The sequence below is a fragment of the Nelumbo lutea genome, chromosome 1 (genome assembly GCF_056320005.1).
Source record: "Nelumbo lutea isolate HS-2025 chromosome 1, American lotus-T2T, whole genome shotgun sequence".
Classification (NCBI taxonomy): Eukaryota; Viridiplantae; Streptophyta; class Magnoliopsida; order Proteales; family Nelumbonaceae; genus Nelumbo; species Nelumbo lutea.
Window position 1 is genome coordinate 152,536,624 of NC_142684.1, and position 71,845 is coordinate 152,608,468.

Sequence of the window (71,845 nt, forward strand, 5' to 3'; positions counted from 1 at the left end):
AAATCCATCATTTCTCACTTCTTGCTTTATTCTTTTCAGAATAACAGAGTAGGAACGAAGAAACACAACCTTGGGATTGAGAAGAGAGAAGGAAGAGCACGGAAACCTGAACTCGTTTTTTGATTGTCTCACCACACTGAACGCTGATTAGCATGGTCGTTGTTCACTCTACTCTTGCCACCGACCATCACAATTTCAATTGCAATTAATTTTTCTAAAATAGATGGAAAAAAATGAATTCCCACACTTAAGTTAGACTCAGGGTTCGTTTGGTTCGTAGTTAGAATCAAAACCAGAATTGGAATCAAAATCCTTCAAAATTGGAATCAGAATAGTCTATTCCCATAGTTTGTTTGGTTCAGACAGGAATAAAAATAGGAACTGGAATTAGTAGGAATGAGATTTCATTCCCAAGGGAGGAACAGAGAATGGCCATTCCCTTAAATGGGAGAATGCCATTCAAACAAGAATGAGATTGAGAGTCCGATTCTGCCCAACCAAAATGGTAGAATCAGAATTGCCCATTCCAATTCCTATTCCAACCCCTTTTCCTACGAATCAAATGGGCCTCAGTTAATAGTGGGTTGCATCTGACTAGTTTTGAAATGTCATGGTTTAATTGGAACCGATGGAAAATTTCCTCCGGCTTCAAACGTAGGCGATCCTGAGTGGATAACTCCACGTCTTTCTGAATGTATTAATTCATGAGTTGAACCCAAGAAAGTTTCAATTATTCTTTTTTCTTTATGTTGTTCTTTTAAAATTTTGAAGAACAATGAAGCGTAAAAGAGTCTTTAATGGCCATAGGGTATATTTAAGCCGTGTAAGAAACTTTCTGAATGTATTAATTCATGAGTTGAACCCAAGAAAGTTTCAATTATTCTTTTTTCTTTATGTTGTTCTTTTAAAATTTTGAAGAACAATGAAGCGTAAAAGAGTCTTTAATGGCCATAGGGTATATTTAAGCCGTGTAAGAAACTTTAGGATATGTTTTAAGTCTTTTACCCTACTAGTAAACATGTACGTGTATTTGCACGTGGCAGTATCTCTAAGACAAAACTATTTATAATTCACGGACAATTATAAGTGGGCGGTTTCTAAAATGAGAGTAAAGGACATATATACCCTCTTTATGTCCATTGTATGTTTAGACAAGGGTGATAGAAAATGTCCAATAAAAATTCCAGAAAGAAGGGGCATTCGCCCTTTTATAGGTAGTATAGATATACATTGGATAAATTACATATTCATATAAGTCATGGAGAAAGTGAATTCACTAATGCTATGTTTGGCGAATAGGTGGTTTGAGAAATAGCACTTATTTGAAAAAGTACTTATTAGGGTTCGCTAGAGAAGACCACATTATTGCCGGAGAAGAGGGATTTAAACCGCTGTCATTGTAATCCCTTTTTTAGTTATTCAATCAATTAAAAAGGGGGCTTAGACTGCCCTTGTTACTAGAGAAGACAAGCAGTTCTTGTTATTGTTAGGGAAGACAATCAAGGTAAAATGGTCTAAAAAATATTAAAAATGGTAGTTTTGGCTTTTTCAAAAAATGAAGTGGCATATATCATCATGTGATACAAATAACTTAGGAATTGCTAAAAGCAGATACTAAATTGGAAGTTTTTGGGAGTTCAGGTATTGCAAATGGCATGTTTTGAAGTTCAGGTACTAAAACAAGACCAGCTCCAAAATACAAGGTGCTAATTTATAATTTACCCTTTTGTAAGTTGAAGAATAGAAAAAATCCTTTTAATACTTAGAGACACAAGGGGTGTCAACTGGATTGGATTTAGTCCAATCCGATCTAGCCCAATGTGAGTCCATTACAAATGGACCAGGTCCAATCCAATCCAATGAACATTTTGGACTGGTCCAATTCAATGTCCGAACCATTTAATCTTTTCAAATTTGTTTTAATTTAGATTAATCCTGATCCAAACTTCGTCCATTGACACTTATTTTCTTATCTTCTATCAATGGACTGGATATTGTCTAAATCCAACCCAATCCAACATTCCAGATGGACCAGGTCCAATCCAATCCAATAAATGCTTTGGACCATGAAGTCTGGACTGGTTCAATTTAATGTCTTGTTGGTTCGTCTAATCCGTGTAAATTGATTTTAGTCCGGATGGGATTAATCCAAAACTGGTCCATTGACACCTCTAGAGACACATAAACAAAATATATATAATATATTAATTTTACAATTTGCATGAGAAAAGGAGAGAGTTTTCATTAGCATACCATAGAGAGGTCAACATGAAATGCTTGCCAGGTTGTGTGTGGGTAAGAGTATTTAGATGATCACCAGTGCAGAACTCCTTGACCAAGCAAGAGTAACGTTAAGCTTCCAATTCTACAGAGTAGGTAGGAATGGGTGGTCTAGCTTTGCTCCCTCTCTACCTTCTTCAATGTAAGCGCTTTTTTATCCACCACCTTCATGATGTAATGGTAGCTATCCTTGTCGGCACCAGAGGTCCTATCCCAATCTAACAAATGAGTTTTAAATCCCTAAGGCTTAGTTTGGGAAGAGTGCATCTATAAATATGTAACAGTGAAAATACAAGGTTTAATTAAAAATATTATATATATAAGGTTTTGCATTGAATATTTTTGTATTTGCGCTCTTCCTAAACTAAGCCTAGGCTCGATTTGTGAAGAGTGCAAATACAAGGTTTAGAAATACCATATACAAGGTTTTGTACTGTATATATTTGTATTTGCACTCTTCCCAAATTTAGTTGGAAACAATGTAAATGGAGTGTAAATCCCAGTTTAGGGTAAATTTGCACTCCGATTCATTTTTGCCAGTGTTTGGCAATATTACATTTATACATTGACAAATAACAGACTAATGCATATTCACATTGATAATAAGATGTAAAAGTATATAAAAAAAGAAGTAAATTTGCATTCAAGTGGGCTTTTGATAAATAAAAGCATATACTTTATTGTAATTCATATTTGCATCAATTACAGCTAAAAATCTGTTTGGTAAAAAGATAAATTTGTTAGTTTAAAACTAACCTAATTTTACATTTTATATGAACCGTTTTATACTACTTATTTGCACTCACACTTATTTGCATCGTTTCCAAACGCAGCCTAAACATCAAGCCATTCTTGTGGCGGAAAATAATGGGAGGTGCAAACATCAGTAACAAGGAAGGCAAAAGAAAGACTCAAAAAGTAAAATAAATAATTTTTTTCATTTCTTATTAACTTTTTTGAGTTTCATAAATGGGATGTTAAGTTGAAGCAAACCTGACAGGTTACACGTTGAGGCCAACCGACAACAATGTTCAAAGTATCCAAGCTTTTGAGATGCAACAGTGTTTATCAAGGGCTTTATTTGATACATGTGGGTAAGATTCAAAACATCGACAGGATAGGCCAGATACAAGCATATATTCTCGATGCATAGAAGGATGGGCATATTTACGTATGCCAATATTGTCTTAACTATATTACAATTAAGAATGGCAATGGGGCAGGTTTGGGGTGGGGCACCCTTTCCCATCCTCACCCCATGACAAAATCCTCTATCCCGTCCTCACTCCATCCCCAATGGTGGGGTAGGTTCAGGGTAGGGCATCCATTCTTCATCGGGACGAGAATCTTTACATTTTTTTCACCTTGAGGGAATCACTTAAAAATACATAAAAACTAAGGGACATTTTGGAGATGGGATCATGGGAATTTAGGGTATTTTAGAAATAAGATTATGAAATCCTAGAATTTTGGGAATTTGAGAAAAACATGGGGAGATTTTAGAAGTTAATAATAAATCTAGAGGTACTTTAATAATTTACTAACAGGTTCGAGGTGAGTTCGGGAATTATATACCAACCCATCCCTGCCTTATCCCTGATTTGGGGAAAAAAGTTTTCCCATCTCCATTTAAGATTGGGGAAAACCTGCCCAATTCGAGGCGGGGCCCCAATTCAATGAGGAAAATTTGTCATCCCTAATTGCAATGCATCAATGGGCATAGATGGATATTGAAGGATATGTTACATGAATTGCTGAAATCTCTGTTTTTCTTTTGGAATTTTACTGGTTTTTCAAAAATTTCAGAACATTTTCATCGTGTTGTTTGTCCCAAGCATAGTTGGGATTATTTTCTTCACTACCAACCTACAAAGCCAAAGAAAAAAAATGTAAGAAGAAGAAGATAAAAGTAATTTTTTTTTCTTTAATCATTCATGTTCAATTAATGCATGCATTTTGGGGTTCCAATTGCAAAAAAAATATGTAGATTTGTGAATTTTATTAGATTTATGCATTTTCTCCAAAAAATAGAAAAATCCAAAAATTATAAAAGCAAATTATTTTGTCTTAAATGATTTCTATTAATTATTTATCAAATATCGCATCCATTGATCCAACAACAATTGATGTCAAAAGTAATATTTTTCTTAATTTTTGGTATTTACATAAATAAAAAATAAATAATTATATAAATACATAGTGACTACTAATTCAAAATGCTGAATTACATATTATAGACATCTTAGAAATTATAATGGAACTTATATATTTTTAAACTAAAATTTATGTATTTTCATAATTTATTAATTAATAATTTAATCCACAATAAATAAGTAAATAAAACAAATTGATAAGTTGAAGAAAGAAAATTATTATTTAGACAAAAATATTAAATAATTAGGTAACAATTTATGTTGGACTTTTGGTTATATCTATGATGTTTTAAGCTTCTATTAGCAAATTTATGGGGTTTTCCCCTAAAACAATTTATTTTATATGTCTCAAATGATGTTCATGATACTAAAATAGTTTATTTTAGTAGATGGAAGCTTAATATTATTTGATGTATTTTTAATCAAGTTATTGTATGATATCTACATTTCTAGACTCAATATTATGTGAACTGTTCCAAGTTATTGAGACTAGCTAGCACTTGAAGTAAATTGATTAACACTATGAAGGGTTATAAAACTAAATGCATATTTAGATGGGATCTTAGTGCAATGAAGCAACTTCCTAAATGCATGAAGATGTGCTACATGGCTTTGTATGATACTACGAATGAATGGACTTGGTTACACAAATTTTTAAAAGGAAATTTCCTAATTAGTACCATGTACTTTGGCTCGAGTGACAATTTGGTCTCTGAACTTTAAAATGCAACAATCATGTATCTAAACTTTCAAAATGCGACAGTCTAGTACCTTCTGTCAATGGACCGTCAGTTATGTATATCACATGACCTCATGTGTGATTTAAGACTTTTGAAAATGTCAAAATTATTCTTAGAAATAAAACACACTGTTAATAATCATCTTCTCGCAAAGTTGTTGCAAGTCTTTGCCAAGAACAAAAAAAATCCAAGTTTTATACAACTTATTTTTATTTTTTTAACTTAACACATTAATATTTATTCCTATAGGTAAAAGAGAGGAGAAAAATTGAAAGATTTATCTTGATACTTGAGAGAGAGAGAGAGAGATGGTGGCTGAAGACTTTTCTCTTTTTTTGTTTTCGTATAAGATAATTACAGTAATTAAAGGAAAACTTCTCCCCAAAATTGCTTTGGTTTTGGTCCAAAGATGACGTAATATTCAAAGGAGAAGAAAGACAAAAGTGTTGTCATAGGGATGAAAATTTTGACTGTTGGTTATGATTTTAGTGAATAATTGATAAAGAAAATTAAATGACATTAGAAGGGTATTTGTATCTTTTGACATGCCACTTAATGGTTCATTAACAACAGGTACTAGATTGTCGCATTTCAAAAGTTTAGGTACTAGATTGTCACATTTTAAAGTTTGGAAACCAAATTGTCACTTGAGCCAAGGTACAGGATAGTGATTGGGAATTTTCCCATTTTTAAAAGAATATGGAGTGTCATATCTAGCTTGAAGAGAACAGTAATAGTATACCATTCCCGCTTAATTGTCTTCTTGTTATTTGTAACAATATACAGAAGAGCAAGGATTAGTTGAACACGATGGTTATTCAACAGGCTGTGGAACCAATGATAATATTCTACACTAGTAGGGGTGGCCACGAGCTGAGCTCTTCACAATCTACTCGAGCTTGGCTAGAACCCACCCCTACACACTAATAATAAAATACATGAGACCCACACCTTCTACAGTGGGCCCATAAATTTATTAATGGCGTGAAACATTATCATTGATTCCACAGCCAACTGAACAGCCATTGCGTTTGGTTAATCCAAATTCTACACAAAGATATGTTTGATCTTGATCCTGCTACAGTGGGTGGATGTGCGCAAAGCCTAGAGGAGTACTTGACAAATGGAGTCACCACGGCAGGAACATACAAGGATTTACTGCATGCCTCCTTCCTTCCTGATGGGGGAAAATGTTGCAAAGGAAAGCGTTGGGATGATGGAGACGTATCCCAAACTTTTCTCTTGCTCAGTAAGAATACTTCGATTTTGGGATGATTTGAGAACAACTAGATTCCAGAGTATGAAACAAACGCGCATATGCACTTAACACACCTTATGCTATTAATTCCTCCAATTTGATTATTTGGGGATTAAGAATTAATTGTGTATAAATGTTCTAGGAGGAGGAACAAAATTGGGTGGGGTGATCAGTGATGTGGCATCCATCATAAAATGCTGCATGAGAAACAACAATGTTTCATCAGAGGATGGAAAACGTAGGCACATAAGACAACAATGTTTCATCAAAGGATGGAAAATGTAGGCACATTAGACAACAATGTTTCATCCACGGCTTATGGATGAAGCTCAATGAGCAGATGAGCCGTTGTCCATGGAGTCTAGATTTGGGATGTGCGGTTACAAATCATGTTGGAAGTGTGTGAAACATGTTTTATTGGGAGCAGATCCCAACTCTTGTCCATCGTCAGACCATCCTTCATCCTTTCAATAACTGTCCAAATTATCTATCAATAGGGTGGATTCGAACCGAATCAAGTCATATACTTTGTTATTCGAGTTCGGCTCATAGGAATTGTATCAACCTCGAACTCGAGCTGGTTCATAACTCATAAGTTCGAGCTCGTCTCGGTTCGAGTTCAATTATAAGTCAAGTTTTTTTTTTTGAAAAATAAAAATTATATTTATAAAATTATTATTTTTAGACAAAAAAATAAGAATTATAAAAATTATTTAATATTATGCATGAAAAATAAAAAATATAATATTAATAAAAATATTATTATATATAATAAAATTATTTATTTAATACTAGGTTCACCAGCCTCATGAGCCAAGCTTCACTGGGCTCAAACTCGGCTCGATTAACAAATAAACCTATATATCGAGTTCAAATTCAACTCAAAGCTCGATTTAACCAAACTGAACTGAGCTTTTCACAAACCAAACTCGAATAGCTCATGACCACCCCTATCTATCAACATGGAGATGATAGCAATTAGGCTACGGGCTTTGAAGATCGTATAGTCACTGCTCTTTAAGGCGATATAATGAGACCTGTCCTTTTTATTTATCAAAGTGACAATTCAAAACTACGTACCAAGTAGCTTTATTCCCTAATTAGCTCCTAAACCTGGATCTATAGTTACAACTTACAAACTGAATTTTATTGGTTTATCCTAGTCATACAAGGATCTTTAATGCAGGCACACATTAGAGCTCCTTGTGGAACGGATGGAGATGCGATTATCTCTACAAAAATAAAAGGGTATCTCGTACTTGATCATTGAACGGAGTATGCATAGAGAAACTGTACATTAGCCAAATCTGGGGTTGGAAATGTTTCCCCGAATATAAACCCAAATCTCTTAGTTTTCATTTATATGAATAATTTCTATTTCGAATACAATATTCTAATCACTTTTTATTCTAATTTATTAATTATTATATAGTTTCAAATTTGGATCTGGGTGTATCTGGTTGGAATCGAATGGTTTTGCAATAAATACCTATACCCCTTCGAGTATAAACCATAGGAAGCAGAAGATTTCTTGATTCCCATCTCTTTGGGGAATGTGATGTCCTCTAATACATAGAGAATATTGTGATATGTGAGTTCACTTTTTTTTTTTTTTTCTGGGTGTGTATATTTCATAATCTGGAATGGAAAGCATTATTTGTCGAAATGAAATTGTTGAGAGGCTTTTTATGAGATCGACCTACAGTCTTTTCAATTTCACAGAAAACCTTTTGAACCCAATCTAGTTCATCCATCCCATGGTGATAATCCAGAACATGAGATGATAAGTTGGTTTTGCATCCTTCAACTGTTGCCTACACTAACCACCTTCTGGTTGAACTTGCTCGAAAACTGTTTTATGTTGGGCCTCGAGGGGGGGGGGGCACGGACTATGAGGAATTGCCAAAACCAGGGGCTTCGTAAACGTACATGCGCATAAGACTTGATGGACACCACTTACAGCCCAAAAGCCTAAACTATTGAATTATGACCCACTCTTGTATACATGTCTTTTGTGTCTTTCCAATGTGGGACTCTCTTTCATTCCTCATTCCATACACCTACTCACACGTGCATCCCAACATTTTACACAAATGAAGAGAAGATGCATGATATATGGAAGTGTAATGATCGCACTCTTACCCATCAAGGCAAGCCCGGTGAGCTGATAGCCATCTTCTAAGTGATGATGCATCAGGAGTTCCAAATAAAGCTACCATGCGCAACCCTGTGGAGTTGAGTTCTTGACACTTACAGATGGATTCAGATGTCTAAGTTGGTCAATTGGCAGGCTATTAGAAGAACTGTCTGAAGTTAGCACTTGGGTTGCCATCTTAGGCAGTACCCATAAGTAGAGTGGAGGATGTTTAAACTTCAATGCCCTAACAGGTTAGCTTTCAATGGAGTCAAGGTCATCACAAAAGGGCTCTTAAACAATACATTCTATAAACTTGACGGATGATCACCTCACAGTGCTCACCCCCACACCCCAGATTTTAAAAGAAAAACCATTTTTGATGGTGCCAGCCGGTTCAGCTGGTAAATTAGGTGGATGTAAGCACCATAAACAGGGATCAATTCATGGATTCACCCTCACCACCCCCACTCCCAACTTTAGCTAGCAAAAATAGAGAGGGAAAAAAATACAACACACAAAACCATTGTCCTGCTGCATAGCCAAACCATTTTTCTGCTACATAGCCAATTAATCAAACTCGTAAAATTTCAAGCATGGTCTCAATGTTTCTAGCATCTAAAGATGTTCTTTTTCTCTCTTCCTTTTTAATTATTTTGGTTTTGAGGATGCTGAGATGAACAAGTGGCAAGACTAAAAGAGATGGAATCACAGGTGAGTACATCTAAGAGGATTTTAGCTCAAATTAGTGACAATATCAAGGAATGTCAAGGATTAGATGGTTTGATCATGTACATATATGAACAGAATAAAATATGTAAAGATTCAGGCTAAAATATGTAGATACCTAGGAAGCTGTTAGCTAAAACTAACATTGCTGTTATATTTTCTGTGAGCTGGGAATGGAGTTCAGCTTTCAACCTTTAAATCCAAACCATGGAAGAATGAAGTACTAGGAGAATAAAGAGAGACAAAGATTAGACTATGACATTAGGTTTAAAGGAGGTAATATGATGAAGAAACTGCGAATAAAGATGAAAATGAAAAAAAATATGAAACCCAATTGTTTCCTTTGATCTGAATAATATGATTAGACAGATTTTTTAGGGGCTACTTATATGTAACCAGTTTACCAATTAAATTTTGCAGCTCTTCACACTTGGTTTTCGTTGCTGGTAATTCCAATGTCATCTGTCAATTTTTTTTATCAGCAATATCATCAGTCAAATTGTTCATCAAGAATAAAATAATTATGTCATACTACAATTAAAAGAGAATCTCTAAGGTGCACATGAGTTGAATGTACTGTCTACCAATAAATGTGCTCTAACTTTCCCTTCTGCTGGGCAGGGGGAGTAACAATTACCTTTGGTTTGAAGCATAATTGTAAAGCAATATTTTTTATATAAAAAACCAGTTGGTCTTGTTTCTGATTTTTTATGAATAATCCTGTTCCTAACAATAAAAGTGAACTGACATGAAAGCATCAAGCATTAAAAGTGGAATTAAAACAACATTACGTAGAATATGGGAAACTAGGAAGTGGGCTTCTATTTTATGAATGCAAGAGAGAGATATAGAGTTGTGCGTGTGCGCGTGCATGTGTGTGTATTGTTAAATCAAAGAATAGGTAAAACCAAACATATAAAGGGATGAATTTTATTTTGAATGTGACGGAGATATAAAGGACAAAATGCAGAACTGTGTTAATTGTAGAGAAGGAAAAAATGAAGTGAGATCCTTATTCTGGTCACAATTAGAAAGATAGAGTGGTGATTATAAAAGATTTAAAAAAAATAAGAAGAGGCAAAGCCCATTTTATTGCTAAGTTAAAAATCGGTTTTTCCACAATCTCTCTTTACACCCCTTTACTTATTTGTACAATATGATATGGTTTAGCTCTACCACACAAAAAATTATTGTACCTCCAATGTGGAAACACCAAAGTGAGGCACAAGGTGATCACAAGAAAATTCCTTATCGCCTAGGCTAGGTGTCCACCTAAAAATTACCTTGACAACCATAGGCTGAGGCATCCACAAGGTGTGTTCTACCAAGTGGAAGGTCCCATGCCCCACTTACATTACTTTGATGTATTACAAGGTTTAGTAGATTAGATTGCAACCAATTTATCAAGCATGTAATGGATGATTTAGCTATATGTTCTAATGCTAGTGAATGTTTGGAATCCTCACCTCTTTGAAGATTTCACTATATGACACATCTTCAAAACCCTATAACCAAAAATGATCATATTAGAAGATCACCCCACATAAATCTCAACCACATGTAAATGCAAGTACACTCATGCAACCTCACTTGCATTGACAATATCACAATACATGCATGGCCATGTACATATACGAAAATATAAGTTATGATTCATTGAGAGAGAGAAGAGAGAGACCAATTTCCGGAACAGGTTAAGGGATGCAATGTTTGACTCTCCAATTTTAGCACGGAATGTGTGGATCCTGAAGTTCTCAATTGCAAAAGCCATCATCATCAAGACAGATTCCTTGCCAAGCCCTTTTCCACGACTATTCTAACAAGAATAGGATAATCAGCAGTTTATCCAAGAGAAATCAATATAGGAAAAAATCTACATGACATACACAGCTACACCATATCCAAACTAAATAAAAAAAAAGCTTAAAAAGAAGAGGAAGGGCTATCTTGTTTCCACTACAAATTTACTCAATTAGAGAAATTAAAAAATAGCTGAAGAAAAGACCACCCCAGCTTCTTTTGGAATTCGTTTTAACTGAGGCTTCCAAAGTCAACTCTAGGATATATAGGTTTCTCTGTTGAAGTAGTAAAGAATTGAAATCTTTTCTTTTTATAGACTTGAAATATTAACCAGCTATGCAATGAAAGTGTAAGTTTGAAGGGGCAGAAATTTAATTGACAGTAATATTGACACAAACTTTGGTATATTGACTTTTGTTTCAGTGAAGGAATGAACAATACCTCTTAGGTTCAGCTACCATTATTTCAATCTCTGCCATTTGTGAATCATCCAGGTCATTCATGTACATATTTACATCACCAACCATAGCTGAAATAAATATCTAGGTTACTCCCATGTAATGCATGGTTCTGTAGCCAAATAAGCAATCCAAACTAAATCTTACCAACAAAAAAGTACTACATATTTTTTATGTTTTCTGATTGACAAAGGAACATGATTGTTGTCAATTATAGAAGGGTACTCTAATTGGTTTAGATTTAATCATCCAACTGCAAATGGTTCGAAATTATCGCCACTTGAAAGACCCATGCAATCAAGTGTAATTGCTAAGACTCAAGCAGTAGTGGTGTTGCACAGGCATATGTCACATGAGAAGGGGGGTGGACAATTTTGATAAAAGCTCAACTGCTTCAAGAGAACTAGACAGCACATAACCATATATATCAAGAAAATAATAGAAGGAATCCTAGGAAAGTAACAATCTGAGTGTCATGGATCCAATTTCATGAATGTTGAAGACTACTCCGTCCTTCCAAATCAAAATGCCTAGTCAATTTTTTTTTTTTGATCAGTAAAAATCTTTCATTAATAACAGAGAGATTAAGATACAATAGCTAAAGATTGCATAGGAAATTGCAATCTCCAGCATCAGTTACAATTCTGCCCAATACAATGAAGATCTATTTGCCCCTTGTTTGCTAGGGTATCCGCCATCCCATTTGCATCCCTTTTAACCCAACCAAACTGAGAGTTGAACTTCCTTGCAAGTTTGTCAATTTCTCTGAAAATAAACTTGAGCTTCCAAGGTGCTGATGTGATGTTTTTGGCCCAAGAGATGACCAATAGAGAGTCTCCTTCAGTTTCTAAGTCTGTTGTTCCTATCTGCTCAGCCATCTTTAGACCTTGAAGTAAGGCTAGAGATTCAGCCTGTATTGAGTCACCATAACCTATTGGTCCAGAGTAGAGTGCAACCACCACACCCAGATAATTTCTAAACACACCCCCTATGCCTGCCCTTCCAGGGTTGCCAAGAGAACTCCCATCAAAATTCAGTTTTAGTTTGTTCCGTGCTGGTGACTTCCATTTCATGCTTACAAGAACTTGCATCTGTTTGTGCTATTTCAGCCCAATTCCTTAGTATCTCATTCGTGGAGTAGTTTCTAAATATCTCCATGGTCTTCACCCAATGTGCAGTTCTGATTTTTATGGCTTCAATAACTTCCGCCATTGTTTTTCTTTTTCCTGAAAAGATTCTTAGGCTTCTTTCCTCCCAAATAGTCCATACTGTAGCTGCTCTCACTGCCTTCCATATACATTTTCCCCTTTTCTTCCATTGACACAGGAAAGAGGGGCTGAATAGACTTACCACATCCTGTGGGGGAGCCCATCTGCATCCAAAGAGAGAGCAAACAACACCCCAAATACCAGAAGCAAAAGAGCAGGATAATAGTAAGTGGGTTAGAGTTTCACCACATCCCAAACAAAGGACACACACATGAGGAGAGAGGCAATTGTTTGGCCTCCTTTTCTGTAGCACATCACAAGTGTTTACCTTCCCTAGGAACATTTCCCAACAGAAAGCTTGTACTTTTGGAGGGATCGGTTTAGTCCAAATTTCTCTCACTGGGAAGTTCACTCCCATAGGGTTAATATGAGTGAGCAAACCAAAGAAAGATGGTTCAAACATTATTTATTAAGAATGTCTCATCACAGTCAACACTGCATGTCTGGATGACTGTTGTCAACTAAAGGAGCTACAAGATTTAATCATCCAAATGAAAATGGTTCAAAAATATCAACCCTTGCATGAAATAGAGTAAAACTGTGTAAACTTGAGCAGTGGTTATGCTGCACAAGCATATATTATATGACAAGGGAGCTAAACAATTTTATAAAAGCTCAAGCACTTTCAAGAGTAAACAGGAAGAACAAGACCAATATGAGGGAGAGATTGAGGAGGATGCCCATAGCGGGATGAGCAAAATGGAGAGGTGCATCCAGAGTTTTATGCGATTTAGAATGAAGAGAAAATTTTATATAACACTTGTAAAGCAAGCTATATTGTATAGAGAAGAATGATGGACAATCAAGAAACATGTCTGAAAAGCGAATGTGGCAAAAATGACAATGCTGAGATGGATAAGTGGAAAAACAAGATGGTTTGGTAATGTTCATAAAAGACCACCATCAGCACCTGCAAGAAGAATTGATCTGTTGAAAGTTGAAGGAACCAGAAGAGCTAGAGGTAGACCAAAAAGGACATGGGTCGAAGTAGTTATAATGACTTTAAGTGCCCATAATTTAAGAACTGATATGGCATCAAACAGAACAGATTGGTGAAACAGGATTCCCGTTGCCAACCCCATATAGTTGGGATAAGTCTAGGATGATGATGATTGGAAGGAATCCTAAGAAAAAAAAAATCCTGATAAAAACAATGCGAGTGTCAAGGATCCAATTTCATGAATCTTTGAGACTAACTACTCCATCCTTCCAAATCATAATGCCTTTTTTAGAGTTTGAAGGTTTAGAGATGTTGAAAAGAAAAGAAGAAGAAGAAGTGTTGAGAATGCTTTGTGGCTTACTGTCCACATCAAGAGACTTTTCATTTTACTTCACAAGCAAAATTACAAAGGTGCCCTTGAATAGCCACCCAAATACAAATATTCATTAAATGACAGAAATGTCCTCACACTCTTAACACTCCCCCTCAAGCTGAGCATAGATATTTACAATACCCAACTCGTTCCAATTATTGTCGAGCTTTGATTTGGGAACACCTTTGGTAAGACAATCATCAAACTGGTCTTCAGACCTCACATAAGGTAGAAAAATCTCTCCACTAGCAACTCTCTCTAATGAAATGTTGATCAACCTCTATATGCTTTGTACGATCATGTTGTACAGGATTGTGGGCTATGTTTATGGCAACTTGATTGTCGTAATATAATATCATTGGAGTATCAATCTACACTTCCATTTTTGTCAAGAAGTTCTTTAGCCACAACAATTCTGAGACTCCATGTGCCATAGCTCTGTACTCTATCTCTGCACTAGATCGAGCCACAACCGATTGCTTCTTGCTTCTCCATGATACAACATTACCACCCACCAAGGTACAATAGCCAAAAGTAGATCGCCTATCATCAATAGAACCTGCCTAGTTAGCATCGGAATAGGCTTTTACCTTCAGATGCCCATGATTAGAATACAACTTCCCCTTTCCTGGACATCCCTTCAAATAGGCAAGTCTCTGATACACACCTTTGTCAAGAAGGACATCTCCATCATCAACTCCCAACTTATGATTGGGATCAATTGGAGTTTCAACCAGTTTACAATCCAACTTTCCTACCTCCTAAAGCAAATCAAGGACACATTTCCTCTGAAAAATATAAATGCCCCTCTTTGACCTTGCGACCTCAATCCCTAGGAAATATCAAAGATTTCCAAGATCCTTAATTTTGAATTCGGTAGTGTTGAGAATGGCTAGACATGGGTGTTTTTGGTTTTTTTCCCCTTTCTTATACTCTCTCAGTATTTGGGAACCCATATAGAGGCCTTCTTATAATTATTATTTTCTCAGATTATAATGTATTCTTTTGAGGGTGTGAACAATGAAACACACACACACACACACACACACCTCTCGACAGCTCTCTTCTTCACTTTCTTCTTCTTCTCTTCTCTTATCTTCTCTTCTTCCTCTCTCTTGAAACCTAGTTTCTACAACTTGGTATTAGAGCGGGTAGAGCATTTGGGAGTTGTGTTCTCTGCTGATCTCCTAACCAGAGGCGAACTGCTGATGTCAGACCACTGCCGGATGACATCAGTAGTCTGTACAAGTGCCAGCGGCAGTCTATGAAACCAGCACAGTTTGATTCGCCCTGATTTTAGAAAAAAATTGGTATGACTCTTGTCATCATTTGAAGCTTCTATGATTTTTTGTGGGTTTTTTAAGGAAAAATTTGCAAAAATTCCAGATCTGATGTCGAGCCATGTACAACAGGTTTAATGATATTTTTCTGCTATAAAACCTAGACCATTCAGGTCGCTTTTCAATTTGGGATTGATGGGAAGTGGTCCCGTATTTTTCCGAGCACTGTGTGATTTTTGGGAGATTTTTTTCTCCTTCTATTTTGTTTCCAACCTAGTTTTTTCGGGCTTCCTTTAGTTCTTAACCCTGTGGTAACCTGGTTTTTGGGTCTAGAACCTTGGTTAAAGTGTTGGGGGTCCTTTTTGGTTGGTGAAAAGGTGTCTTGTTAGAATATGGAATCATCTAAGGATTTTCAGATGGTTCCCAACATGCTCCCGGGGACTGCAAATATTTCTAGTGGTATGGTAACTACTGTTAAACTGGACGAAACTAATTTTTTAGAGTGGTCTCAATTTGCTAAACTTACCATTACTGGGAGGGGTAAACTGGGATTCATCACAAGAAGGGAAGTGAAGTCGATTCCTGAAGACCCGAAATTCGCAAGATGGGAACAGAACAACTCCCTTATTATGTCATGGCTGATTTGCCCAATGCAACATCATATTGCCCGAAATTACATGTTTCTTCCATCTGCCAAGGATATCTGGGATAGGGTGGTTGCTACTTATTCCCAAGTTAACAATACTGCTAGAGTGTATCAACTTCGGAGGGAAGCTTGCAATATGCGTAAAGGGGAGAGATCTGTTGCTATGTATTTCTCTTCTCAGATTGGAAGGACCCTAAAGATGGTGAGCAATATCGAAAGTAAATAGAGGAGAATAGAGCCTTTGATTTTTGGCAGGCTTAAACCTAGAGTTTGATTTCACCAGGCAACACATTCTTAGTACAGGCGTTGCCTCTATTGCTATTGCTTACTCTCTTGTACAAAGGGAAGAAAGTCGAAGAACCGCCATGATGCAATGCTCTATGAGTGATCATTCTGCCTTTATGTCATCATGACCCAAGCAAAATACTAGCAAACATCCCATTGCAGAGAAGGTCGAGGATGTTATTTGTGAGTACTGGAAGAAGCCAAGACACACTAAAGAAAGGTGTTGGAAGCTCAATCCTCATCTAAAGCCGGAGAAGTACAAAATCGGAAAGAAGGGCAATGTTCACTTGGCTACAGTTGGTAATGATGCTTAGCCCTCGGATGTGCTTAACTCCTTTGATGTGATGGACAAACTTAGGAATATATTGTTGCAGCTAGAGAAGGGTGGTACATCCTCCTCATCTGGTTCTGGACTTAGTAATCTATCTAGTTCATATGCCAAGACAGGTACTGCACTTGCTTGTTCCACCTCCTTTAGCCCATGGATTGTAGACTCTAGGGCCAATGCCCATACGACTGGTATGCCTTCACATTTTACCTCATATAGGTTAACCTCGGGGAAGGGCAAGATTGTTGTTGCTAATGGATCTCAGACCCCAAATCTCGGGTCAAGGTGAAGTCAAAATCACTAATAACCTTTCTCTTGACTCTGTTCTACATGTGCCCCAACTATAAAAAAAATTATTGTCTGTTAGTTCTTTAACAAAATCTCACAATTGCTTAGTGACCTATTTTTCCAACCATTGTGTTTTTCAGGACCTGAGCATGGGGAAGACGATTGGAAGTTGGCATGAAGTAGATGGAGTCTACCTCCTAGATGGACCTTTAGAGCATGGATTGTCAAGCCAGACTGAGTCTTGTTCCAATGAGAAAATGAGTCTTTTGAAATTATGGCATTGTCGCTTTGGTCATATGTTTGTCAATTCTGTCAAGTTTTTGTTTCCAAACTTGTTTGATTCTGTCCAAATTGAATTTTGAATGTAAAGTTTGTCATTTATCCAAACAATGTAGAAACACATATTTTGCAAGCAGTAAAAAAAGTAATGTTGCTTTCCACTTGATCCATACTGATGTTTGGGGCCCATATCCTGAGAGTCTGAGACTATCGACTGAGAACAGTCAGGGGTGGAGAGGAGTATAGGGGCAGAGCCCCTGTTTTTTCAAAAAAAGAATAGGGGATTGAGACTAGGACTAGCGACTGAGAACAGTCAGGGGCGAGAGGAGTATAGGGGCAGAGCCCCTATTTTTTCAAGAAGAAGAAGGGAGGAAGAGTGAGTGGAGTTGTGGAGGAAGGGAGGAGTATAGGGGCAAATCCCTTGTTTTTTCAAAAAAAAAAAGGCAAAAAATGACTGAACCTAGGTTGGAAGAAGAAGAAGAAGAAGAAAAACTTACCTGCTGAAGCTGAGGTGTGATGGAGTTGGGCTGGGGAATGAAGTCTTCAGTTCTCCTCCCTCTCCAATCGAATTGAAGAAACCCTTATGCATGTAACCGAAGAAGAAAAACACTTTGTATTGTTGTCTTAATAATAAAATAACGATAGCATGTAACCGGTTTTATTTTAAAAGAATAAAACATCTAATAAAATATCAAAATAACAAATTAAAAAAAAGTTTAGTAGATGTATGTAAGTGCTCGCTTAAGTCTCTAGGCGGGTGCCTAGTATACAAAATTCAGGGCGTTTAGGCGAGGCGCCCATGGAAAACCACCTAGTCGCCTTGACAACTATGGTATGGGCTAAAACAATCTCCAAGAGCATGGTTTGACAGTTTCAGGAATGCTATCTTAAAGATTGGTTTTTCTCAATATCAGGCTGACCACACCTTTTTTTTATGAATGGAAATAATTTATTAAATAAGAATATAAGGCAATACAGGAAACCCATGAAGAGGCACGAGCTGTTACCTCTTCTAACAAAGTATTACATCAATTAAGAACTAGATAAGCAGAAATAAACTGAAATAAAATTACATAGCAGCCCAAAACAAATGATCCCTTGAAACCCCTTGCTTAGCTAGTCCATCCGCTAAGGAATTTGCTGATCTTTCTACCCAAAGAGAGGTAACTGTCATATTTCTTGTGTGCCAATTGATTTTCCTCAATAAATCTCTATATCACCACTTAGTTGAAGCTGGCTTTGTCAGCCATCCCACAACAATTTGAGTCTCCTTCAACTATCAAGTGTTGAACTCCTAACTGTTCAGCAATCTAGATGCCTTGTACAGCCGCTAAGATCTCTACTCTATTTGAATCTCCTATTCCCACAGGGCCTAAAAACAAAGCTAGGATATTGCTTTCTCTATCTCTCAGCAACCCTCGTATCCCCGAAGGGCCGGGGTTTCCTTGGCTACTACCATCAAAGTTCATCTTTTCCCAACCTTCAGGCGGAGGCTTCCACACAGAAGCTACCGCCTTCCAATTACTCCAAATGTCATCAAAGGAAAATGTTAGGCTGACCACACCTTATTTATTAGAAGAGTTGATGGTAGAGTAACAATGTTGATAGTATATGTTGATGACATTGTTGTGACAGGTGATAATATCATAGGTATCTCTCAGTTAAAGTCATTCCTTGCTTCTGAATTTTAGATTAAGGACCTTGGTGATCTCCGATACTTTCTTGGCATTGAAGTTGCAAGATCCGAGAAGGGTATTTTTCTGTCACAAAGGAAATATGTACTTGATTTGCTTCATGACGTTGAGAAATTAGGGTGTAAGCCTGCAAAAACTCTAATTGATCCTAACCACAAGTTGAACTCTACTGAAGGAGTTCTTCCAAACAGGGGGGTATATCAGAGATCGGTGGGACGCCTTCTGTATCTTTGTTTGACTAGACCTGACATTTCCTATGTTGTTGGAAATGTCATATGTAGGCAGTTAACAGAATTTTAGCATACCTGAAAGGATGCCCTGGCAAAGGGATGTTGTATTCCAACCACAGCCATTTAAAGATTGAGGCCTCCATAGATGCTGATTGGGCACGGTCCATCGATGATAGAAGATCTAGATCTGGTTATTGTGCCTCAGTTGGAGGCAATGTGGTTTCTTGGAGAAGTAAGAAACAATCTGTGGTTGCTGGTTCTAGTGCTGAGGCAGAGTACAGGGCAATGGCTCATGGAGTATCTGAACTACTCTGGTTGAAAACCTTATTGACTAAGATGGGCATTCAAGCAAATGTTCCAATGAGACTATATTGTGACAATCAAGCAACCATAAATATTACTCACAATCCTGTCCAACATGATCGTACAAAGCATATTGAGGTGGATAGACACTTTATTAGAGAAAGAATTGCTAGTAGAGAGATTTGCCTTCCTTTTGTAAGGTCAGAAGACCAACTAGCTGCCTCACTAAAGGTGTTCACCATCCAAAGTGTGCTAAGAACCTTGCCAAGCTGGGCATGATTGACATATATGCTCAGCTTGAGGGGGAGTTTTGAGAATGGCTAGACAGGGGTGTTTTTGGTTTTTGTCCCCTTTTTTATACTCTTTCAGTATTTGGGCACCCATATAGGGGCCTTCTTGTGATTATTATTTTCTCAAATTATAATGTATTCTTTTGAGGGTGTGAACAGTGAAACACATACACCTCTCGACAGCTCTCTTCTTCCCTTTCTTCTTCTCTTCTCTTCTCTTCTTCCTCTCTCTTGAAACCCTAGTTTCTGCAACTAGTAACAAGGAAAGACTTCAGTTTAGAAATTCCAGAGATATCGTCCCTTGTGATAACAATATCATCGACATATACTATCAACATAGTTATTTTTCCATTTGCTCTCCTAATAAATAGGGTATGGTCAACTTGCGATTGTGAGAAGCTAATTTTTAAGACAACTTTCCTGAATCTGTCAAACCAAGCTTTAGAGGACTGTTTAAGGCCATAAAGGGATTTCTTCAAATGGAAAACCTTTCATTCACTCCTAGGGATGTTCACTCCTAGAGGAAGTTCCATGTAAACTTCTTCCTGAAGGTCTCCATTAAGGAAGGCGTTCTTAACATCCATTTGATACAAGGGCCAAGAATAGTAGGCAGCAAGAAACATGATAACTCGGATTGAATTCATCTTGTGAGAAACCAATTTTTAAGACAACTTTGCTGAATCTATCAAACCAAGCTCTAGGGGACTGTTTAAGGCCATAAAGGGTTTTCTTCAAATGGCAAACCTTTCCTTCACCCCTAGGGATGTTTACTCCTGGAGGAAGTTCCATGTAAACTTCTTCCTAAAGGTCCCCATTAAGGAAGGCATTCTTAACATCCATTTGATACAAGGGCCAAGAATAGTAGGCAGCAAGAAACATGATAACTCGGATTGAATTTCATCTTGGCTACTGGAACAAACGTTTCCTGGTAATCAATGTCATAAGATTGAGTGTATCCTTTTGCCACAAGTTAAGCTTTATACCTTTCAATTGAGCCATCAACTTTATGCTTCACTGTGTAAACCCACTTGCATCCAACAGAAGCTTTTCCTTCTGGAAGAGAAACAATTTCCCATGTCTAGTTTTTTTCGAGTGCCTCCATTTCCTGGTTCATAGCATCCTTCCAATGAGAGAACTGCATTGCCTCAGTAACATTGTGAGGGAGAAGAACATAAGCAATATAAGAGATATGGGCACAATAAGAGAGTGATAAAGTATCATAACATACATAATTTGAGATAGGATACTTAGCACATGCCCGTCTTGCTTTATGAAATGCAATAGGAAAGTTAAAGGTCTGAATCCACAAAAGGAAGCTCAACAACAAATTCAAAACAAGCATCGGAAACAGGAAGAGGTTCAAAATCCAAATTACCTGAAACCATGAGGTCAGATTGTAATGGACATTCAATCTTTGGAGTCATCCTCTTTTTCGTCTGATGAACCACTGATGCCAAGACCAAGGAATAGGAGAAGGTAGGAGGAGGACTACTGCCACCACAGGGAAGAGGAGAAGAAGGATTGACCACATCAGTTGTAGGAATCGACATCCAAAAGGGAGTCAGGTCTTCACTAACATTCTCCCCCTGAAGAGAAGGATGAGAGACAGAGAAGAAAGGACTAGACTCAAAGAATGTGACATCTTTGGACATAATACATTTTTTTCCAGAACAAGGGTTATAACAACGATACCCCTTTTGGACTAAAGAATATCCCAAGACACACTTGATAAACTTTGGATCAAATTTCAGCCTAAAAGGACTCATGTCATGGACGAAGAAGGCACACCCAAAAACCTTGGAAAGAAAATGGAATGTATACTCATCAGGAAAAAGAAGCTGATGAGGAGACTGGAGGTGCAAGGTCTGTAAGGGAAATCTATTAATAAGATATACAACTATTTGAGCAGCATCCCCCCAAAACCAAGTTGGAACATGCATCTGGAATAACAAGCCTCTAGCAACTTCAATCACATGTATGCTTTTCCTCTCCGAAACCCCATTTTGTTGGGGAGTATGAGGGCAGGAACTCTGGTGAATCACTCCTTTTTCTTCAAGGAAGGTTTGCAAGTGCTTCTCAAAGTACTCCTTGGCATTGCCAGATCTAATAATTTTGATCTTCTTCTAAAACTGTGTCTCCACCATACTGAAGAAGCCTTTCACAATTGAAGGAACTTCATCTCAGCTCTTCATCAAATACAACCAAGTATATCACAAGTAGTCATCAACAAAGAGCGTGAAATATTTATAACCACCCATACATGGAATAGAATAAGGTCCCCAAGCATCAGTATGTGTTAATGAAAAGCAACAATACTTCTTTTGTTACTTGCAAAAAAGGTGGTTCTACATTGCTTTGATAGTTTATAGACTTCACATTGCAGACTAGAACTAGACAAGGACTCAAATAAACTAGGAAACAAAAACTTCAAGAAACCAAAAGACACATGCCCAAGACGGTGATATCACAATTTTAAATCGCTTAGTTTCTCATCATGACAAGACTCAAACTAACACATCAACCCTAACATTGGAGACAGATCAAGAAGATAAACTCCATTGGCTTTATATCCACTGCCAACCGTCTTCCCTGAGTACCTGAAAGACACAATGAGATGGAAAGAAGGTTACAGAACAATTATAAGACTTTATAAGAGAACTAACAGATAAAAGATTTCTATGCAATTGTGGAACATGGAATACAGAGTTCAAAGAAAGGTTATTGGTAAGTTTAACTTCACCTAAACCCAATTTTGGGGTCTAAGATCCATACCAGTCATATGATCAATGGCTCCTATGTCAATTATCCAAAAGCTAGAGGGTGGGGCATGACACGCAAGTGTAGTACCTGATTTTGCAAAGGCACTAGAAGAAGCATTTGAACTGGTAGAAGTAGGCAACCTGCTCTTTTCAAGGTAGTGTAAGATGCCTCTCAAATTTTCCATCACATCAGAGGTGTCCTGAGTAGATGCTGGAGCAAGAGGATTTCCCTCAAGCATGTGAGTCTAAGAATCATGACTTCAAGTAGCAACAAGAGCATTTACTTTCTTTCCAATTTTAAACTTCTCAGGTTTCAGGTGGGGATTTAGTTTCCAGCATTTATCCTTGGTATGCTTCGGCTTTTTACAGTATTCACAAAATACCTCTTCAGGTTTACCAAAACTCTGCTTAGGCTTTGTGGACACAAGAGCAGTGTTCTCTTCATCCTACACAAGAGAACATGCTCCAAAAAATTTAGGATTACTTCCAGTAATCCTAGGGGTTTACCACAACTCAAAGACAAGAGGTTTTAGCAACAACCAACCCACCATACGTGCAAACCCTAAACTTCAGATCTGGATTTTTCGCCAATTTTCATCCAAAAAATCCAAGAAAAATCCAAAACAGCTTCAAACCACCATGAAACTTATACCAAAATTCCCCTAAAATTAGGGTAAATCAACGACCATCAAAAACCCATGAGGATGCAGCAAACCATACGGACTGTCGACGTCAACCGGTAGCGTGCTAACGTCAATAGGTTTGTCTATGAGTCACGACCAACAACAAATAGTTTCCTTGATCGCGTGATGCTCAGACACCAAGTATGAAGGTTTAGAGATGTTGAAATGAAAAGAAGAAAATAAGAGAAGAAGAGGAAGGAAGTGTCAAGAATGCTTAGTGTGTTATTATTCACACCAAGAGACTTTTCATTTTACTTCACAAGCAAAATTACAAAGGTTCCCTTGAATAGGGACCTAGATACAAATATTCATAAAAGAACAAAAATGCCCTCACTCTTAACATTTAGATAGGTTATAGGTAAATTTCATTAATATTAACAGAAAAAAATATGTGCATAATAGGGTCCCGAGCAGAGGATTCTCTACCTCTTTATAATACAACTAATGACAAGATAGCCCAATAGAACTGTCCCCAAGTGATCCCTTGTTTGGCCAACGAACTGGCCAAATTATTTTTACCCCTTGGAACCCAAAATAGTCTTGGTAGTCTTACAGTCATATCTCTTGTTAACCATTTAATCCTCTTTATAACATTTCTTTGATTCCAAGCTGCTTCCATTTCATTCCTCAGCCAGCTTATTGTTAACAACTGTTATTTTTCCTATGTATAGTACCATAGGAGTACTATTGTACTTTTACTCTTTTTTATTTTAGTTGTTGTCACCCTAGTATATATATTAAAAAAGCTGCACCGCCAGCAGTATCTTTTGCTCTCAATTCTCTCTTCTCTCTTCTCTCTCTCTTTTCTCTCTTCTTCCATTCTTCTCTCCTGCATAACATGGTATTAGAGCGAGACTATCAGATCTGAAAGGAGAAGTCGAGTGAACAGTTTTTTTTCCTTCTTTGCACCAGATTTCCAGATCTGCTGCCCTCATCTGTTGTTCGACTGATTGAAGATCTCACACACTGAAGTAACTTTTCTCTCTCTCTTACCCTTTTTTTCTGGTCGTGTGCCAGGGCAGAACCTGTACTAGGTCTACCGATTGGATGTGAGGTGATCAACAGCTCTTTCTTTCCTTTTTTGGGGGTCGACTGATCTCTGTGAAACTGTAGGTCGTGAGGACCATTTTGTGTGTTGCAACAGTAGCTTCTATGGTGAACCATGGGTCAGAAAGTGACCAATACCTCTTGTGCGCTGCAACAACAACTTTTATGGTGAACTAAAGGTCAGAAAGTGAACAGTACTTGCTGTAACAGCAGTCCTGTTGATGCATAGGTCAAGAGATGACCTGTATGAACTGTGGCAAAACTTGTGTTGAGCTTGTAAGTCAAGGGATGACCTGTTAGTGCTGTAACAACACCTGTGTTTTTTCAAAAGGAGGTGTGTTTCTAAAGAATTTTTTTTTTCATTCCCCCTCAGTGTTGAATTTCTTTAAGGTTGTGTTCCCCATTTAAGAGTTGTTTTTGAATCTGAAATCATGAGTTGTGAAGATTCTGCTACATCTGGTGTTTCCTCAATGCTGAATGGAATGAGTGGGGGTGTGGACCTATCCTTTCCCATGGTTGTTATTCCTCTTGATGGTTTAAATTATTTAGAGTGGTCAAGAGGGATCAAGCTGTACATCACTGCAAGGGGAAAGATAGGTTATATTAATGGGAGAATCAAAGAACCACATTCAGGGAGTGTTGAATATGACAAATAGAACCAAGAAAACAACATGGTCATGTCTTGGCTTTTAGTTTCTATGCAACCTCAAATAAGAAGGAATTTCATGTGGGCCAAAACGGCAAATGAGATCTGGGAACAAGCAAAATCAACATATTTGGAACTACGATACTATGCAAAAATCTACCAGCTACAGGCAGAATCGTCTACTTGTAAATAGGGAGAGAGGTGTCTATCTGTGTACTACTCAAACTTGACCTCTATCTGAGAGGAGTTAGATCATTATCAGAGTGTGGACTGGAAGTGTGATGAATATGCAAAACTGTACAAAAAACTCGTCTCCCAACAGACAATGTTTGCTTTCTTACATGGTTTAAACCCTACATATGAATCTATCAGAGTCTAGATCCTAGGTAGCAAGGATCTTCCATCAGTTCAGAAAGTTTATGCTCTTGTACAATCAGAAGAAAGCAGAAGGAATTTGATGAACAGTTTTGGAGGAGATGCAGTTGTGTTGGCAATGAAAGGGAGTGCTACTACCGGTGGGGGAAATACTTCTAAGAAGGGGGATCTTCAAAAAAATATGGATGACAAGGACAAATTGTGGTGTACTCATTGCCAGAAACCCCGACACACCCGAAACACATGCTGGGATCTTCATGGGAAGTCAAAATGGGCTCAAGATCTGAATAAGAAGCAAGGTTCAAATATGAATAAAAAGTCCGGACAGCAAGGTACAAGAAAACACACTATGGCAAACATGGCTACTCAGGAGAATCAACCCCCCATTCATACTGCGACTCAGACACATTCATCTGGATCTAACCCAAAGGAGGATATTATAAATTCCTTCTGTGACCATTTAGAGCTCTATGGTAGAGCAATTCGTCAAATGGATGCTCCTCCCTCAACTTCATTTGCGTCTACATCAGGTAACTCTGCCACAACTTTCCATGTTGCTTCTCATAACCCTGACACTCCCTGGATCATTGATTATGAAGCGTCAAAAAACATGACCGGTACGTCCTCTTACTTTCAAGCCTATCACCTTCTTTTTGGAAGAGACAAGGTGAGACTAGCTGATGGATCATACAATACCATAGCTGGTCAAGGAACCATTTCTCTCCCTCTCGACCTTACCCTCTCTGATGTTTTACATGTTCCGAAATTTCCCATTAATTTGTTCTCTGATAGTAGTATTACTAATTCCTTAAACTGCTCAGTGACCTTTTTCCCTTCTTACTGTGTGATCCAGGATCTGGCCTCGGGGAGGACGATTGGTAGAGGATGTATGGTTGATGGACTTTACATGCTAGAGAATAAGGCTGGTCTTCAAGTCACAAAGTCTAAGAGTCAGTCCTGTAAGAGTCAAGTTTATTTATGGCATTGTCGTCTTGATCATTTATCTTTTGAGTCTTTGAAAGTGGTGTTTCCAGAATTGTTTAAGTCAATGTCCGTTTCAGATTTCTCTTGTCAAACTTGTCAATTGAGTAAGCAGCATAGAACTCATTTTCTTTCAAAAAATAATAAATCTGAAATTCCTTTTCACACTGTTCATTCGGATGTGTGGGGCCCTGTTACCTTACCATCTGAGAGTGGCTACAAGTATTTTCTTACCATTATCGATGATTATTCTAGATATACATGGGTATATCCCATGCGGACCAGGGATAAAGTACCAAAAATTATCTAATATTTTCAACGGATGGTCTTCACCCAATTTCATACTAAAATCCAAATTTTTCAGTCAGATAATGCCAAAGAGTATTTTCAAAGTGGTCTCACGGAATTTTTTGCTTCACGTGGTTCACTTCACCGTAGCTCTTGTGCCCGAACATCACAACAAAATGGTGTTGTTGAAAGAAAGAATCACCTCCTTGAAGTGGCCCAGGGTTTACTACTCCATATGAATGTCCCAAAACGCTTTTGGCTTGAGGTTGTCCTTTGTGCTACCTACCTCATCAACCGTATGCCCTCTTGTTGGTTAGAGTGCAAAGCCCCACATCAGCTTCTCTTTCCTAAGGCCCCTCTTCTTTCCATTCCTCCTCGTGTGTTTGGTTGTCGTTGCTTTGTCCAAAATTTGTCACCCACTCGTGGAAAATTGAATCCTCGTGCTATCCCTTGCATATTCCTGGGGTACTCCTTCACTCAGAAGGGATACTGTTGTTTTGATCTTGTTTCTCGAAAATCTATGTTTCCATGGATGTCTCTTTCTTTAAGAGTGAGCGTTTTTTCCCTGTTTCTCCTCAGGGGAGAGTAGGAATGAGGAGAAACTGGTTCAACTCCCTCCTCTTCCCGATTCTCCTCATTTTCGTGTTTTCTTCCGTTGACACAAAGGCCAACCAAATTCAAGAGCTGTGCAAAATCCAGAAGTTGTACCTCCAATGCCATTAAACTCTTCGGGGGCGGAACATACTCACTCAGGTATCTTGGTTCCCATTGATGTCCCTGACCCCATTGCAATTGATACCTCTGTTGCTAATGACCTTGACCTTCCTATTGCTCACAGGAAAGGTGTTAGATCGTGCACCACTAAACACCCCATTTCCCACTTTGTTTCCTATGAAAACATTTCACCCTCTTTTCGAGCCTTACTCACATCCATTGATAGTGTCCCTATCCCTATGAATGTAGCAGAAGCTCTTTCAATACCTGAATGGACAGATGCTATGAAGGAAGAAATTAATGCTCTTCATAAAAATGGCACATGGGAACTTGTAGATCTTCCTAAGGGAAAGGATCCAATTGGATATAAATGGGTGTTCACAGTCAAACATAGGGCTGATGGCACGGTGGAGAGGTATAAAGCTCGTTTTAGTGGCAAAGGGGTTTACACAAGTGTACGAAGTTGATTATGCAAAGACTTTTGCACCCGTTGCCAAGATGAACTCCATTAGAGTTCTATTCTCTCTTGCTGCTAATCTTGACTGGGATCTACATCAGCTTGATATCAAGAATGCATTCTTGAATGGTGACCTTGAAGAGGAAGTTTACACGATACAACCCCCTAGTTTTCAGGCTCAAGGCAATGAACAAAATGTGTGCAGGTTGAAGAAGTCTTTATACGGGCTGAAACAATCACCGAGATCCTGGTTCAGCAGATTCCATGCAGCGATTCAGCATAAAGGATACAAGCAATGTCAATCTGATCACACATTGTTTGTGAAAAGAAGAGAAGGTAAAATTGTTGCTTTGATAGTATATGTTGATGATATAATTATCATTGGCGACTGGAAGGATAAAATCCAAAAGTTGAGGAGTTTTCTTGCCACACAGTTTGAAGTAAAGGATCTAGGTCCTCTAAGATACTTCCTAGGAATTGAAGTTGCCCGCTCAAAAAGGGATATCTTCATTTCCAAAAGGAAGTATGTCCTAGATTTACTCCAGGATACAGGAAAAATGGGAGTGAAGCCAGTTGATTCCCCTATTGATCCTAACCATAAATTAGGTAACAGCCAAGGTGAACCTATCAAGGATGTGAAACAGTTTCAGAGACTTATAGGGAGATTGTTACATTTTTCTATGACCCGCCCAGACATTGCTTATGCAGTTGGTGTCCTTAGCCAGTTCATGCATGCCCCTATGACCACTCATCTTGAAGCAGCAGAAAAAATCCTCTGATACCTTAAAAGGTTTCCAAGTGCTGGCTTGTTGTTTCAAAGGCACGAACATTTGAAAGTTAAAGTGTGTACTGATGCAGATATTGGGCAGGATCCCTAAATGACAGAAAGTCAACTAGTGGCTACTGTACCTTCATAGGAGGAAATCTAGTTACCTGGAGAAGCAAAAAGCAAAGTGTGGTACCTAGATCCAATGCTGAAGCTGAATATCAAGCAATGACTCATGGAGTGGTTGAAATTATGTGAATAAGGAATCTGTTGAGTGAGTTGGGTTTTCCAGTGGACAAACCTATGACCCTATTCTGCGATAACAAAGCAACCATAAACATTACTTCTAACCCTATGCTACATGATAGAACTAAACACATCGAAGTCGACAAACATTTTATCAGAGAGAAGATTATCACAAGGGAAGTGTGTACTCCCTATGTCAGGTCTAAGGATCAACTTGCAGACATCTTTACAAAAGGACTACACCACTCACAACATCATGATTTATGTGACAAGTTGGGCATGATTGACATCTATGTCCCAACTTGAGGGGGAGTGTTAACAGCTATTATTTTTCCTATGTATTATTGTACTTTTACTCTTTTTCATTTTAGTTGTCACCCTAGTATATATATATATATATATAAAAGTTGCACCGTCAGCAGTATCTTTTGCTCTCAGTTCTCTCTTCTCTCTTCTCTCTCTCTTTTCTCTCTTCTCTCTCTCTTTTCTCTCTTCTTCCATTCTTCTCTCCTGCATAACACTTATCACTACTTGAGAGTCCCCTTCAATAACCAGCCTCTCTATGTTCATCTCTTTTGCTCTTTGAACACCTTGTAGGACCTCAAGCATTTCAGATCTTGTTGAGTCTCCAGCTCTAACTGGACCAGAAAATAAAGCTATTATATTCCCTTCTTTGTCCTAAACACTTCTCAAATCCCCGAGGGGCCTAGGTTGCCAATGCCACTACCATCAAAGTTTAATTTTAAGAAACTCTCTTCAGGTGATTCCCATTCTTTGCAAGCTCTACTTTTCCTTGTTGAAGATGCACTCCCCTCCAACTCCCTTAAAAATCATCAAAGGAGTAAGGTGAGAACAAATGTGAAGCTTACCCATTGAGTCACCCTTACCACAATACATTCTAATATTGATTCCAAAAACATAATGCCTATTCAAATATCATTTTCAAGAAAACTTCATACATAATTAATGAATCTTAAGAGAAAATATCTCTAACCCTAAGGACCCAAAAGTTCTATAAACCATTTCTTGTCTCAACACTTAAAATAGAACATATAAGTGAATGAAAATAGAAGAATAAACTTATCTATAAAAAAAAAAAAACTTCTTAGCTTTTGTTTGTCTGTTAGGAACTGCCTAACTCAGGGACTTTTTTTAGGAAGCCTACCTCCTGAACGAGAGAGAGAGAAAGAAGAAAGAAAGAGAGAGAGAGAGAGATTGTATTTCCAAAATCAATAATTCCTCTTATGGCTTCCTTTCCTTATTTATACACTTCTGTTACAATTCTGTTATATCAACCTCTCCACTTGTCCAGTTTGTTATTTAGTTTGTTCTAGTGGTTGGTTGTCAGTTACATTACTTAAAGGCTGAAGGTTAAGATGTGGAAATCTATTCTGTAAGTCTCAACAGTCCCTCCTCCCTTGAAAGCAACCTTGCCCTCAAGGTTAAGATGTGGAAATCTATTCTGTAAGTCCAAGTAAGGTTCCCAAGTTGCATCCAAACTCCGGTTGACCACCTCAGTTTGCCCATCTATTTGAGGTGAGAACAAATGAGTCGTTTCTGGGCACGACTGCTAGTAAAAATCTCATAAACGACTCATAAAAATTGGGTCGCGGTCTGAGACAATAGATTTAGGGGTACCATGCAGTCGTCCCACCTCCTTAGTAAAAATCTCAGCCACTATTGAAGCTGTAAAGGGGTGGGAAAGAGGGAGAAAATGGCAGTATTTGGTGAATCTATCAACCACTACGAGAATGACGGACTTGCCATAGGAAAGGGGAAGCCCCGTTATGAAGTCCATGGAGATATCCGCCCACACTTGTGTAGGAATTGGGAGTGGGTGTGGCAGTCCTGCTAGAGACTGGGTATCAGCCTTATTTTTCTGGCAAATGACGCATTCGGCTATGAATTTTTGGACCGAATTCCGCATGCCTTTCCAGTGGAATTGGGTGGCTAGTCTCTTGTAAGTGTGCAAAATCCCTGAGTGTCCTCTTGCTGGTGATGAGTAGAACACTTCTAGAAGCTGCTGAATATGGGCTGAATCCTGTGGTATCACCATTCGACGTTTATACAGCAGCAAGTTATTCTCCATTGTGTACCCTGGGTGGCTAATAGGGTCCTCTTGGACCTGTGAACGCAGCTTGTTCAGTTGTGGGTGTCTTTTCAGCTTCTTTCCTTAACGGACTCATGATGGAACATGTTGGGCCCGTGAGAAGTAATGGAAATAGTTGTGGTTGGCGTGTCAGTGCATCCGCCACCTTGTTAGTGTTCCCTGCCTTGTATTTAATGACATAATCGTAGCCAAGTAATTTGACTATCCATTGCTGCTGTTATGGGGATAGTACGGACTGCTCCAACAGAAATTTTAAGCTATGGTGGTCAATTCGTATGATGAACCTCCTCCCTAGAAGGTAGGGCCACCACCTCTGAACTGCGAGAACAATTGCTATCAGTTCGCGTTCGTATACTGACTTGGCCCATTTCTGTGCTGTCATTGCTTTGCTGAAAAACGCTAGTGGCCTTTCTTCTTGCATGAGGACCGCACCTACTCCTTGGCTTGACGCATCACATTCAATGATGAATTCCTTGGAGAAGTCTGGAAGTGCGAGCGTCAATGGGGACGAGACGGTTGCTTTAAGCGTCTCGAAGGCCTGTTGGGCCTCCCTAGTCCAACAGAAACCATTCTTCTTAAGTAAACTTGTTAAGGGGGCAGCAATCAGTCCATACCCTCTGATGAATCGCCGGTAGTACCTTGCTAGACCCAAGAAGCGTCGTAACTCCTTAAAATTTTCAGGTCGGGGCCAATTTATCATGCTTGAGATCTTTTTCAGGTCTGCTGCTACAATGTTGTTTTCGACTACGTGCCCTAAGTAGTGTACTTGCGTCTGTCCAAATGTGCACTTTGAGTCCTTTGCAAAGAGTTTATGAGTCCTTAGTAGTTCCAAGGTGATTTATAGATGTACTAGGTGTTCGTCCCATGTAGCGCTATATACAAGTATATCATAAAAAAAAAAAAAAAAAACGAGTATAAATTTGCACAAGTGGGGTCGAAATATGTCATTCATAAGTGCTTGGAATGTAGCTGGCGCATTGGTCAACCCAAAAGGCATGACCAAAAACTCATAATGCCCCTCGTGTGTACGAAAGGCAGTCTTGTGGATGTCACCCTCATGGACCCAAATTTGATGATATCCCGACCTCATGTCTAGTTTAGAGAATATGGTGGCCCTGCCGAGTTTCATCTAGTAGTTCATCGATTACCAATATGGGAAATCGATCCTTCACAGTAATGTTGTTCAGGGCCCTATAGTCTATACAAAACCACCATGTCCCATCCTTCTTTTTCACAAGTAATACCGGCAAGGAGAATGGGCTTTGGCTGGATTGTATTATTTTTCTATCAAGCATATCTTGCACTTGTCTCTCAATCTCTAGTTTCTAAAAATAGGGATAACAATAGGGCCTTACATTTGTGGGTGTCGTTCCGAGCAGCAATGGAATGCAATGATCATGGGCACGTTTTGGTGGTAGTTCCTTAGGCTCTTGGAAGATCACTAAAAACTTCTGAAGTAGCTGTTGTAGTTGTATGTGGGCTTCTTCGGATCTGTTGGAGTTACTTCCTTGGGCTAGAATTGGGCCATTCCCGTGGGAGTCTATCTGCATTAAAATGATGTTGGCTGAGTCTGCTGCCTGTTTTCTTGGGGTGGCGAGAATAATGGGTCCAGGACCCTTGGACAGTTGTCCTTGAATATGCACCTATGAGCTGCCCACTTGAAAATCCATGGTGAGATAGGACCAGTCACATATCACCGGCCCTAGTTGCCGTAACCATTGGACTCTGAGAACTACATCTGCTCCACTGATTTCCAGGGGATGTAGATCTACCTCGAACTCGTGTCCCTGTATCTTCATCTTTAATCCTGTGCACGTACTGTCGCACACCAGGTTGTTCCTGATGGAGCGCGATCCGGCTGGTCTTAGCTATCCGCTGCCTTGCTTCCGAACGGGGTAGCAGGGAACCTGAAACGGAGGAGATGGGAAAGCTCCGGGGGGAACCCGGTGTAGAGGCTCCGAAACTCAAGTTAGAATCCTTCAAAAGCAAGGTAATACCAAATAGCGCAAAGTTTGCATACCTCCGTTGTCGGGGGGCAGGGGGCTCTTATAGTCACTTCGTGTACTCGTCCCGAGGCCCTTGTCAGATCGGGTATGATTACCCTTGTGCTTGTCAATTCGGCCGTCGTCCTTTCTGCTGAGACAGAACCGTCACTGCCTAACCATCTAAGTGGAGATGGCGGTGTCAGTGGCGGTGGCAGGTGGCCGTTTAGAGTGCTGCTGCCAAACGTCAGATCCCAAGTCAGTCAGGCGTGGCGCCCTCGGGCACGGACTTCCCTAGTGTCAGGCATGGTACGGCTTGTTTGGTTTTGGTGCCCAGAAGGTGATGCGAAGTGCTGAGCGAGGCGGTCTTGAGCTCGAAGGTATCTATAGGGCAGGTCAATTCGGCAAAGTGTATCCCGAGCTATTACAAGGTGGGTCAGTTCGACGAAGTGTATCCCGAGCTGTTACAAGGTGGGTCAGTTCGGCGAAGTGTATCCCGAGCTGTTACAAGGTGGGTCAGTTCGGCGAAGTGTATCCCGAGCTGTTACAAGGGTCAGTTCGGCGAAGTGTGTCCCCTTGTTCCCGCCTAGGCTTGGCCCCTTTTGCCGAGCAGTTGTTTCTGCCACGTGTCACATAATAGAGAGGTCGGGCCAAATCTTCCTTCATCAATTGCCCCCCACTCCTTGTGCCAGGGGTCTTGCCATGGTGCGGGGAGTTTTTGTGAGGTAGATGGTGGATTTGTCCCGTCCTTCGAACCTTCACTGCACGAGACGCTTTTGCTAGGGTTCTTTCGGTTTCCAAGAAGGTTGGAAACGTGCTTACTCAAGAACGCTGGTGGTTGTGACCGCGCGTTTTAAATTTCAAACCAATTTGCGCTGCTGGGACGCGACAGCGGGTCATTTCCAAAAGGCGCGCCACTGCTGTACGTGCGCGGGCGACTGTCAAGGAGACGTGCGGCGCGTCAGTTTCGAAAAGACGCGTGTCGAAGCGACGTCGGTTTCAAAAAGACGTGCGCTGACGTTTTGCTTTTTTCGGAAAGACGTGCTTCAATCACGTCTCGACCTTAAGGGTTGTGCGGTCGGTAAGAACGTGGGCCGTCGGATCGTCTTCGGTCTGCACGGTCGATTCTTGGTTACTGTAGCTATAAATAGTGGGGGACCCCGGTTGTTTTGTCACTTATGCGGTTTGTCTACCGAGTTCGCGTCCAACCTTTCAGCTCGCGTCCAAGTCTTTTCCAGCTCGCGTCAAGGCTGGTTATATAGTCTTCACGGTTCTTTGGTTTTTCTTCAAACTTTCCGGTGAGTACTTTCTTGAATTCGTCTTTTCCCCAATGTCTAGCTTTGATAGTTCAGACGATTCTTCGAGTAGGGCCGATGTAGGTTCCACCAACCGAGCCGTGTCCCCAGACTGCCTCAGTGATCCTGAGGCGGAGTTTGAGGACTACGAACCAGTAGGTCGAGTCGCTTCGGGCAGTTTGGCGTCTACCTCCCGCCGAGGTCGGATGCTAGACCGGTTTGGCCCTTCGACCATGACGCCTGAGGGGCTTCAATCCATACTTCAGTCTTACAATCTTCCTGGGGGGTACACATATTTTATTCCTTCGGGTAGCTTTCCTTGGGAACACGGTCCCGACGAGATCGTGATTTTTCGAGAGCAGCTCGCTGTAGGGTTGCGACTTCCTTTCCATCCCCTTCTCGTCGAAGTCATAAACCACTTCGGTGTCACCATTGGCCAGCTTCATCCGAACTCTATTCGGAACCTGGTGGGGACAATTTCCCTTTTTTGCGAGCAGAACTTTCCCTTAGACTTAGAGATATTCTCCTCTATCTTGATGCTCAAGAGACAGGCGGGTTCTCTTCCTGGGGGGAGACGGGCGTATTACCTTTCTCCTCGCCAGGGTTTCAAGCTTCTGCACGATCTTCTTAATAAGGTCCCGACTTGGAAGCGGGACTACTTCGGCGTGCGAAGTGCACAAGGATGGCCCTTTCAGACCGGGTGGGGTGAGGCCGCTCCCGATTTGGGCGTAGCTCTTGATAAAGAGACGGTGAAGGGTCTCCGGCAATGGGCACGACAAGCCTTAAAGTGCCACCACTACTTAACGGAGGCCAAGCTTATTGCAGCCGGCCTGAGTTCGGGTAGGTTTCTAGCTATGCGGTTTCTTGCTTGCTTTGTTCTTTCATTTTTTTCTGATGTCGAACTTGTTTCTGTAGGTGTGATGGACGCGGAGAGAACTCGTGGGGGGCATTTGTTCCAAGGTATGAAGAGGAGGAAGCGGGTCGCCAAGCGAACTCGTACCGAGCTGCCCCTGGATGAGGAGCCCCAAGCACCAGACCATACGCCAGAGGATCTGCCCAGGGAGCCCGAAGTGACTCCACCGGTGCACGAGACTGCCGGGGCGCCTTACGCTGAAACCACTCATACGGGCGCTCCTGCGTACTCAAGTGCTCCTGCTCACTCTGGGTCCGCTCATACGCGGGCTGGGCCCTCAGGCTCGGGAGCTCAAGGGGAGTTTAGGAGCGTGTTGACGCCGAACTACGCTCTTCAGAAGAGTAGGGACACTACTTAATTGATGAAGGAAGATTTGGCCCGACCTCTCTATTATGTGACACGTGGCAGAAACAACAGCTCGGCAAAAGGGGCCAAGCCTAGACGGGAACAAGGGGACACACTTCGCCGAACTGACCCTTGTAACAGCTCAGGATACACTTCACCGAACTGACCCACCTTGTAACAGCTCGGGATACACTTCACCGAACTGACCCACCTTGTAACAGCTCGGGATACACTTCGCCGAATTGACCTGCCCTATAGATACCTCCGAGCTCAAGACTGCCTCGCTCAGCACCTCGCATCACCTTCTAGGCACCAAAACCAAACAAGTCGTACCATGCCTGACACTAGGTAAGTCCGTGCCCGAGGGCGCCACGCCTGACTGACTTGGGATCTGACGTTTGGCAGCAGCACTCTAAACGGCCACCTACCACCGCCACTGACACCGCCATCTCCAGTTAAACGGTTAGGCAATGACGGTTCTGTCTCAGCAGAAAGGACGACAACCGAATTGACAAGCACAAGGGTAATCATACCCGATCTGACAAGGGCCTCGGGACGAGTACACGAAGTGACTATAAGAGCCCCCTGCCCCCCGACAACGGAGGTATGCAAACTTTGCGCTATCTGGTATTACCTTGCTTTTGAAGGATTCTAACTTGAGCTTCGGAGCCTCTACACCGGGTTCCCCCGGAGCTTTCCCATCTCCTCCGTTTCAGGTTCCCTGCTACCCCGTTCGGAAGCAAGGCGGCGGACAGCTAAGACCAGCCGGATCGCGCTCCATCAATTGGCGCCGTCTGTGGGAAACGCTTCAAAAAGCCTCCCTCCAAACTTCGATAACCCCTTTTTCTTCAAAAAAACCAACACTCATGGCCTCCTCCAGCAACACCGGACGTGGCACGAAGACAAACGCCACCGGGGAGCAACTTCAGGTCCCCGTAGTGTGCGTTGGACAGTTCACCATCCCCCTTTCGGCGGATGGGATCCCCATCTTGAACGCGCCACAAGCAGTCCCCCTGGCAGCTAGCCAAAACCGATTGGAGGACCTGATGCAGTGCATGCGGGCAATGCAAGCCCAAATGCAACAGTTCCAGCAACACCAGCTTCACTAGCACCAAGTGCTGCACAACATCTCCCAGTATCACTATCAACAGCAGTTCCCCCAACAGCCCCTGAACCAACCACTACTTCCACCTCACCACCCCGCTCCGAGGCCGGTCAAGGCCTCCCCACAGGATGGGCGCCCCCGCCAGGCGAAGGCCTCCCGGCCCCAGAACCACCCCAACAGTCAGGCCTCGTCCCCAGGCCGAAGAGAGAAAAATGTCATCCCCACCTCGCAACCCGCAGGCGGGTTGGGAACCTCGCCCGCGAGGTCGGCACCCCGGCGCTCCAAGTCCAAGCTCCCGCTCACCGAAAACCGATTCAGCGCCCTGGCGGCAGACTACCAGCATTCCGGGCCCATCGAGCTCGGTAACACAGAGGCCAGCAACGCCAACACAAGGCCCGCTCAACGGCGAAGGCGCCGGCAAAGTCGTCGAACCGCCACCCGCGCCTTGTCGGAATTCAGAGGCAAAGACACGAGCTCTGACGAGGTAGGGGCTGCCCCGGCTCTCTCCGTTCCTTCCCCCCTCGCATCGGAACTCCTGGCGGTCCCCTTACCCAGAGACTTCAAGCTCCCACCTCTGGACAAGTACGACGGGTCCTTCGACCCCAACGACCACGTTGACGCCTTTCAGTCGCAAATGCACCTCGCCAGGGCCAGCAAATCGTGCATGTGCGTGGCCTTTACCACCACCCTCAGGGGGGTAGCCCGCACTTGGTACAGGAACCTGGCCCCCGGGTCGATAAAGTGTTGGGCCCAGTTCGTGCAAGTCTTCACCACACACTTCGTCACCAGCCGACGATGCCCCAGAACAGAGGAAAGCATCTTCGGAATGGTCCAAAGAGAAGGAGAATCTATTCGGGGCTACATCAAGCGGTTCAACGAAGCATGCTTGCAGATACCGCGGTTGGACCCCGCAGTGCAGCTCGCGGCGACCAAAAGAGGGATGACGCACAAAGAATTCAAATGGCACATGGTGGCCAACCAGCCCGCGACCGTGGCCGAATTCCTCAAACTCACAGATAAGTTCATGAGGACAGAGGAAGAAATCAACCAATGAACCGAAGGCGGGAACGAGAAAAGAAAGAGAGAAGGCGAGCTCTCCAACCCGGTGAATAGAAAAAACCCGACCCGGGAGCCGAAGCCGAACCAGTCCTTTCGGGCCCCCCTAGCAGTTCGGACGGACTACACGCCGTTAAACACGAGGCGGACAGAGATCTTAATGACGATCAAAGACGCTCCGTACGTTAAGTGGCCACCTCGCCTAAAGGGAAATCCGAACGAGAGAAACAAGAATTTGTATTGTAGTTTCCATAGAGACCATGGTCATAGCACCGAACAGTGTAATAACCTCCGGGACGAGATAGAGGGACTCATCCGTCGCGGATACTTGAGAAACTTTGTACAGCACAGCAATAACAATAAAGCATGTCGGCAAGGGGAGCACAAAAAGGATGCCCCCGAGTCTAGCAACAGACCTGCCGAACCGTTGCAGAAGCAGCCTCCGAAAGAGAGGCCAGTTCGGGGAACCATCCATGTAATAGTGGGAGGTTCGGTGGTAGCGGGGTGTACCTCGGCAGCAGCTCGGACTTCAGTTCGCGAAGCGGCCCTTGAAGAACGGAACCCCCCAAAGAGACCAAAGACCGAAGAACCAATCTTTTTCACGGAGGACGACGCGCGAGGAGTCCACTACCCACATGATGACGCGCTTGTCATTAAGCTAAGGATCAGCGACTTCGAGGTCAGGCGCGTACTCGTAGATTCGGGCAGCTCAGCGGACATCCTCTTCAAATCAGCATTTGACCAGCTGCAGTTACAGAGGAGCGAGCTGAAGCCCGCGAACACTCCCCTGGTAGGTTTCAGCGGAGAGGAAGTCAGGCCCCTCAGAAAAGTAACTGTCCCTGTGGAAGTCAGCACATGGCCTTGTGCGGTCAGACTCAACCATGATTTCCTGGTAGTCGCGACCCCCTCCCCATACAATGCCATAATAGGACGGCCGATCACGCATATCCTACGGGCGGCGGTCTCCACCTACTATTTGGCCATGAAGTTCCCTACGGACTTCGGTATAGGGGTAGCGCAGGGCGACCAGCTCGAGTCCCGCAAGTGCTACGTTGCCGCCCTGAAGGGAAAAACCAAGGCGGCCGACGACCTCGAACTAGAGCGGCCTGCGGAGCAAGGTGAGGAGCGAGCTTCGCCCACGGAGGAAACAGTCGCAATCTCGACTTCAGCTACGGACCCAGCTCGCACACTAAGCATCGGAGCTTCCATCGAAGACCCCCTACGAGCCAAACTGGTGAGTTTTTTACTTCAAAATTTAGATATTTTTGCCTGGTCCGCGGCCGACATGCCCGACATTAGCCCCAGACTGATAACTCACAAACTTAATACTGACCCTGTAGTCAGACCCGTTAGACAGAAGAAACGCAACTTAGCCCCAGAACGCTGGAGAGCGGTCGACGAGGAGGTCGAGAAGCTCCTCGCAGCAAACTTCATAAGGGAAGTCCATTACCCGAGCTGGGTGGCCAACCCGGTGTTGGTAAAAAAGGCAAGCGGCAAGTGGCGCATGTGCGTCGACTATACCGACCTGAACCGAGCTTGCCCGAAAGATTGCTTCCCCCTCCCCAGAATTGACCGCCTAGTGGACGCGACCTCGAGAAACGAGTTGCTAAGCTTCTTGGATGCCTACTCGGGCTATAACCAAGTTAGGATGGACCCATCCGATGAGGAAAAAACCAGCTTCATAACCGAGTTCGGCCTGTATTGCTACAAAGTCATGCCCTTCGGACTAAAAAATGCCAGGGCGACTTTCCAAAGACTTGTAAATAAGCTATTTCGGCCCCTGATTGGTACGAAGATAGAGTGCTATGTAGACGACATGGTCGTCAAGACTCAGTTTTCACAAGAGTTAATACAAGACTTAGATTCTGTTTTCCAAATCCTGCGTCAGTTTAGCATGAAGTTGAACCCCAACAAGTGTCTTCGGCGTCACCTCGGGCAAGTTCCTAGGCTACATTGTCAATCGGCACGGTATTGAGGCCAACCCGGACAAAATAAAAGCCATTCTAGATATGAAACCACCTCGGAAAGTAAAAGAGGTTCAGAGGCTAAACGGCCGCATAGCCGCTCTAAGCCACTTCGACGAACTAAAAGGTTACCTCGCTAGTGTGCCAACCTTAGCCCGGCCCGAGGTGGGCGAGGTCTTAGAACTGTACCTCTCGGCGAGCGACGAGGCGGTCAGTTCGGTACTGATAAAGGAAACAGACCGGGTCCAACGACCCATATATTATGTTAGTAAAATTTTGCAGGGAGCAGAGGCAAGGTACCCGGAGATAGAAAAACTAGCATACGTCATCGTCCTAACTGACAAACCTCTTAGACAAGTTTTACTCAAACCCGAAGTCTCCGGTCGACTGACGAAATGGGCCATCGAACTCAGCGAGTACGACCTCCAGTACAAACCGAGAACCGCTATCAAGGCCCAAGCTTTGGCAGATTTTATCGCCGAGTGCACTTTCAGCCACGAAGCCCCACAGGTCGAGCCCGAGGTCCCCAGTTCCGGCGAACCCGGAGCTCTTGAGCCCATAGAGTCCGAACCCCGTGAAGTAGCAGCCAGTGTGGCATCTCTCCTGGTCAGGCAAAGCGCGAACTGGGATGAGGAGCCCTGGATCCTTCACGTTGATGGTTCCTCGAACCGGCAAGGCAGCGGAGCTGGAATAGTCTTGTGCGGCCCGAGCGACACAAAAGTAGAATACGCACTACGCTTTGAGTTCGCGACATCCAACAACGAGGCAAAGTACGAAGCACTGATCGCCGGGCTGGACCTAGCGCGAAAGGTGAAGGCAAAACACTTGGCCATCTGCAGCGATTCTCAGCTCGTGGTAAACCAAGTTACCAGCGAATACGAAGCACGCGATCTCTCCATGATCGCATATTTGGCCAAAGTAAAAGAAGCCCTGCTCAACTTCCGGTCACACATCATCAGGCAAATCCCGAGGTCAGAAAACACTGAGGCCGACGCCCTGTCCCGGTTAGCCAGTATGAGTCACAACAATATGAGAACTGTGTACATAGAGGACTTACCTCGGCCTAGTATTCTCGGGGGGACAGAGGAGGTCGCTCCCATCTTAGAAGCAGAGCCGAGCTGGATCGATCCATTCGCGAGCTTCCTGATAGACGGAACCCTCCCTGCAGAACGCAATGCGACCAAGAGGGTGCAGCGCCAGGCGGCCAAATACGTCATAATAGACGAACGGTTATACCAACGGTCGTACACGCTCCCCTATTTGCGTTGCCTGCGACCTACCGAAGCTGAGTTCGTACTCCGCGACACTCATGAAGGCCTGTGCGGCGGACACTTGGGGGCAGAGCACTCGCCCAAAAGGCACTTCGACAAGGATACTACTGGCCAACGATGAAGGCAGAAGCTGTCGAGCTCGTCAGAAAATGCGACAAGTGTCAGAAGCACGCTAACATCCACCATCAACCTGCCTCCGACCTCAAATACCTCGCCAGCCCGTGGCCCTTTGCACAATGGGGCATCGACCTCCTAGGGCCATTCCCACCAGCAACAGGCGGAAGAAAATTCTTAGTTGTTGCGGTAGATTATTTTACGAAGTGGATAGAAGCCGAACCTCTGGCAACTATTACGGCTCGAAACATACAGAACTTCTTTTGGAAGAACATAGTATGTCGGTTCGGGTTACCTCGGGTTCTAATCTCCGACAACTACAAACAGTTCGAGGATATCAAGTTCCAAGAGTGGTGCCAGAACATGGGGATTCGGCAAAATTTCACGTCAGTCGCGCACCCGCAGGCAAACGGTCAGACGGAAGTAATAAACAGAGCCATCCTACGCGGACTGAAAGCACGTCTGGATCGAGCTAAGGGATTGTGGGCCGAAGAGCTACCAAGTGTCTTATGGGCTCACCGAACGACCGAAAAAGCAGCCATGGGAGAAACCCCCTTCAACCTCACCTACGGCACTGAAGCAGTGATCCCGGCAGAAATCAAAATACCAACTTTGCGATTAGAAACATACGACGATCGGACGAACGGAGACGAGTTACGCACCAACCTCGACCTACTGGACGAGGTAAGGGACCTCGCGCACATCCGAACAGCGGCATACCAGCAGCAGGTAGCTCGCTACTACAATAGCAGAGTAAAGCAACGAAGCTACCGAGTTGGCGACCTGGTCCTCCGTAAGATTATGGTGCCCGAACCCGGCATCGGCAAGCTTGGACCTAATTGGGAAGGGATCTATAAAGTAAAAACAGCGCTCGAGGGCGCATACGAACTCGAAACCTTGGAAGGCAAACGAGTACCTCGAACGTGGAACATCGTGAACTTGAGGCGATACTACCTATAAACCACCTAGCGAAGTGGACGAAATCAGGCCCTATGTGCCACAAGGCAAGCCGAGGAACTTTGGCGTAGACAGCACATTATCAGCTCGGCAAAAAATAAGTTCGCGGCATAAAAGACCACGAAAATTTAAAAACCCGGCAAAGAAACAGCTCGGGGAAGATGAGCAAGGGGAAAAATACACTCCATTGCAAGAAACAGTACATTGGCAAAAAAAAAAAAAAAAATTTACATGCCCGGAGCCACTTCTTCGCCATCGGAAGGCACTTCAACAACACCCGAAGGCCCTGCCTCTCCTTCAGAGTCCGGCTCGCCATCGGCAGCATTGGCCATCTCCTGAGTTATACGCGAAGTGGTTATGGCACTTACATCGAGGTCGGGGTACGTATTCCGGATCATCCACCGGCTCAACTTGAACCCCCTCCTGTAAGAGTCCACCGGCTCAAGCTACCTGATTCAAGGGAAGATCGGTCCACGTCGCGACCTCCTCGGGGAAAGTAGCGTCCCTACTCTTCTGAAGAGCGTAGTTCGGCGTCAACACGCTCCTAAACTCCCCTTGAGCTCCCGAGCCTGAGGGCCCAGCCCGCGTATGAGCGGACCCGGAGTGAGCAGGAGCACTTGAGTACGCAGGAGCGCCCGTATGAGTGGTTTCAGCGTAAGGCGCCCCGGCAGTCTCGTGCACCGGTGGAGTCACTTCGGGCTCCCTGGGCAGATCCTCTGGCGTATGGTCTGGGGCTTGGGGCTCCTCATCCAGGGACAGCTCGGTACGAGTTCGAATGGCGACCCGCTTCCTCCTCTTCATACCTTGGAACAAACGCCCCCCACGAGTTCTCTCCGCGTCCATCACACCTACAGAAACGAGTTCGACATCAGAAAAAAATGAAAGAACAAAGCAAGCAAGAAACCGCATAACTAGAAACCTACCCGAACTCAGGCCGGCTGCAATAAGCTTGGCCTCCGTTAAGTAGTGGTGGCACTTTAAGGCTTGTCGTGCCCATTGCCGGAGACCCTTCACCGTCTCTTTATCAAGAGCTACGCCCAAATCGGGAGCGGCCTCACCCCACCCGGTCTGAAAGGGCCATCCTTGTGCACTTCGCACGCCGAAGTAGTCCCGCTTCCAAGTCGGGACCTTATTAAGAAGATCGTGCAGAAGCTTGAAACCCTGGCGAGGAGAAAGGTAATACGCCCGTCTCCCCCCAGGAAGAGAACCCGCCTGTCTCTTGAGCATCAAGATAGAGGAGAATATCTCTAAGTCTAAGGGAAAGTTCTGCTCGCAAAAAAGGGAAATTGTCCCCACCAGGTTCCGAATAGAGTTCGGATGAAGCTGGCCAATGGTGACACCGAAGTGGTTTATGACTTCGACGAGAAGGGGATGGAAAGGAAGTCGCAACCCTACAGCGAGCTGCTCTCGAAAAATCACGATCTCGTCGGGACCGTGTTCCCAAGGAAAGCTACCCGAAGGAATAAAATATGTGTACCCCCCAGGAAGATTGTAAGACTGAAGTATGGATTGAAGCCCCTCAGGCGTCATGGTCGAAGGGCCAAACCGGTCTAGCATCCGACCTCGGCGGGAGGTAGACGCCAAACTGCCCGAAGCGACTCGACCTACTGGTTCGTAGTCCTCAAACTCCACCTCAGGATCACTGAGGCAGTCTGGGGACACGGCTCGGTTGGTGGAACCTACATCGGCCCTACTCGAAGAATCGTCTGAACTATCAAAGCTAGACATTGGGGAAAAGACGAATTCAAGAAAGTACTCACCGGAAAGTTTGAAGAAAAACCAAAGAACCGTGAAGACTATATAACCAGCCTTGACGCGAGCTGGAAAAGACTTGGACGCGAGCTGAAAGGTTGGACGCGAACTCGGTAGACAAACCGCATAAGTGACAAAACAACCGGGGTCCCCCACTATTTATAGCTACAGTAACCAAGAATCGACCGTGCAGACCGAAGACGATCCGACGGCCCACGTTCTTACCGACCGCACAACCCTTAAGGTCGAGACGTGATTGAAGCACGTCTTTCCGAAAAAAGCAAAACGTCAGCGCACGTCTTTTTGAAACCGACGTCGCTTCGACACGCGTCTTTTCGAAACTGACGCGCCGCACGTCTCCTTGACAGTCGCCCGCGCACGTACAGCAGTGGCGCGCCTTTTGGAAATGGCCCGCTGTCGCGTCCCAGCGGCGCAAATTGGTTTGAAATTTAAAACGTGCGGTCACAACCACCAGCGTTCTTGAGTAAGCACGTTTCCAACCTTCTTGGAAACCGAAAGAACCCTAGCAAAAGCGTCTCGTGCAGTGAAGGTTCGAAGGACGGGACAAATCCACCATCTACCTCACAAAAACTCCCCGCACCATGGCAAGACCCCTGGCACAAGGAGTGGGGGGCAATTGATGAAGGAAGATTTGGCCCGACCTCTCTATTATGTGACACGTGGCAGAAACAACTGCTCGGCAAAAGGGGCCAAGCCTAGGCGGGAACAAGGGGACACACTTCGCCGAACTGACCCTTGTAACAGCTCGGGATACACTTCGCCGAACTGACCCACCTTGTAACAGCTCGGGATACACTTCGTCGAACTGACCCACCTTGTAATAGCTCGGGATACACTTTGCCGAATTGACCTGCCCTATAGATACCTTCGAGCTCAAGACCGCCTCGCTCAGCACTTCGCATCACCTTCTGGGCACCAAAACCAAACAAGTCGTACCATGCCTGACACTAGGTAAGTCCGTGCCCGAGGGCGCCACGCCTGACTGACTTGGGATCTAACGTTTGGCAGTAGCACTCTAAACGGCCACCTGCCACCGCCACTGACACCGCCATCTCCAGTTAGACGGTTAGGCAGTGACGGTTCTGTCTCAGCAGAAAGGACGACGGCCGAATTGACAAGCACAAGGGTAATCATACCCGATCTGACAAGGGCCTCGGGACGAGTACACGAAGTGACTATAAGAGCCCCCTGCCCCCCGACAACGGAGGTATGCAAACTTTGCGCTATCTGGTATTACCTTGCTTTTGAAGGATTCTAACTTGAGCTTTGGAGCCTCTACACCGGGTTCCCCCCGGAGCTTTCCCATCTCCTCCGTTTCAGGTTCCCTGCTACCCCGTTTGGAAGCAAGGCAGCGGACAGCTAAGACCAGCCGGATCGCACTCCATCAGTTCCCATTACCTACGTGCACCCGAAATGCTGTACATGGTTGGATCGGAATCCCTAGTTGTCTGGCCAATGTTTGGGTAATGAAATTGAGAATGCTGCCACTATCTATTAGAACCGACACATGGCGCCCTTGTACCAGTCCGGTTACTCTCATAGTTTGAGAGGAAGCAAGGCCGATCAAGGCTTGCAGGGATACTTCCGAGTATTCCTTTATCCATTGCCCCCATTCTTGGTTGTCCACTGGCTCTTCAATGTTTGCTGATTGCTTGACGTTTTCGGTTTCGGGTTGAAGGAAGAAAACTTGCGGGATCTTACAGCGATGGCCCAGTCCGAATTTGTCTCCACATGCATAACAGAGGCCCTTTTCCTGTCACGCTTGCATCTCAGCCCAGGTTAACCTCTTGGCTGATCCGGGGCTTGAACCAGAGTTGGCGTCCTTGCCTGTGATTCCTACTCCTGGTCTGGACTCCGGTTTACCCAAGATAACTGGTTCTGGATTCGATATACCTGGTCTGACCGCAGCTCCCAAAGGTCGATTAATCCTTCTTGCCCGATTCAGTTTGTCTTCATGGAGTCGAGCTAAAGCTGTTGCGTCAAGAACGGTGGTGGGTTGCATGGCTTTCACCTCCAGCCACAATTCTTCCCTGAGTCCACCAACAAAACTATCGACAAGTGAGTTTTTTGGCTACCCTTGCATGTGCACAGTTAACCTTGCGAACGCCATCTGATAATCTTGGATGGAATCGGTCTATCGTAGCTTAGAGAGGCTTTCATCATAGTTTTCAAAGGCCGAGACTCCAAATCTCATGGTTAAGGCATCGGTGAAGTCCACCCATGTAGCTCTTTGGTGTCGTTGCCGGTACCACTGGTACCAGACAATCGCCTCTCCTTCCAAGTGTGCGGAAGCTAATGGAACACGATCAGGTCCCTGCGTATCGTGGTAATCGAAGTATCTTTCTGTTCGCAGAAGCCAGGATGTGGGATCTCCCCCTGCGAAGACGGGAAACTCGATTCTTGCCGTTCTTGATCCGCTTTGTGACTAGTGTCACTGTGTTCTTCCTGCCCTTCCCAATTCGGCGCTGGTGGTGTCTGTTACAGTCGTTCAAGCAAGGATGCGAAGCTTTCTTTGATTTCTTTGACGTCAGCCGATAATCTTTGCATTTCTCCTTCCATGTTGTCGACCTTGTTCTCCATCGCGGACGACCTTGTGCTTGGTATCTTGGCTCTGATACCAACTTGTTAGGAACTGCCTAACTCTGGGACTTTTTCGAGGAAGCATGCCTCCTGAACGAGAGAGAGAGAGAAGGAAGAAAGAAAGAGAGAGAGAGAGAGAGATTGTATTCCCAAAATCAATAATTCCTCTTTTGGCTTCCTTTCCTTATTTATACACTTCTGTTACAATTCTGTTATATCAGCCTCTCCACTTGTCCAGTTTGTTATTTAGTTTGTTCTAGTGGTTGACTGTCAGTTACATTACTTAAAGGCTATTTGTGTCTCAACATTGTCTGAACAATTTCAATCATGATAAGAAGTCTCATCATAGTCAACACTACATTGAATTTCCATGTCCTTGGCTAACCACTTATACTTCCTCTTTTCATTGCTGTATTTCCACATCATAGCACTGTCCTCTTTTAGCCATTTCACCACCGTTTCAGAATCATCTTCTATAACCACCTTTTTGATATTCATTTCCTTGACCCTTTGTATCCCTTCAATAGCTCCTAAAATTTCAGCCCTCAAAGAGTCTCCCACCCCAATCGGCCCAGAGTACATGGCTAACAAGTTCCCTGTTTCATCCCTTATCACACCCCCGATTCCGGAAGGCCCTGGGTTGCCTATGCTGCTGCCATCAAAGTTCAGTTTGGTGAACCCAAGAGGTCGAGGAGTCTAGCAAGCTTTTAAGATCTTTCTACATAAGCCTGAATCTGCAATCTCCTTCCAATTCCTTAACAGCTCATCAACTGAGAACACTTTGAACAGTTCCAATGTTCTCAACCATTTTACCATCCTAATGTGGATGATCTCCATTCAACACTTTGAATCTGCAATCTCCTTCCAATATCTCCACCAGCTTGGCCAATCAGGTGGCCTTGTATCATTTAGCTTCTTTCTTTTTCATTGTTTCTTTGTTAACCAAGAGAAGGAGCAGGATCTATTCTTTCTTTCTCTTTTCTGCTTTTGATAGAAAAGCTTTGCTAATAATCAAAGAGGAGGTTCTTTTTTAATAAAGAGGAAAGAAAACAAACAGGGTTGGAGAAAGATTCTCATTAAAATTTTCTCTCTTGCACTCAATGCTTACTTTTTTGTTCATCATTTGCACCCATTAGTTAAGTTCTTCCCAGCTGTTTTCCGAGATTTTTCAACCTACATGCTGCCGAATTATATTTCGGATAGTCCATGTTAATTATTTGTTGTATAATACTTGTTTATTCTTCATGTTTATAAACTTAACTACTTATGCCACTAGCATGTGAAATCCAACTTGTATTATTTTACAAATAGACAATTTACATGCACCAAGTATGGACTGCTGAGCTCCGGCAGTGACAGCCCATCCGAAATGAACAGGAATATGTTGCTTTGTGAAAGGCTCTTGATGGAGCAGAATGGATATGGCAAGATAGGATTCGTGTAGCCAACCACAAGTAGTGGGGATTAAGCATGAGTTAAGTTTGGGCAAATGACATCTTTGGTTCAGCGACTACATAATGCATCTGCCTAGGAGCCTGGGCAACTCTTGTAGAGTCTCCTGACCAAAGTTGACAACCAAGATTAACCCCCCCCCAAAAAAAAAATGAAATAAAATAAAGATATCAGTCACTTAAGAACCTCGGTTGCCGCAATAAGAAACGAAAACACCGTTCTATTTGCCAAGAGTGTATCACAGGAAAACTTAAAGTTTGATGGTTAGTACCGTCAATCAAGCTTGAGACTGCCTTAAAAAAAAAGTTGAGACTGAAAAAAAAAAAAAAAAACGAATCATACTGTTACAGTAAAAGAACCCGAATTCAAGTTCCAACGCCGCCCAATGCTTCAAAAAAATAATAAAAAAACACTGATAATAGTTTTCCAAATTCATAACGACTAGGCAAAAGACCCTCGAAACATTAAGCTTACAACTACAATCCCAAACAACGCCTTCCTAATAAAACCCGACATACAAAAAAGAAAAAACCACAGAATTCGGGAAATAAAAAGGATGTAACTTACAGACCTTCAACGTGAGGATCCCCGTGGAAGAATTCTCCTAATACCATTTGTCTGTCCAATATAATGAAAGTCTGCTCTGCAAGACCACCCACCTTTCTAATGTTCATTTATTCATCAATAAGGAGACAACCCAACTGAGTACTGAGTTTTCTAAAGAAATATTTCAGCAAAGAACAACGAAAACAGGAAAAAAGGAAGAAGATAAAAAAGAAAAGGAAAAGTAAAGAGAGTACTATTGGGATCCTGAGTCCAAGAGAGCTGCATCTCGTACTCTTGATCCAACGTTAGTGGCTCCGACCCCGTAGCTTGAAGTAGAGCTGGATCTTGCATCCATTCATGGTACTTCGGGACGTGTTCGCTCATATACGGAACCAAAATCACCTTCTCTCCCACCAAGCTCCCCCTCATCCTCCCTACTCCCTACTCCCCCTCTTTACTGTCGCTTGCTTGGTCGCTGCCTCGCTCCCACTCCCTGCCTCGCGGTCACACCGAAAGCGGAAGAGCGATGATCAAATGGACGCGCTCTCGTCGAATAAGCCGTGAGCGCACTTAGCGAGTTAGCGTGTTTATCACGCATTGGTGACAAATAAATAACAGCCCAGCCGCATACGTTGATTAACAAAACCATTACACCCCGAAATCTCATTAAACCTTGTGCGGTTGGATCGAATTGCTTTCCTGTTGGATTTTCTGAGCCCAGTTACTCATCTTTAAAAAACAGGGATTCACAGCACCTTAGAAATCGTAAATTAATTCCGTCAAGATGTATATTTATCCCCGTTTATCCACGCTCGTAAACAGAGGGTCAGAATTTTTAGGCCCAAGGTACAGTTGGGGTGTGTGCCAACTGACAATGATATCAATTCACGGGTAAGTAAGATTTTTGACATTTTAAATGTTTTATGTCTGTAATCAATTTCTATATTGAGCCTCTTCGTACTTTTCCGAACCATATTTGCATTATTAACTCTGAAAAAGGTAGACTAAACTCAAATTACGCCATATCATCGGCACGGAGCTATAGCAATCGAAATCCGAAACTGGATTGAGGTTAAGGTCGGGTTAGTACGGATTCATCAGTTAACCCGAGCCGATAAGACAGGCATGATACCAAGGTAAGTACGCCACAATTAAGTGAAGTTGACAAGCACGTGTGGATTGCCTGGCCTATTGCTTTGCTGGAGGGACCCACAATACCTCAGTCTCATTCAACAGAGGATCTCCCAAAGTTAAAAAGAGATGGTCAAGCAAAAACCAACCCAAATTCTGTAGTAGATTAACAGCAACCACCGGATGGATAGAGACATATATTTGTGGAATGTAGATCCGTTCACATGGACATGGGCACATGGCAATCAAATCCATTCTCATTTACTTTTCTTCAAAGCCAAACTTCAACCTCGAATATATGCTATAATCGTTTTCACTTTTCAGACCCCCTTTCCACTCAAATTCTTCTTTCTTAATAAAAAGTAGAACAAAAGCACAATGTGCAGGCGGGTGCACCACAAAAGCACTTATTATGAGTCCACTGACCAAAACATACTTAGGGAGGGATCATTCTTAAATGTTAATTACCCCCCACCAAACCTATTGTCTGACCCTTACCTTCAAAGTTAAGCTGGCCACACTACCATGCTCATAATTCTTGTGGTACCCCACCCCACCCCACCAGACATAATTCTATCTTGAAACATCTTACATACATAATCAATACAAGTTAACACAGATCGAATTTCTTTCACTCCGGAGCTCTTTCTTCTTTCACCTTTATTGAGCAACCATGAACTTCTTCTTCTTCTTGCTTTTCCTCTTCCCTGATCCATGGACAGCAACAGCTGCTCATTGCACGACAGTCGCGGCCAGAAAAACTTATCAAAACTGCATGGCCCTCCCTACCCAGCAAGCCTCTATAGCATGGACATTCTACCCCCGCAACGCAACCCTTGATCTTGTCTTCTTCGGCAACTTCATCTCCCCATCGGGTTGGGTGGCATGGGGAATCAACCCCACCTCTCCCGTGATGACTGGGACTCGCGCCCTGGTTGCCTTCCCTGACCCCAATTCAGGCCTTGTTGTCCTTCTCCCTTATATCCTCGACCCCACTGTAAAGCTTCAGAGGACCCCACTTCTCTCTCGTCCACTGGACATTCACCTCCTCTCCTCCTCTGCCACCCTATACGGTGCCGGTGGTGGTCGGATGGCCTCCATTCACAACGGCGCCTCAGTACAGATCTACGCTACACTGAAGCTCGTTCCAAACAAGACAAAGATCTATCATGTGTGGAACAGAGGACTCTATGTCCAAGGCTACTCCCCAACAATCCACCCAACAACAGTCAACGACCTATCCTCCGTGGCCACCATAGACGTCTTGTCGGGCGTGGTGACTGAGAGTAGCCACAACAGTATCAAGACACTTAAAACCGTCCATGCAACCCTAAATGCCATCTCCTGGGGATTCCTACTACCGGCCGGAGCTGTCACAGCACGCTACTTCAGGCACGTACAATCGCTAGGACCCGCATGGTTTTATGCTCATGCGGGTACCCAACTCTTTGCCTTCGTCCTTGGGACCATTGGGTTCGCAATTGGAATACGGCTAGGGGAGTTGTCCCCTGGAGTGGTTTATGGACTCCACCGCAAGCTGGGGTTTGCAGCATTTTGCTTAGCGGGTCTGCAGTCGTTGGCGTTATTATTTCGGCCCAAGGCAACACACAAGTTTAGGAAGTACTGGAAATCTTATCACCATTTTGTTGGGTACGCTTGTGTTGTCTTAGGAGTGGTGAACGTTTTCCAGGGATTTGAGGTGATGGGTTCTAGCAGGTCTTATGCCAAGCTGGTCTACTGTTTGGCTCTGTCTACTTTGATTGGGGTTTGTGTAGCTTTCGAGGTGAATGGGTGGGTGGTCTTTTGTAGGAAAGCCAAGGAGGAGAAAATGAGGAGAGAAGGTTTAGTTGGTGCTTTTGATAAGGGGAATGGTAGCAATAACAACTCCTGAATTGTATAGCATAGGTAAGGTTGCTGGTTGCATTATATTTATAGTTTCTTGATGAGATTGGATTGAGAATTACATATGGGTTCTTCTTAATTTGGCATTAATGTAGCTAGAGAATATTTTAAGTGAGAGCCATGCATTATTTGAAAACCAGCTGGTTATATATTGATTGGTCTCTAATTGAATTTATCTTATTCAATCTTATCTTGTCAACTGTTTTATGGTTTCTTTCCTTAGACTTGAACCATTCAATCTACTGTACTGAGCGCCAGTCTGGGCAATATAATCTTATCTTGTCAAAATGTTTTTTTTTTAACCAATCCCCTGGTTTATGGACTTACAATTAATTTGAAGGAAACATGGCTTACCCCAAAAAGAAGAATTTGGAATGTAAGGCTTATGAAGATTTACTAGTTCCAAAATCCAAACCAAACCAGCCGATGCAAATTTTAAGCATTGAATTTGAAGATAGAGCAGCTTGCATAGTTCACCCGGGCTTCCATAGAAAGTGAATAGGAGTATAAGGCTAGGGCCCTAAATTGCCGATTTGTCTTTGTCTTTTGTATTCAAACCACCGTAGGCTCCTGTCCAGTAGATCAGCTGGCCCATAAGTCACACGCATATCATGGAAGATTAGAAGGTTCCAGCAAGCTTTATGATAAGGTCCTTCACTAGTAACTTCGGGATCGAATCCGGCCTTCACTTTGATTTTACTTATTTAGCTCGTTTAATCGCACCATAATTCTACTCAAAATAGATATTTGGCACCCATCTACTGGTTGATTTTGATTATTGATTCTTGAATAATTTTCCATCCAGAGCCCAGAGGTCCTGTCTCCATCTCCAACATGTTCCAAATTACTAAAGTGGATCAAAATTTCAAATATGTTTCAATCTGATTATGGTGGAGTAGTGGATATATAAATCCATCTTAAACAAATTATATCTGGGACTAGATCGATGGCCCTAAATACACATGCCAATTACCAAAACGCCCCAGAGATGCAACCTCCACTTTTCCTGCTGACTGCTGAGGCTTTCAGCAGCACATTTATACTCCGGCAAGTCCTTTGCACTAAAATTTGGGTTTTCACAAATCAGCAATCATCCAACCTTAAAAATGATTTTTGATTTAGTTGATAACAGCTGTATTCATCTCCTTTCTTCTTATATGGATAGTGAGATTCTTTTTCTCTTGGGCCTTATCCCTTATGGTTATAGGGGTGGCAAATGTAATGTAGCATAACCAAAAAGAGTCCACATCAACTCCTTCTTATATTCTCAAATGAATTGGCATTTCCATCTAAAGTTTGTTACATGAATGGATGATAGCCAGAGCAACACATGAGAAGATTCCTAAGTCATTGAGAGCTCTTATCATCAACAACTACAACAATAAGAAGCAATACATTCGTCTTAGGCCCTGTTCTTTTTTTGGAAAATTATTTATTCGGGCCGATAAATATATTTATCTCGGTAAATGATAGTTAGGATAAATAAACTTTTCATAAATTTCACATAAATAATAAAAATATGGATATCAATGAGAACAAAAAAATGAGCCTTACTCTATTAACAAGTGATGATGCGCAATCCAGCCACTCCTAGCTAGAAGTGATGAGGCTTCTAGCTGGCGACAGGCAAGAGATACCTGCAAGAAGGACGAAGGGACCTGGGGTTGAACACCCGACGGGGACTCTCCAGCGCTTAAGTTAGAATTCGGTAGCGAGCTGAGAATGAGTACGCAAGAAGATGAGAGCTAGAGAGTGGTAAATATGCGATACCTTTGCCTCTGAGGAGTCGGAGTGCTTATATACTAGCGTTTGACAGGTTCAGTGGGATTGATCCCAATTCCCTGCTGTGGCGATCTGCTATCAGGTTGTACCTCGGAGTGGTTGGCCATTACTATCAAGGCCGAGAGTAGGCATGCTACAGTGACCATTGCATGGTACGGTCCCGCCAGTTGGGGGGACAACCTGTAAGCACGACGCCGCTAGGCAGAATACAGGGGTGCAACCTTCTGAATTGGCAGGCGCTGCGCCGTGAGATGAGGGATGCAAGAGCAGTCTGGCAGGTACGACTTTGTTAGATGAGAAGCTTCCCGTAGAACGCCAAGCTGCCCCGTAGCGAGCTACCATGTGACAAGCTACTGGTGGCGTGCCAAGGTGGTTCTGCCTGAGGTGAGTTGTCTTCAAAGCGGCCCACTTTCTTGGGCCTGGAGCGAGATCGTTGTTCTAGTTCGCGAACTGGGACAAACTTAATTCGGAGTGCAGCTCGGGACATCGGCATGCTCAAGCTCGCCATGGACACTTGATGAGCTGTCACCTGCATCGAGTCATGTCCATGTACCGGTCCGCCTATGCCGAATTGTCGTATATGTTGAGTCACGTACACGTGTCACCTAGTCAGGAGGTCGGGCCAAGTCACCCTTCATCAATTGCCCCCCACTCCTCGAGCTAGGGGTCTTGCCCTAGCGCGGGGAGTTCATGAAGTGATGGGTGGATTTGACCCATAATTCAAACTACCTTGTCAGACCGCGTGAGGTGTACGCACGAACGTCACGCGATTTATAGATCCCGCGAGTGCCAAAAAATGCGCTAAACTGCTTTCGATCTCGAAGGACGTGCAGTCGGTTTTACTATGAGCCGTTGGATTGCTTTAATCGGGGCCATTGTTTTTCGGGCACAGTGGCTATAAATAGGAGGGGCCCAGGCCTCATTTTTTATACTAACCATCCTTGTTTTCGGCTCTGAGATCGTGCCTTCGCCTCACTTGCTCGAGTTCTCCCCATTTGCGTCGCTCTTTTCAGCCCGTCTTCTTCTGTGAGTCTTTTTTGCCTAATCCAAATATGTTTGGGTATCCGTATGGTGGTGTTCCTTCCTGGGCTATTAATCAAAGCGAAGCCCTCTCAAGCTCGGGGGGAGCTCGGGGACCTTTCAAGGGGTAGTCTCCGGAGGCTTGAGAAGCCTCTGGTAACCTGGCTTCCACCTCCCGAAGTCGGGAGCCGAACAATTTTGGCCCTTCTTCTATGTTGATGGAGAGACTCTGGGCCCTGGTCTTCCAATACAACCTCCTAAGGGAGCTTACTTATAGCCTTCCAACTGGCGATTATCCTTGGGAGCACAATCATGACGAAATCGTGATTTTCAAAGAACAGCTCGTGGTTGGTCTTTGCCTTCCTCTGCACCCTTTGATAGTAGAGGTCCTCACTCACTTTAATGTCACCATAGACTAGTTGCACCCAAATTCTATTCGGAACTTGGTGGGGACCATTTCTTTGATTTACGAGTATTGTCTTCCCCTTTCTCTTGATACCTTTGCCTCCATCCTGTCAATCAAGAACGCTTACTCAGGAGCTCTTGCAAATAGGCGCTCTTACTATTTTTCCCCCCGTCCCGACATCAAGCTTCTCCATGAGTTGCCCAACAGGGTCTCGCCCTGGAAGCGGGGCTATTTTGTAGTTCATAATCCTGAGGGGTGGCCCTTTTCGACCCACTGGAGAGCTGCCATTTAGGATCCAGGCGTTAGCTTGGATCTGAGGACGTGGGAAACACTATAGTCCTGGGCAAAGATTGGCTTCATCTGGTGGACTATTTGGCCAAGGACAAGCTCGTGCAGGTCGGCCTGAGCCCCGGTAGGTTACCTTTAGGTTTTTCCTTCCTTTCTTGGTTTTTGCAAGCTGGGCTAATGCCTCTTTGCCTTTTGCAGCTGTAATGTCGGACCTGGATGCGTGTCGCCTTCTGTCGAACTCCTAGAGGGGCAAGCGTAGGGCAAAGAGGTTTCACCAAGACGATGCATCTACTTTTGGGTCTGCCGAGTTCGAGGCCGCAGACCCGTCCTTTGTTCCACCACCGGAGGTCCCACCCACATCCCTTGAGCGAGTAGTCGCGGAAGGCAGTGAAGAAGAGGTCCCTCCTCTAGGACCGTACCCGCCATCCGCGCCAACTGACCCTTCTGCCATGCTAGTGTTCCCCACCGAGGGGCAAAATGAGAGCATCACCACTATGTCTTAACCACGCGAAGGGGCCGGGATTCGATCTTCTACGAGGAGGCTACGGAATGGTCGGGGATGCATCCTAGGCGGCTCCTGGGGCTGGCTTCGACTCACTGCATGGTGGTAAGTGCTTGCTCTTTTTCTCCTCCCCCCCCCTTTTTTTACTTACCTTGGCTTTCTATTGGCAGTTCCCTCTATGACATGGCCTCTCAGACGGTCATTCATTCCAAGGATGCCCACACCCAGATGACGGAAGTACAGAGGCTTAATCGCGAGCTGGACTGGGCCCGGGGTTAGGTCCTCCAGGCCAAGAAGGGGAGCGAGGTCCAGGGGCTACTTGTTCAAGACCAAGAAGCGTTGATCTCCTTATCGAGAACACTCGTTATAGGGAAGAGTCCTCGAGGACGACCGTGGATAGGGAGTGCTTTCGGTAGGAAGTTCAAAGTCTGGAGGTCACCCTCCATGAACGAGCTCGAACCTTCGACGCTGCCATGGAGGAAGAAAGGGTCAAGGCGATGGACTGCTTTAAAGAGTCCCAGAGTTCCGCGACCTTCAAATCGAGTACAACACGAACTCCTATCGTTCGGGGTTCAAGCTCTGCCAATACTTGGTCCAAAAGAAGTTCTCTGGCCTTAGCCTTGACGGCATCATGATGAAGGGCCTAGCTCCAGAGGTGGCAAACGCAATGGAGGAGGAGCCCAATTTCCTGGAGGAGACTGATGAGGACGTGCAAGTGGTGAACCCTTGATGTTGGGGTTCTTCTTCTTTTTTCTTCTGATCTTTGAGTGCATGTTCCCGGGTGGCTGAGCTTCGGTACTTAATGAAATATTGTTTTTGCTTAGAATGGTTCCTTTCTGACCCAAGTCAAGCGTATAAAGGTTACCCGAGCTGTCGAGCTACTGACCTGGCAACAAGCAAGGGTAACTGAAGTGGGAGTCGTCCCGAATTACGCGAGTTACCTCCAACTATCCAGCTATCGAGCTTGGTAGCGAGTGAGGGTAACCTTAGCAAGATCTTTTCTAAGTTTCTTGCCTCAAACTGTCCGCATAGAATCCGTTTGTTTAAACGTAGGTCCTCTGATGGACCCGAACCGTGATTGTTGCCGAGGTGATGTAGGTATTGTAGGGTTGATGCTCGAGCTGTCTGCGCTTTTGACTTTAGCAGGCGACTGGGACTTAGTTCGCCCATGTCGTAGAGGCAACTGGGACGTAGTTCGCCCATGCCGTAGAGGCGACTGGGACTTAGTTGGCCCATGCTGTAGAGGCGACTAGGACTTAGTTCGCCCATGCCGTAGAGGTGACTGGACTTAGTTGGTCCATGCCATAGAGGCGACTGGGACTTAGTTTGCCCAGGCGGAGTGACTCAGTGTCCACTTTGGGCCAACAGTCACAGGTAATACTACCTTAGATTGCTAATGTTCCAGGCTTGAGGTACTTGCCTTTCTTCTAATGTTTCGAGCTCGTACGTGCCTTCCCCGAGTATTCATTTTACCTAGTAGGGACCTTCCCAGTTCGGCCCCAGCTTACCCGCTCCGGGCTCATGTACCATTACTTTCCGAAGGACCAGGTCACCTACACGGAAGTGCTGCTTCCTGACCCGGTTGTTATAGTACCAAGCCACCCCTTGCTGATATGTTGCGGTCTGGATATACGCAAGGTCCCGTACCTCTTCTATTAGGTCGAGGTTGGTGCAGAGCTCATCATTGTTGGCCTCTTTGTCATACATTTTCTAAGCGTAACGTGGGTACTTTGATTTCAGCCAAGATCACCGCCTCCGTGCCGTAGGTGTGGTTAAAGGGGGTTTCACCCATGGCAGTCTTGGTAGTAGTTCGGTAGGCCCATAGTACACTGGGTAGTTCATCCACTCATAACCCTTTAGCTCGGGCTAAGCAGGCCTTCAGTCCACGGAGTATAGCTCTGTTCATGACTTTCACTTGCCCGTTCGCTTGAGGGTGCGCTACCAAGGTGAAGTTCAGGTTGGCAGCGGGTCAGTGATGGATATTGGCGTGTCTCTAGCATTTATCACATTTCTTGAGGAGCTCGAGTGCATCTACTTTCATCATTGGCCAGTACTATCCTTGCCATAGTGCTTTCTGGGCGAGGGCCCTACCCCCCAAGTGTCCACCACACAACACTTCATGAGTGTCACAGAGAACGAGATCGGCTTCTGAGGTTCGTAAACAACGCAAGTAGGGGAGCGTGTAGGATCTTCTATATAGCCATTCATCTATAATGATGTACTTTGCTGTTTATCGCTCTACCCTCCTAGTTGCAATGCGATCTACAGGGAGGGTCCGTGTAGCAGGTAGCTCGTGAGTGGGTTAATCCAGCTCGGCTTTGCTTGCGTAATAGGAGCTACCTCCTCTGCCCTCCTAGGAATGCTAGGCTAAGGCAGGTTCTCTATGAACATGGTCCTCATGGAATTGTTGCTTGTGCTAGCTAACTGGGATAATGCATCGGCCTCAGCATTCTCAAATCTTGGAATTTGTCTGATGAAGTACGATTGAAAATTCATAATCGCTGGTTACCTGGTTAACCACGAGTGTTGCGAGTCACTGCAGATGACAAGTTGCTTCGCTTGTACTTCGTTTGTTAGCATGAGTCAGGCTATCAGTGCTTCGTATTCCACTTCATTGTTGGATGTCGTGAACTCAAAGCAGAGCGCATACTCCAGCTTTGCTCCGCCTGGTCCTTATAGGATGACTCTGGCGTCGCTTCCTTACTAATTCGACAAATTGTCTACATGGAGGATCCAAGGCTCTTCGTCCCAAGTTGACTTCGTTCTAATCGGGGCTGGTTCCGCACTAGTGGAGGCTTCCTTCATGTACTTGATTTCCATCAGTACGGGCAGTGTGGTGTTGAAAGTGCATTCTACCATGAAGTCGGCCAGAGCTTGGGCCTTAATCGCCGTTTGGGGTTCGTACCGAATGTTGTATTCGCTGAGCTCTATAGCCCACTTCGTCAGCCTCCCAGATACCTCAGGCTTGAGCAGTACTTGCCTTAAAGGCTGATTGGTAAGGACAATGATCATGTGGGCTTGGAAATATGACCGAAGTTTCCGAGCTACTGTGATTAGTACATATGTCAGTTTCTCGATCTCTGGGTACCTAATCTCGGCATCCTACAAAACTTTACTCACATAGTAGATAGGTTGTTAGACCCGATTTACTTCTTTTATCAGTACCGAGCTGATCTCGGGTAATGGACCTCCCTGATGAAGTCGGCCGCAAGAAGTTTCCCGACCTCCTCGTCGACTATCATCTAGCGTTCTGGGGTGAGGTTGCATTTTTTTTGTCTAATGGGCCTGACTAAGGGATTAGTATTTAGCTTGTGAGTAATCATTTAAGAGTCTATGCCGGGCATTTATGCCGTGGACCATGCAAATACGTCTAAATTTTGGAGTAGGAAATTTACCAGCCGAATTCGAAGGGGTTCCACTACTGTTGCTCCGATCTAGAGGGTCCTGATCGGGTCTTCCTTCGAAGTCGGGATGGATATCGTCTCCTCGATCGGCGTGGCTTATTCTTTAGGGTATTCCATGGGCCGCTCAAGCTCAACACCTTCTGTCAGCTTGGCTTTCCCTTTAAGGGCCACCACGTAACACCTTCGGGATTCGAGTTGATCACCTTGGGCTACTTCTATGCCGAAGTCCGTGGGGAACTTCATCATCAGGTAATAGGTAGACACCACGGCGCGAAGAGCGTGGGTGATGGGCTTTCCTATAAGGGCGTTGTATGGGGAAGGCGTGTCTACCACCAGGAAGGTGTGCTCAAATCTTGCGATGCTGGGCCACGTCCCGATCTCTACAAGCAACGAGATTCAGTCGAGGGGCCTAACTTCCTCTCCATTGAAGCCCACTAGAGGGGTGCTCGCGGGTTGGAGGTCACTCTCCCAGAGCTGTAACTTGTCAAAGGTGCTTCTAAACAGGATATCGGTCGAGCTTCCTAAATCCACCAAGACACGTCTGACCTCGAAGTCATTGATCTTCATCCTTATGACCAGCGCGTCGTCATGGGGGTACTGGACTCCTCGCGCGTCGTCCTCGGTGAAAGATATGGGGTCTACAGGTCGTGGGTGCTTTGGCAGGTTCCATTCTTCATACTCTAGATCGGGGACCGAGGTCCTCCCTGCCACCGAGGTGCAGCCCGCGATGATGGATCAACCGATAATTGTGTTTATCACCCCTCAAACCGGTCTTTCTTCGAGTGGTTCTTGCTGCTCGACTCGCCTGTTACTGGACTCGGGGGCGTTTCTCTTCTGCTCCCCCTGTCGATCTGCTTGACTTTTATTACTTTTCTGTACAAAATCCTTTAAGTACCCGTAACGAATGAGTTCCTCAATCTCGTCGTGGAGACTTACAGTTTTTGGTACTATGACCGTGGTCTTTATGGAAATGGCAATATACATTCTTATTCTTGGTGGCGGGGTCCCCCTTCATCCAGGGTGGCCACCTTACAAATGTTGCATCTTTAATTGTCATTAAGATTTCCCCTCGCCTCGCATTGAGAGGGGTGTAGTTCGTCCTCTCGACTGGAGGAGGTCGAGGGTGCCAACCTAACTTGTCTCCCCTGGATGGGGACTTGCTCTTCTTCCTCTTATTGCTTTCGTGGTGTGCCTTGTCGTCGTCTCTCCTCCTCTTCTCCATTGGGGCTCCAACCTTCTGGTTCATTTCCTCTTCAGTCTTGATGAACTGGTTGGCGAGCTTGAGGAAGGCGGTGATATCATTGGGCTTGTTCGCTACCACATGCCACTTGAACTCCTGATGAGTAACTCCTCTTTTGGCCACGGCGAGTCTCACCGCGGGGTCCAAGTTCGGGATCGAGAGGAAGGTGTCATTGAAGCACTTGATGTAGTTTCGGATGGACTCTCCCTCTTTCTGGACAATGCTGAGAAGGCTTTCCTGCGACCTCGGACACTTCTTGCTAGTGATGAAGTGCGAGGTGAATGCTTGCACAAACTGCGCCAAGCTCAGGATTGTCCCGGATGGGAGATCTGTATACCATGTGCGCGCTACTCCTCTGAAGATTGTGGAAAAGGCGACGCCATGTAGGCTTTGCTAGCTCTGGCAAGGTGCATCTGGGACTGAAAGGAGTCCACATGGTCATTCGAATCAAACGACCCATCGTACTTGTCCAGAGGGGGAATTTTAAAGTCTTTTGGCATGGGATCCGTTAGAAGGTCAGAAGAGAGGGGAGATGGTACCGAAAGGAGGGGTGCGGCCTTTGTGACTCCCGAGTCCGCTCCCGTCTTACCTTCGGGCTGCTCCGGCTGGTCAAGCTCCGCGAGCTGTTCAGGGATTAGTGCACGGCGGGCTTTGGGATGCCGCCCCCGCTGCCTTTTGGATGAGTTCGCACTAGTGTTGGTTGTTTCAGTGCTGCCGAGTCGAGCCTTGGCTTGGTGTGAGTCTAACTAGAACTGGCTTTCGCGAGCTGAAGGATTTCGCCCAGAGTTTGTTGCCAGGACTTTGAAACGATTGCCCGTCAATGAGGCTTCCGGTTGCACGTGCTGGGACAGACCGGCCTTGGTGGGGCGGGCGCTCCCCGGCCTGCCTTGTTGCTGCGAGGCGGCGGGGGCTCTTGGTCCTCTCCTGCTATGGAACGAGGCCTGGGAGGTCTCCCCTCTGCGGGGAGGTCGGCTACTTCAGTGGCGATCGAACGACTGCAAGTTTAGTGGTGTTATGGGGCACCGCGGTTGGGTTGGTTGCTGGCTCTGTTGTAGTGTTGGGAACTGCTGCTGGTAGAAGTGACATAAGACTTGTTGGTGGTAATGCTGAAGTTGCTGGACCTGTTGCATTTGGGCTTGCATGTCTTGTACGCACTGCACTAAGTCACCAAGCTAGCTCTGCTCCACTGCAGGGGGCACCACGGCGGGTTCAACGAAGGTGGTGTTCATCGCAGGAGGAAGTGGGGAGTTCACAGCTTCAGCGACCTGGGGTAGGTCCAGCGTGGGAACTCCGAAGGTGTTGAGGGGTACAGTAAACTGTCCAATGCATACAGTGGGAGCTTGGAGGTGCCCCCTAGAAGACGCCATAGATGATGGTGAAAGTTTGGTAGAGAAGCCTTTTGAAACGTTCCCACAGACGACGTCAATTGATGATGCGCAATCTGGCCACTCCTAGCTGGAAGTGGCGAGGCTTCTAGCTGGCGACGGGTAAGAGATACCTGCAAGAAGGACGAAGGGACCCAGGGTTGAACACCTGGAGGGGACTCTCCGACGCTTAAGTTAGAATTCGGTAGCGAGTTGAGAATGAGTACGCAAGAAGATGAGAGCTAGAGAGTGGTGGATATGCGATACCTTTGCCTCTGAGGAGTCAGAGTGCTTATATACTGGCGTCTGACAGGTTCAGTGGGATTGATCCCAAATCCCTGCTGTGGCAATCTGCTATCAGGTCGTACCTCGGAGTGGCTGGCCGTTACTGTCAGGGCCGAGAGCAGGCAGGCTACAGTGACCGTTGCATGGTACGGTTTTGCCAGCTAGGGGGACAACCTATAAGCACGCCGCCGCCAGGCGGGAGACAGGGGTGCAACCTTCTGAATTGGCAGGTGTTGCACCGTTAGATGAGGGATGCAGGAGCAGTCTAGCAGGTATGACTTTGTCAGATGAGAAGCTTCCCATAGAACGTCGAGCCGCCCCTTAGCGAGCTACCCTGTGACGAGCTACTGGTGGCGTGCCGAGGTAGTTGTGCCTGAGGTGAGTTGTCTTCGAGGCGGTCCACTTGCTTGGGCCTGGAGCGAGCTCGTTGTTCCAGTTCGCGAACTGGGATGAACTTAATTCAGAGTGCAACTCGGGACATCGGCATGCTCGAGCTTGCCTCGTGGCAAGTTGATACTTGCTGAGATGTCACCTGCGTCGAGTCATGTCCATGTACCGATCCACCTATGCCAAGCTGTCGTATATACTGATTCACGTAGACGTGTCCAAATTTCAAATCCAAATCACCCTTCATCATTTCAAAATAAATTGCAATCACTCACTAGTCCAAAGTCTTGAAATGTGGTGGATTTTCTTACTTCACTCGGCATCTTGGTACATCACTTTAATCAACATTAGTACGTGAATTTTGAAAAGTCATTATGGGGTGGGGCTCCTGAAGGGAAAATAGTTAACATACAAAAACCCCACACCCCATTACTTTAAAGTTTAAAACCCAAATCACACTGCAGTTGGACTCATCTAAGCCTGGGCTTAAAGGGATCATACGGTTGTAATCGGTGGTTACAGAAGATCCGGATAACCTTTGGTTGCAGCATATTTGGGCTCCATAAAGCCCATCAGATGGCGGGCCTCTATCATTTCTAGTACATGGGGCATGTGACAAGTTTTGGGCCGGTGGGGCCCGGGGCCCTGATCTGAAATAGATGGGAATGTGGAATTGTGGACCAGGTGGTGGTGGATTGGGAATTTGAGGGTGAGACCGTTTATAACCAGACAGTAGCTGCTAGCTCTCCCATCAATTTAGTACTTTTATCCACATGAGGTCCTGTCACTTGCATTTAATGGTGTCATTTGATGAATACAACTATACAAGGAAAATGTCACTTATAAGTGCTACTTGCAATTAATCAATGCACATCTGTAGTTCTAATAAAGATGATTTTTTGATCAAGTTCATAGTTCATACCATGAATCATGAAACGTGCAAGGAAAAATTCTTGTTAGCAAGGGCTCTTTGCAGAACAGAAAAATAGAAATGTAATAAATTTATCCCTTTTAAGCAAAGAAAGATATCTACATACGACATTAAACTGAAATGAATACATGAAAAGGGTACAGAATACAGAATCAAAGTTAACGCGGAAATGGGCAAACGTCTGAGGCTTGATTAAAAGGATTTTTGCAAATTCAACAACTCAGACATTGTTGTTGTTGTTATTATTGATGTTGTTCTCTAATTTTAATTGAAATTCGACGACCACACATCACACATGTAGTATTAATATCATTAACTTTGCAAGTGGCAATGCTTACGACGAGCCACTTGTAGATGGTGTCCGCCAATACGTAGCTTTATTTAGGGCTATTCATAACAAGACCCAAATCGATTAAACCGATCAATCTGGTCCGATTCAACCTGAATTGGTCAGTTTTTCTTTAGTATCGATCAGTTTCGGGTTATAAAAAAATATAAACCGAACCGACCCAAACTGACTTAGATATATATTATATATAATATATTTCAGATATTATAATTATATATATATATATATATATATCTGATATATTTCAGTTTTAATATATATTTCAGATATATATTTGTGGATATATATATATATATATATATATTTCAGCTTTATTTCAGAAATATACATATTATATATAAAATTTTCGATATATAAAATATCAGTTTTAATCCATCAAATCATTTTTAATTTTCAGGCATCTAGTCTTTGTTTTCTTAGACTTGAATTATTTACCATTTACACCAAGAGAATCATTCACAAAATCGATCCAAATCAATTCAAACCGACCAAATCGGTTTTACTTAGTATTGGATCAATTTCGATTTCATTTCTAAGTAAAACGATCAAGTCAAATCAATTGAAAAAATGTAAGTAAACCAACCCAATCCGATCGATAAATAGCCTTAACTTTATTATATAATTGACCCAAAACCAAATCTGCAGCTGTATATAGGCCAAGAAAAATAAAGCTTTGAGCTCATCCATTCCCACCAACCATGCATGCACAATAACCCAAATACATATGTTGTACTCTTTCTCTAGTTGGTATATGACCAACCGGATAAATACCCAGTTTGTTTGACTTGACATCCCTTGCAGATTTTGGAGAAAAAAAAAAGAAAAAAAGAAAAAAGAAAGAAGCTAAAAATTAGTCAAACTAGTTGGGGTTGCGAATACAGAGCAATTTCCTTCTTGGTTTTTTGTTAATGTTTGGTTGGTTGTTGGTGAGCACCGGCTTCTAATATCTATTATCAAATTGTGGTTTTGTTTATTATGGTGCATGGGGTAGTCTTCATTTGTTCCATCCACGGTCCACCATGATAGTTACAGGCTACGCGATTCGCGATTTTCTCCGTAAGTTGCCCACCCAAGTCCCAACTGGCCCAGCAAAACCCGTGGACGAGGATAGCCCATTATTCCAGACCTCCTTCTGAAATTCCGCACCTGCTTTGTTCATCTCAGGAAACGTCTCCACTAGCTGATTGTACTGTGAATCTGTGATGTCAATTACGAAAGTAATTATTATTGGTATCAATTAACAATATAATTACTATTGAGTAATCATCAGTTAACATTGACTCCTAAATAAAGAAAACGCATACGCCTCCCTGATTATCAATTACTATGCTAGACTTACCTTCTTCTTAAATTATTTTTATGGTTTAGTTAATTTAGTAAATATATTCTTATTGTTTGAAAATTGATTAACTCTATCTTTATTTTTTCTGATAATTGATTAATACTTTCTTTACTGTTAATATTCATTACCAGAAAGATAAAAAGACTATTTTACCATTTATTCTTCTTTCGCTCTCCATTATCAATTCTAGCATGTAATCTGAGAACCACTTTTGGTTCAATTACAGGCACTTAATAGCATCTCTGAAATGCTCATTAACAGCAGCCATGAAATGAGGCAAACGATCAAATAAAAAAAACTGATGATCCCAAGAAACATCAAAAGAAGAGTATTATTATGAGGTTGAAAATCCGAATTACAATGGTTGGAAAAAACCGGAATAGTTGGAAACGAAATTTCAGCAGAGCATTATCAAATAGTTGGAAAAACAGAGCATTATCAACCTGAATGGTTGGAAAAATAGAGACAATGGTTGAAAAATAGAGTATTATCAAATAAATCGGATTCTCATCCAAAACGAAATTTAGGCCAAATAGTTGGAAAAAAAAAAAGTCAGCATCATATATGTTCTAACGAAAGATAAATAAAACCTGAATAGGCAGAGCATCCATTTCTGCCCTGAGTGCAATGGAGGACCACCGGTGCACTCAGGGAGGACCACCGGCTCCAAACCAGTCGACTCGTCTCGTACTCATGTCCGTTCTTCGTAGTCGCCGAGACCATCTCCCAGAAATGCTCCATGACCACCTCCCACCTCTTGCCTACACACCCACACTGCCCCGACCGCCCCTGTCTGTAGTCACCGCACAACCAGCACACCCCCTGGCTGTCCGTACTCCGCAGTCGTAGAGACCACCTCCCATAAAATGCTCGATGACCACCTCCCACCTCTCACCTACACACCTAAACTGCCCAGATCGCCTCTGTCGTGACTGAACGAAGCCCCTCTCAACGGATATTAACGATTAAAGTAGAATTAATTAATTATCAGAAATAAGAAATAGTATTAATCAATTTTTTTGACAGCAAGAGTACATTTAGAAAATTAACAAAATCATAAGGATAATTTAAAAAATTTATCCTATTTTAATTAATCAGCATTTTCTGAAAATAATAAATAACGTAGTAAAGAAACTTAGAATTTTGGAATTTGGATTGATTTGCCACGAGGAGTACGGCCGTCCACCGGTTCACGTCTCTCCACTTTTGGACTCTTTTGGTGGTCGACTTGTTGTTTTGTGTTTTGTGCGGTAGAATTAATGGATTTGACATTTGAATCTCCCCTAAAATAAAAAAAGTTAAAAACTACTTTGTTGAAGGAATTTTCTTTAAATCGAATCGGACAACGAATCATTTAGGGTGCAGTTCCCGGATCAAAAGGTTCAATCGTTCGAATTAAAAAATAAAAATAAAAATAGTAAAAATTTATTGGATAGTTCAAACGGTTTGACCATTTGGATTAGGGGTTTATTGACTAAATCAATAGATTTTTGTTAAAATAATGATTTTAGAGTAAAACAAAACCAATCAAGTGACCGATTCCTAATTTTTCCAATCCAATCTGATTTTAAAAACTATGGTAGAGATTCTTAAAAAAAACAAAGCTATTTTATAGAAAACGAAGTTATGAAAACCGACAGTCACTAGTAATGTGGTAACCTCAAATATTCTTATCATCCCAAAATATATAGAGATAATAAAGCATCTGGCCATAGCCAATTGTTTTTTTGATATTCTTACCAATAAGTCTGTGGACACAATTCCCCAGCTCTTTGGTCTTTTTTGTTTTTTTTTCATAAAAATTCCCCTACTCTTATTTGTCACACTACATCTAGCTCCGAAAACTACAAGGAAGAAACTTCTCTAAGTTAAATAAACACTACCCGCTATCCAATTCACGAGTACTTGCCATCGCCAATTGCTAGCGTTTGAATTTTTGATCCTGATAACCGGCCGGCCAGTTGAACTCTTGTGTTTGTCGTGATGGCGTGATAGAGGCTTGAATTCACGAGTACTTGCCATCCTGATAACTTGCCATCGCCAATTCACGAGCCCAGCTGAATATTTGGTTATTCAAATTCGATTCATCAGAAAATATGAGGCTTGAATTTGATTCCAGTTAGAAATTTGAGTTTAAATTCAGTTTGACCAAGATTCTAAAAGGTTAAAGGCATAATAATCCAAAAAGGTGAGGGTTGTGAGACTTAAGCCTCGAGGCGTTACAAGGTATAAGCCTCAAAGTTTAAGGATAAATTAATTAAAGTTTGTAAATCAATGAAAATAGCATATGATATACCAAATTAAAATGATAGAAGTTACACATCTTTATAAAGTATAGGTTTATGAGCAATAAGTTTTGGAATTTAAGCATTAAATAAAATAATAACTAATCAATTAACAATTATAATTTATAAACATTTTACATTTCATGTAAAAAACCAATTTAGAAAAAAGGAAACAATTTAGTTGATTTGATCTATGCAAATAATAATAATAATAATAATAATAATAATAATAATAATAATAAAAGATCCATTAGGAGAAGAAATGAGAAAAATAACAAACTTGGAACGTTACATTTAAAATAATAAGAAAAATCTCACTTGATTTATCCAAAAGAAACTAAGAACTTCAATAGTCCTTTTTGCACTGAACTCTCTTAAAACATTAAGAAAAAGCTAATGGAATCTGATTTGTTTTATTGATTTTTCATTTTTACTTTTTATTTTCCTCATAATTATTGAAGTGTTTTTTCTATCTGTTTTAAATTATAAAATACATTTTTTTGTATTAAATCACTAATTAATCATTAATACTTGAGGTTTATGCATTTTTGCGCCTCAAGCTACACCTCACATCAAAGTTGTGAGGCTTAAGCCTTGAGGCAAAATTTGTGCACCTCACGTCAAGACGTATGCCTCACACCTCAAAGCTATTTATATATTAGGCTCGCAAGCCCATAATCCAAATTTTATTGGGCTTGACCTCAACTCGAAGCATGGTTTAAACTAAGCATGGTCGCTGCATAGTACTTCTATTCCGTGGTTAGTAGGGAACTTCATTGCAAGATGGTATGTTAATACCACCGCCTTAAGGGCATGTAGGATTGGTTAGCCCAAAATGGCATTGTAAGGCGACGCTATTGTCAACACTAAGAAGTCATGCTAAAACCTCATCCTTTTCAGCGCGGTCCCTACTATCACAGACAAGTTGATCCGCCCAAGAGCTCGGGCCACCTCACCACCAAAACCAACCATGGGTATATCAAGTCAGACCAAGTCCTTCCTCTACAGTCCCATTTGCTTGAAGTTTCCAAGGAACAGGATATTTGCTGAGTTGTCAGACTCAACTAGTATCATTTAACTACGAGGGTATCATTATGAGGGTAGTGGACCCCACATGTGTCGTCTTTGGTGAAGTAGATCAACTCTTCTTTTCTTTGTCGCTTTGGTAGGTTCTCCTTTTCATAGCTCAGCCCATGAAGTAAGGTTTGACTAACCGAGGTACTAGAGTCTGCTACTCCAAAACCTCCAGTGATCATGTTAATCATGTTGTGAGCTAGTGGGTAGTCATGTTGTTGTGGGTGAACCTGAGGTCGCACCCATACCAAGTCGGTGCTGCAATTGTACTACATGTGCCCCTAGAATCAATGGGCGTCCACTCCTACAAGTACCACGGGGGCTCAACCTATGGGAGCGACTCCATTATTTGTGGGCCATCACCTTGAACGGGAGCCCTGAAATGCTTGACCTACAAGGACGACTCCACAATCCATTGGATGCCAACTCCCACGGGAGCCATGGGGGGCTCGACTTGTAGGGGTGGCCTCACAATCAGGGCCGAGCAATTCTGGCTAGGCAAGATCACTAAAGCTTATCCAGATTGGTCATTCTGATTTTGCCCCCTTATGAGGGCTACTCCAATCCAAACGTTGTTGTTGTTGCTTAAGGATGCCATAATTTAATGCTGAGAGAACATGTGAAAACTTAGCTTTTGTGTAGCCAGTTCCCACAGACAGTGCCAATTGATGTTGCATGACCTGGTGCTCGTTGCTGGCTGACAGCTTGGACGTCGGACTATGTAGGTTGCCTGCTTGAGTTGTACGAAAGTGATTATCGAAGTGTCTAGGTTGTTTTACTCAGGGTGGGCACTCTAATGCTTAAGTTAGCAAAGAGCTCTGAGAGAGCTAGAAAGCGAGAGAACTAGAGAGCTGTGAGAGCTAATTTTTTATATAGGTGTCAGTTGTTGTGAGTTCCACATAGCGCATCCGAGATCTCCAAGGGGGATGTGGCTCAATGGTCCGCCGTCCTTGGAGGTAGTTTCGCACATGGACTAGGTTCCTGTGTGAGATGATAAGACCTTATCTGGTTGCCTTTGTAGTGGACGGTGTGGGAGCTGACTTCTGGAGGACTCGAGTCACAAGGTGCTCTTAGAGGAGGTCGACGAACACGACATGCATGTCGCCACTTGGACCTTAGCCAGGTCAACAAGTCCTCAGGGGAGGTCGCCCTTCATGCCAAAATCATTTGAACTAGTATTGACGAGGTACAATAGGTTGATCCTAGGCGAGGTGCTACTAACCACTCTTCCAAGGTGCCCAAGCTGTATGTGATACACTCAAAACTAGTTCTAAGGTGTGCTTCCTTAACTTAGCGAAATTCTCAACTGTCCACGTGACGCGGAGGTATCGTCTGAGGGTTTTGTGAGGTGTCACGCCAAATCACCCCCATCAAGTATGATGATCATTCTGGTGAAGGTATGTGCGCCATTTTGCTATGACCTCCCGAGGGGAGAGATAGAGATCTTCAGGAGTTCTCTTGTTTTCTGGATTCCCATATTAGGTACACTAGAGCAGCCTTTTCCCAAGAAGTCAATCAATTTCAATTCCAATTCCAATTTCCCTCCATTTTGCTTCAATCAAATTAGATAGTTTTAAGCCCACTATCACAAAAACTTTTCTTTTTCCAAATAAAAACTTAAAATATTAAAAGAAAAATACACGAGCAATGGTGGGCACATGTGACTAGGTGCCTAGTGTTGGGACAAATGTCTCTCTTTGAATGGGGACACTGAAACTGACATAATTGAAAGATAGAGAGGGCCCTATCCCTATCAGGCCATCATTAGGGGTGGACGAGAAATCAAGTTATTTGTGAGCAATTTGAGACCTCACAGCCACTTCCCACCGGGAACATCTCATATGTTTGTATTTATCATTGATGGAGAGATGTTCCTACTGCAGGGTGGGATGTGGCTGTGAAATCGGTGTAAGGAGCGAGAAACAAATCTCAATTCTTTGAATTCATCTTGAGAAAAGGTTAATTGGCTTTAATCCAAATTAATCAGTTTTCAGCCGAGCTTGAACTCAACATATATTATGAAGATCACGATCTTGATCAACTTTATATATTATATTTTAGTAAGAAATAAAATAGGAATTGCAAACAGGGGTGGAATCCAAATCCACCTTCCACTTTCTGTAGGACTAGCGTTTGGTTAGCCTTAGTCCTCCCGATGTGAGACGGTCTCGAACTGATGTTTTATGGATGGACTTAACATCCTTTCCATTAGGCTCGCACATGAGATGTTGGGACACATGTTAGTAGACAGGTGGCCAATTTTTATGACGTGAGGAGAATTGTGGGGACTGAGGAAAAACCAACCTTATCGTCCATATCTATATATTAATTTGCTTAATATATATATTATATAATAAAAAAGTTTGGTATACCACGGTATTTATTGCCCGGTCCAATCCATCATCAGAAGAGGGGCAATCAATGACCAATAGATATCTAATCTTCACTTCCGCTTGATATCCAAAGTGGTTGGCCGTCTACGTCTAATCTAATCCTTCAGATTTTTCATTCCATAATCCCACTGCATTAATAATTTCATTTAAAACAAAAAGTTCAAATTTAATTTTTCAAAATTCAACTTAAATGGCGTCCTGTACAAATTAATCAACAAAATCATTTATTTATAAAAAAATACGGATTTTCCTTAGAAGGGATTCCTACCCCCAAAAGAAAATATTTTATTTATTTATTTAGATTTTGGACAACCTTAAAATCTTCTACGTCACAGCCGCTAGGCTGCCACCAGCCAACCCACCAACGTCTTAACCACCATTTTCTTTATCAAATTTGACCACAAAATGCGAAATTAATCATCTTCCAAAAATATTTTTCCTTCTTCTTCAATTATTAAATTATTATTTATAATTACCAATAAATTATTAATTATAAAATACCAAAAAATTATTAACTATGAGTTCAAATCTCCATCCATAGTTATAAACATTTTCTTTTTTATTCCTCGTTGCCGGTGGAAAGGAAAACACGTCTACGTAATTGATATTATCATGTCAAGTCTATAATATGGTCCACGTGGTGGTATAATCCACCGTCCAATAAGGACAGAAAATCGAAGAGGAAGGACCGTAGGAGCGTCTGCGTCTTTTCAGTTTTCACTCCTTTTGTTTTGACTCACGGAAAAAAGTATGCGTCCTCTTGTACTCTGGGTTACGAATTTTAAAGGCCAATTTTAAATCCAACGGCGTATGATCGAGGGAGGCTCACTTTTTACCAGGGACCATGTGATTCGCGCCCTAGTCAATAATCAAGATCGTACTGTTTTTGTCACCTGAACCGCGTTTACCTTTTCTGAATTAAACCAGGACTCCTTGTACCCTTACCATAAACCGGAAACATCGCAGAGATGAGAATCTTTAAACGATGACATTTTCGTAATTTCATTTAATACAACACTATAGCTTTAGCCCTATAGGTCTATATAGCCCATAGGCCAGGCCTCAACCGACAAGTTGGAAGCCCAGTAGGCCCACGTTCTCTTCCGTCCGAGCGAACAAGAATCAAGATTATTAATAAAATCAAGTCAATCAGCGACTCCTCACTCGATCAACTCCTCTCTTCCAGAGCTTGATCTTCCTTTTTACAGAAACCACCATTATAGAGCATCTCTCGCCTTAACCATAAAAAACCATGAACTAATCTTGAAAATTCATCTCCCATGCCTGGAAGTCTTTCTTCTGCAGTTCTGCATGCGTGATAATCCGGAATTTCTGATTGAGACGACACCTCTTCCGCCATGGTCCCGCTTGGAGAATCTTACTCCAACCAGCTTCCTTCAACGCAGTCTCGCTATTCTTCTTCTTCTTCTTCTTCTTCTGCTTCTTCTTTGTCTTCAGCTAAGGTTCAAAGGCCTTTAGGTAGATCCATGCGAACCATTCGCTCGAATCTCTTCCAAAAAGAAGATACCTGCTCGTGTCCGGGTCCGGTCGATGGAAATTCCTCCCGAGTCTCGGAAAC

At 43.2% G+C, this 71,845-nt stretch overlaps 2 protein-coding genes and 1 long non-coding RNA gene across 5 annotated transcripts; 1 reads left to right on the forward strand and 2 right to left on the reverse strand.

The window, feature by feature from the left end:
- Nucleotides 1-9,526: 9,526 nt before the first annotated feature.
- LOC148878437 (Acyl-CoA N-acyltransferases (NAT) superfamily protein) lies at nt 9,527-49,068 on the reverse strand. Of its 3 annotated transcripts, none has more exons than XM_088954573.1 (7): nt 48,436-49,060; nt 48,207-48,278; nt 22,285-22,353; nt 11,536-11,623; nt 10,973-11,105; nt 10,761-10,799; nt 9,527-9,756 (listed from the first exon to the last, which is right to left on the reverse strand). In XM_088954573.1, the coding sequence occupies exons 1-7, from the start codon at nt 48,608-48,610 to the stop codon at nt 9,676-9,678; spliced, it is 657 nt and encodes a 218-aa protein (XP_088810699.1). In that variant the 5' UTR covers nt 48,611-49,060; the 3' UTR covers nt 9,527-9,675. The 3 variants fall into 3 exon arrangements, with proteins under 3 accessions (XP_088810699.1, XP_088810708.1, XP_088810718.1); XM_088954582.1 differs by having other exon boundaries at nt 21,132-22,353; nt 48,436-48,604; XM_088954592.1 differs by lacking the exon at nt 22,285-22,353 and having other exon boundaries at nt 48,436-49,068.
- A 580-nt stretch (nt 49,069-49,648) lies between these two features.
- LOC148878438 (Auxin-responsive family protein) lies at nt 49,649-51,399 on the forward strand. The gene has a single exon (XM_088954560.1). The coding sequence runs from the start codon at nt 49,986-49,988 to the stop codon at nt 51,201-51,203; it is 1,218 nt and encodes a 405-aa protein (XP_088810686.1). The 5' UTR covers nt 49,649-49,985; the 3' UTR covers nt 51,204-51,399.
- A 12,423-nt stretch (nt 51,400-63,822) lies between these two features.
- Nucleotides 63,823-65,572, reverse strand: LOC148878439 (uncharacterized). The gene is made up of 2 exons (XR_016105747.1): nt 65,105-65,572; nt 63,823-64,369 (listed from the first exon to the last, which is right to left on the reverse strand). It is a non-coding gene; the product is annotated as an uncharacterized LOC148878439 (long non-coding RNA).
- Nucleotides 65,573-71,845: the final 6,273 nt, after the last annotated feature.

What these genes read in the sequence shown, in the direction of transcription:
- LOC148878437 (XM_088954582.1), bottom strand. Translation starts at nt 21,696, where the DNA reads ATGCATGTTCCAACTTGGTTTTGGGGGGATGCTGCTCAAATAGTTGTA. An exon ending in ATGGTAGCTGAACCTAAGAG is followed by an intron (nt 11,106 to 11,535) that starts GTATTGTTCATT and finishes TTGTTAGAATAG; the next exon opens with TCGTGGAAAAGGGCTTGGCA. An exon ending in TTAACCTGTTCCGGAAATTG is followed by an intron (nt 10,800 to 10,972) that starts GTCTCTCTCTTC and finishes TTTTGGTTATAG; the next exon opens with GGTTTTGAAGATGTGTCATA.
- LOC148878438 (XM_088954560.1), top strand. Translation starts at nt 49,986, where the DNA reads ATGAACTTCTTCTTCTTCTTGCTTTTCCTCTTCCCTGATCCATGGACA.